Here is a 72089-nt window from a genome sequence, read left to right as displayed (position 1 = left end):
AACTACTACACGCTTCATCAACATCTTTGTAGTCTTACAGTAGATGTGTTTTGAAAGCACATTATTGTACTTAATACAGTACTGAATGAACGTTTAAATATAAAAAAATAGCATTTACATTTTTGGCAACACAGGATCAACTCGAAAAAAAGTACTATTTCATTCATGTTTTAAAATACTCACTCAAGTGCCATTATACAGACACAGCATGATGCAGTTGCATATGGTTCCATGAAATGCGCTTGCGAATGGATAAAGCTAGTGTACACTTCAGAAAGCAAAAGATTAATGGAGCATGTTTGCTATTTTGCTTTTACTGTAATGTTATGTTTCTATTATGTTAGCCTGTATGAAACCTATGAAAGAAGTTTGTCGATGTTGCACAACAAATTTTCTTGGGTGTTTTTTTTTTGTGAAAGTCCAGTGACTGGTCCCACCCCTTCCTTTTTTCTTATGTTGTCCAAGTGGGGAAAAGGAAAATGAGCAAAGTAGTAGGTCGCAAGTGTATTTCACCGACTTACTACAACTAAACACCACATACAAATACATTATTCAGTGTTAATTTTACAAAAATATTGAACACTTCATGCACGAATCCAAAACTTGTATAATTTGCTTACATTGTAAAAGTTTTTATTAGATGACTGGCTTTACAGTGTGGTGACGGGGGTCAGAATGGGCAATCTGACCTGCTATGTTCTGAAACCTATTAATTATAGCCTGCATTGCATTTATCTGGTGTTGACTCACAACTGTACAGTACTGTATCACAACGCATGTTTTAAAACTATATAACAGGCTGTTCAAACCCAACTGTAAGTATTACTAATACTTATCACTACCAATATCAATAATGTGTGAATATGTCATGACTATTATTAAGTAGTATGGGATACAGTATGTATAACAATGCATATGTGTATGTATATGGTATGTATATGTTTGTATGAGTATGTGCACATACCTTAACACTATTATTGGTATTAGTATTAATCTCCAAGGTAAACCACAGTACAGCAGTTGTTTAGTTATTGTTTGATTGTTTACTTAACAGATTTGCTTGGTTTCAGCAGCTGGTTGCATCCCTACCCCCCACCCCCCCTCCCGCACACACACCCTAAAGCAGAAACTTAACCTGTCCACCAACACAGCAACATTACACATATTTGGGATTAGTTAAATAAAACATTAAATAAACCATTAATCAAGAAGAGTATACTGTATATATTTTATATATACCCCTCTTGTTAAAGCAAAGCTTTCCATCACAATATGGCATTCAGCGTAATATATGCTGCTTGTTAAACTGCTGGACAGAAAAAAAAACTATTGCAATGTAAGCAAATTATATATATTTTGGGTTCATGCACGAAGTGTAGTTCAATATTTGTGTAAAATTAACACTCAATAATGTATTTGTATGTGGTGTTTAGTTGCAGTAAGTCATAGAGAACTGACATGTGATGTAGGAGAATGTGGTAGGGTTAGGTAGGGTTCAAATGAATAATGTTTGGCAAGGAACCTGCGTTATTTGTTTCATGTGCCAGTTTTTGTTGCAGTAAGTCATAGAGAACTGACATGTGATGTAGGAGAATGTGGTAGGGTTAGGTAGGGTTCAAATGAATAATGTTTGGCAAGGAACCTGCGTTATTTGTTTCATGTGCCAGTTTTTTGACGTGTGTACTGTACTGAGCTTTCCGAAAGTTCACAGCAACTTATCAGAATTATGTGGCTAGTCAAGTTGGGTTTGAACACACCTTAGAAACTGTTGGCTGTTGCGATTGATTGAGAGAAACTTGGCACAAAACTACAGTTCACCATGGCTTCTGTAGGGGACAGGCATAGGGGTCACGTGATCATGCAACGTTGCATCATGTGGTATTGGTGGTGGTTAGTTGGTAGCAAGTGGGTGATGGGGGAAAACTGCTCTTTGCCAGGTTTGTTGACCACTGCTTTTTGGATGCCTTGACACAGAGCAAGCACAAATAAATATACTGCATATAATTGAACCTGTGTTTTATTCACTCTTTGGACAAACTTCCCCTACTCCGCTGCTGGGCAACTTGGAGATATTGGCTTGATTAGCGATTCGCCTAGGCCCAAGCAAAGATCATGATTTTGCGACCTCTACTTGCCAACTCTACTCCCCCCGGCTCACGAACGTGATTTTGCACCGGGGGGCACAATTGTTTCTTGATTTTGCACTCTTCTCCTCCACTCCGGGTGTGTTTACACACATTTTTTTCTGAAGGCTTGGAGCGACGGCCCTCCCAGCAGGTGGCGCCCTAGGCCAACGCCTAGTTTGCCTATGGCCTCATGCACTATTGTGCAAGCGTTAGCATATTTAAGACCAGTCATCTATGTTTTCCTAAAGTTTGTTCCCCATACATACAGAGACAGACAACACTACCCATTTTAAAATTTGTTAAACATCATCTGTATGAGCCCAAAACCTAGAGGTCCATATTAAACAATGTGAAATTGGAGCCCATAGGCCATAGTGAAATGTATTCTCAGGATCAGAGCAGGCAACATTTAATAGTTTTTAAACATCCCAAGCAATGTACGTACTGTAGATATTTGTATGTAGATACATAGATAAAGAAATAGTGAAAAACCTGAATGAATTCAGCATCCATTCATGTTTATTATCTAAAAATGTCCTATCCTAAACAAACTGACTAACTAATTAACTGACAAATTATGACATAGGTAAGGAGTCCTACAGTCATCTGTGTAGTTCCTCTACAGTTGTCTCCTCTCTGAATCTTTCACACTCCCAAATCCCTCTTTTCACAGACAACATAAATTACAGGTATACAGTATCAATCAACAATCAGTGAAAGAGGAGCGACTCCTGGAACCACAAAATCAAAGACGACTAACTGAAAAATATAAATAAATCCATCAAATGTAAACTTAGAAATCAGAAATTTCTCATCTAAATTTGTTATTAAATGAATCTCCCTAGGTCACATTATCATTAATTATAGTGAATAAACAAATACTGTACACAATGGCCTATTGAATTCTTTTACTATTAGACTTGATGGATTGACTGTTCCACTCCTGAAGACCTTCTATGACTCTGTGGTGGCATCAGCCATCCTGTACGGTGTGGTCTGCTGGAGCAGCAGTATCACAGCGAGGGACAGGAAGAGACTGGACAGGATCATCAGAAAGTCCAGCTCTGTCCTGGGCTGCACTCTGGACACGGTGCAGGAGGTGGGTGAGAGAAGGGTCCTGGCTAAACTGACATCCATCATGGACCAGGTCTCTCACCCATTGGAGGACTCACTGTCTGCTCTGGAGAGCAGCTTCAGTAGCAGACTGATCCACCCTCGCTGTGTGAAGGAGAGATATCGTAGATCCTTCCTACCTGCTGCTGTCAGACTGTACAATCAGAACTGTTGACCACGTCCCACTACAGTCACTCACCCACTGCATCAGTGGTTTATATAGTAACCTGCTCTGCACAATATTTGTACAAATCTGTGAATAATCATTTACATTTTTACTGGTACAAGACTTATACTCATTACTGTGCAATAACCTCATACTCACTCCAACTGTACTGCTTTGTACTGTGCCAACACAAACTGTTCTGTAGCTGTATTCTCGCTTATCTGTACTGCTGTTGTGAGAAGTAATTTCCCCACTGGGGGACTATTAAAGGTTTTTCTTATTTTCTTATTTGAACAGCAAAAACTAAAGTCTAAAACTACTGAAACCATCTACTCTAACAGTACAGCCGTAACGAGTCACATAGAACAATGACACCACCTGGTGGTAAAAAGTGCCTTACTCAAGGACTTACCTGGAGGCCCTGGTGGGTTTGAATCCACTGCTTCCCAGGCCAATGCTCTACCCATTGAGCTACCAGGCCACCTGGTATAGTGATGTACCAGGTCTAACGGCACTTTGTGTCTGCAACCACTGCACAAATCACCTGCACAATTTAGAGATTCAAAACATTCAACACATAAGTACCCTCTTGCTGTAAGACAACCAGTCTAATCACTCACTAATCACTATGGTGCCACCTAAACTACCACCACCATTAGTTTTTTTCATTAACTCACTTTCCAGACACTGCATCTTGGCTGCCCACTGCTCCGCCAGGGGATGGGTCACATTCAGAGATAAATTGGGGGATCAATAAAGTTGTACACACACAGTGTGTGTACACACAGTACACACAGCACTAACCAGTCATACCACATGACTGACTTACTCTAATGAAGTATCAAGCTTGACACACCCATAAGGTAGTCTATCAGTCTCAAAAGTCAAATGTCAGTGTATTTGTCAGTTCAATATGCTATTTTTTGGTTATGTAATTTGAGAAGGTATTTTAAATTTCGCAGTTCAATTGCAATGCACGGCTGTCTGCTGTCACATTTTAATAAAGACACTCCTCAAACATGAGGAGCTAGTCTAGCTCGCAACACTCCTATACAGTATTTGGGCAGAGAAACCCCCTGCCCTGCCGACTTATCCAGACGTTGTGCTCTGGGTCTTTTGCTAGCAGTCCTTGCCAGCCTCACAGTCTCTGCCATGCTACTTACTGGTTTACCTTCTCGCGGGTGCACACGGCAAACATGTCCTCACCCTGCCGGTTCTTGGGACGCACTCATTGCCGGCAAACGCCAAACGTGTACTTACGGTTGGGTTCCTGTCTTGCTGCACTGCTCCATCTTGGTTCCTCTTTTTGTGTCTCCCTGGTCTATCTGTCCCCTCTGTGCCTCTCCGGGCCATCCACCTTCTGCTGGAGTCTCTTTTCCATTTTTTAAACCTATCACCCCTCGTTCATTCAATATCCGCTATCCCCAAGTATATCTGGTTTTCTAAAAGAGGTGGGTGAATAGGAAGCAGTTCCTAAAGCAACAGGCCCAATCAACTCCATATACATTAAAAACACATGCAGTTAATAAAATGCAATCAATAAAACATGCAATGATAAAACATGCAGTAAAAATGTAGGTACTTGCCAAAATTAAAAACACAAGTTATTAAATAGATAAAAACAACATCAAATAGTTCACCCCGAGACAAATTTTCATACACCAAAGGTAGAAGACGTCACACACCAAGCTACAACAATGTGATGCATTCTATATTTGACACAAACCTGGGATTGAACACAAAGTTGTCAACACCTTTCATACTGTACAACTTGACTGGGCTGTGAATTCTAGCCAGAAAGCATATACTGTAAAGTGTCCAGGAACTATGGACTGGAACTCCAGAATGTCAAAATAGGATATAGCTCTAAAAGTTATCACCAGTGATGAAGACAAAATCCCTTTCAGATTACTTTCAGATAAAGACTGAAAAACTTAATGTCCAGTAACAAATGTAGAGTGGCAAACTCAAACAATGGCAACATCTGAAAGATGAGAAGTATCATCAGGTAATATCACATAATACCAAAGGTTGAGAGACAGAATCCACAGATTCTCAGACTGTGGTTACCTACATGCTTTTTCTCCTAAGCCCTGCAGACTGTAGTCTGTCGGCTGCCCTTAAATGTCCTTCATGCTTGGGCAGTTGTAGCGCCTGAGTGGTGGAGGCCGCCACGCCAGTCCGATCAGTGACACCCAATAGGTGCGGCTGAGGAGGGAGGGGGACCAGGTTCCAGTGCCACACCAAAATCAGGAAGGCACAGAGGCGGAGCCAGGGGAAAGGAACCGAGAGCCAGACATGAACAAGAGCTGCTCAACTGCTCAATGGAGTGCAGCCTCCATCCGCCCATGCCTCCGGATAGAAGGAAAAGCAAGACCCACAAACAGCTGAGGTCTGCCTTACGGCCATACCCTGTGTTTTGAAGAATGTACCAAATGTAAACAGATTCTGCTGAGTTGTAATGGACTGTCACTTAAATTATGTTGAGTTAATCTACCCTTTTTATTATCTGGCTATTCCTGCTCTCATTTACGATCTCAGTTCAAGATAGAATTTCAGTTTTTTTGCCAATGGAGCACAGCCAAAAGACTAGGTGGTGACATTAAAAGAAAGGCTTGTCCCTTTTCTCAGTATGTTTTCCAATAGTTGGAATGCACGTTCTGCACATACATTTCTGACATAAGTGTAAGTCATAACTCAAACTCAACCCAAGTCTAACGTACTAAAGATATTAAAACAACAAAAAAACATGTTAGAAACATTATGGCATTTATGTGTATCTGCATTATGCCATTTTTGTGAAGCTGATGATTTTTAAGTAACTAGTTAAATTAACTAAATGACTCCAAAGAAACAAAATAAAACCTTCATGAAAGTAAAAAAAATGATAGAACTACAACATTAACAACATACAGTAACTCAAATTTTACTCAAAGCCAGGAAAGGACAGTTCCTGTAATATAGTATGAGTTTGGTTTTAATTACAGTAGTTTTGGTCAGTTTCCTAAACACTAACCAAGCCCTTAAACTAAAGTTACAAAATCATAACGCAATTTTCACAGAAGAACATCCATTTTTCTGAGCTATAAACACTATTCCCTGCTTTGACACGAGTCAATTCTGGCAAATTCTTGCTTTCTTCCTGTGGCTGCTCAGGCAATCAAATTTCCCCACTGTTAAAAAAACAAAGTTTATCTATTTATCTATATAAAGAAGCTGAAAACAACCTTAATATGCCATCCTGGCAAATAAAAGACTAATATAATCTCTATATAAAACTTCCACTCCCAGGTTGACTCACTTACATATTTGGACTACCATAGCACACTCACCTAAGGCCTCAGATGTCACAGATCAAAGCATAGAAATAATTTGCATTCTACACGTGACACAAACATGTGACTCAAATGGTTCCCATGACAAAGTACAATGCAGTTATTACTTGTGCCAGTCAACTCAGATTCTCGTTAACCAATATTGTTTTGATCAGCATTATCCATTGTACTGTACAGATCGACAATATAGCAAGACACAATATTTCAGGAAATGAAGGTCAGTCGCTATTAAAACATCTTGTGAACTTTTAATGTATTCTAAAGTGCAGTTGCCAGACCACCCAATGCAACAACAAAGAATTGGAAAGTAAAAGAAAAACAGAGAAAAGAGGCTAGCTCAACAATGGAGATGTTAGTGGAGATATCTTATCTTATCTTAAGCAGCCTTAAAAAAACAATGTCATGACCTTTCAGACTGGCAGAAGAAACCTGGTGCTTGAGTAGAAATACAAATAATAGATATAAGATCAATTGAGAACGGTCCTTTGTGAATTGGAGCATTTTGATTCTAACAACAATGTCTTTGTTAGAAATACAGTAGAGGTGTAACCATCAGGTTACAGTCTTCTTTTTTAATTAGTACTTAAACTTTCTCCAAATGTTCTCATGATCTGTATTTTTTTTTTGGCATTTTGCAAGCAGCTGCATTTGTATGCTGTCAAGCTCAATTGAATTATGAGCAGACCAACAAATGAATAATGGCAAGAACAAAACACACCTCATTACTGATTATTATCAATGATATTGTTTTGCTGTTGCAGCCCAGAGGGTGAAAATAAACAGTAAAGTAGAACAGTGGACTAAATAATGAATAACGTAGGCCTTTAATCATTAGTGGCAACTACCCAACCATGCCTTTTTAAAGTTATAAAGGTTTCTAAGAAACTGAAATAAAATTAAACAATGAGTTGGGTGTGTTACAAAAGATGAAATTTGTAGTCTCAGAAACTGCAGCTAATTTCCTTCAGGAGCCAGGGTTTCAAGGTGACTAACCTTTCCATGACTGACAAAGTTTTGAAATTATAGTTGGCAACTAACCAAAATACCTTTTAAGTAAAGCTACTAAATACAAATGAAATAAAACTTGGCAACTCTCCCTCTTTTCATTGTTTGTCTCTCAGTTTACCAGCAGTTCATACCACTAACGTCATTCACATCATTAACTTCAAAACTCCCTCTCCTCCTTTCCATGTTTTTTTGTCTCCAACTACAATTAGACTTGCGTAGTTAACATAATTAGAGACTACTGCCTGATTTCTCAGCCCACAGTCTCATTTATGTCAATCAGTTTGATGCTAACAATACTTGTCACTTATTAAAAAAAACCTTGCATTGCCTTAAACTAAAACTATCACTATCATTTAAACTAAAACTAAACCTGTCATTTAAATTTCAGTGTCATTCTTAAAATCCTATTCTTTGCATGAAATCATTGAATTAATTGTACGGTCTCATGATTACAAAACACATCAAAAACTATTAGTTTGATTCTTATTCTTCTGTTGGCTGTTATCAATTAGGTGTGTTGTAACTATTCTCAGTAGCATTAATTTAACAAATGTTTTAGAATGATACCTATTTACTATATTTATTTATGTAAATTAAGTTTGTTCATCCAGATAGGCTTCATATTCAGAACAGTGATTTCTTATTCAAATAAATAATAAATAATTTATTAAAACTTTCTCTGTTTAGTTACTAAAATAACACCCGTGACTGGTATTTATTGCAGTGAAGCAGGTAAAACTGGTTATGTGGGACAGCTGTACTTAGTTCCTTTCTTTGTAGCTCTGTTTTTAACAGGTTATTGCCAATTTACATACTGTAGTCTGTGCTTCAGTTTTCACTGCCTGCGTGTTCAAGCCAGGTGAAGTCAGGGCAAGCTTGTGTGTGTGTGTGTTGCCTGGAGCACAACCAGCTGGATTTGAGTGAAAAGTCTTTTACATGCTGCTCAAATGATTATATTCTGTCTGTTAATGAATGTATTATTTTCTTTTCTAATCACAAAAAATAAGATTGACATTATAAAAGAGGTATACTACATTAATTAATGCAATACAATTAATTACAATTAATTAATGGTAACTTTTACCTATTTCTAGCCAAATAAATACTTTTTTACAGTTTCACTTTTAAAGCCAATGTTTTGAGGATTATATAGTCAGAATGATAAGTGAAGAAAGAATCAAAGACGAAAATCAAATTACATGCAAAAAATATATTTAAATTATTTTCTAAGTTGTTATTACCTTTATATGTATGTCCACCTATACATTTCTGTAGACATCATGTACACATACAAATTGAAATGCAAAAATTACATTCATTAGGTGATTCTATCTGAAGTTAATGCAGCATGTTAGCCATTAGGCCAGGCTATTAGCCATGCTACGCTATGTCACTGTGCAGCGTGGAGACGAGGTGCGTACAGTACATTCCAGTAATGCTGCCGTTCCAATGACTGTTTATCAGACCACAATAAATATATTTGCTTAAGGTGAGTGTGTTTAGTTTAACAATGCAATTAAACAGCCTAAAATGTATTGAAGGTGTAGGTGTATTCAGTCAATGACAAGCTGGAAAAGTCAACTGACACATCTGATCAAAGTAATGAGCGGAGAGAGTTGGAAAACCAGCAGGGACAGTGGCTCTCGAGGAACTTAGCTTGCCATTTGATATACAACATCATATTTACAACCATACTCTGAGCATATATTCAACAATTGTTGAAAACCTGCACTGCTAGGAGACAGAATAAACAAGTCATCAGCATACATATGATTCACCAGAGTTTCCCCAACCGTACAACCTGTTTTGCTTTGACTTAACTTTTCAGAGAAGTCATTAATATAAAAATTACAAGATGCAGGTTCCCCACCTAACAGACATATTCTAGTTTGAATACCAATAAGCAAAGTCAAACTCAAGTTATGTTATTTTACTTGTAAATTTAGCCACGATTTGTGCATAAGTTTAACATCCCAATCTGTATGTTCAGTATAAGTATGGTATAGCCCACTTGAGTCTACAGGTTCAAATCTGGTAATGCACGCACAGATCAGTTTACAAACGCATCGTATCAGGTCTCGCAGATCTGGTTACGCACGCACAAGAAGAAAATGGCTAACGACTGAATGAAACCATCAAGAACAAACAAGGCCAAAAATAAGCATGAGTCATGAGATCAGTATTCATAGCAAACATTCTGAGATAAATCAGGTTACAGCTGTCATCTTGTATATTACTTTTTGAGTGAACATTACTGTGAGCTAAGGCGGAGAAGCAGCAGCACCAAAGACACTAGGCAAAAACGCAGTCACAAACACAGGCAAAAGGTCGGTATCAGGCTGGACTGGCAAGGCTAGAGTAATCAAACATTAAAGTAATTCAGGAGCACTGGAACGTGGTGGTAAGACTCACAAACTGGCAATGAGCTAGTGTGAGACTGGTGGTTAAGTGCTAGCATGCTGAGTGCCTGACTGACAGCAGCTGCGGTTGATTAACAGAAGTAAGGTTAGCACATAACCTGGTAGCACAGGTTCGGAAACTATCAAAATAAAACAGGATATAACATGACAAAAACACCAGGCTTTTTTATGGGTAAAACATGTGACTGTTTTAAAGTGCCTGTCTGGGTAGGATAGCAGTGTTTAGCATCATACTGTACAGTATAACAAAAGTTTGTTGTTATTGCAGCTATGATTGCTACTAATGACTCACAACCATGAGCCAAGATGACCTTCAGACTGTCTCTAAGCCTACTTGGTCGTGAGTCGAGAACTTGCAAGCAGTAAAAGAAGCTTAAAGACATGCAAGATACATAACACAAGAATTTTTTAAAACAACGTTATTGTCATTGTACATTAGAAGTCATTTTTTATTGTGACAGAAATTTGATACATTTATATTATCCAATGAGTATTGTTATTTGTTCGATGTGTTATAAAACCTTGCATTCAGCATAAAATGATCAATTTTTTTAAACTTCCTGTTCTTTCTACTGTATGTTACACGTTTTACTGAGTTGTGAATGACCATAAAACCGGCAGATAAAAAGTCACATCTTGACTCCCTAGCAACAATAGAGATAATAAGGTAATCACAGAGGGAAAGATTTCAGAAGTACACTCTCACAGGGCAACTCCACTGTTTCTGTGTCTCAAAAAGAAATAACAGACAACAAAGACAACTTTGATTGATGGTTTTATTGTTTCATCAATTCCTAATATTTTTTGCCTCTACAGTTACACACACATCCACACATCTGTTCACATTCAGCTATTGCACAGCTCCCTTAGGATTGCACAAAATAAGGTAAACCACATATTACAGAGGTCACTCAACTCTTTGGTTAAAAACTATTTTTCTTTGTTCTTGTTTTAATTGTCCTGTATCTTCAGTTCAAACAAGTAATGTTCAAAGTAATGTTCAGGGTGGGGTGAGTCCTACACAATGTTTTTTGCTTCTTTTAGTCAGCCGGGAACTGTACAGTTCTTCTGGAGATGGGAAAGGGTGGCCGATGATCTTCTGGGCTGTGGTGGTGACTCACTGGAGCACTTTTCTGTCTGCAACTGTGCACCTGGCAAACCAAAGTTTCTCGTTAAGGTTGTTTTTCTTAAGAGGTCTGAGAAAGTATAGTCTCTTCGGGGCTCTCCAGGTCAGATCCTGCTCAATGGTCACACCCAGGAACTTCCCCACACCAGACACAACCAGCATTATAAAATCACATTTCTTTGACAACAAGCTTTTTTCTATTAACTAACTATAAGATATACCTCTCGGTAGACAAACTGCTTTTTCACTTAAAGTGTTGTTTCAGTGAATAACATAAAATCCTAAATTTCTTAATTTTGTTCTCTCACAGCAGGCTGCTTTCTACACTTCAAGATTACAGCATCTATTGAGCTTAAAATTAGCATTTCCGCTTCAGGGCTTACTGAATTTTTTATCTCTCAGCCACTAACAAATCAACAGTCGTCTAAACAAACTGGGACAATTCCAGCAACTTTACCCATGAAGGCAAATACATTTACCGCAACGGGTATAGCAATAACTACCAACATTGAGAAAATAGGTCATAATGTGCTTAAAAGTTTCTTACCCACTTCAACTGTGGTGGAAACAACTGTCACAAATCAAACTGAAATTTCAACGTTCGAAAAACAAGCCCCTCATTCTACAGACATTGTTTACTTACCTACAGTACAAACATATTTTAACTGAATTCTTGAATACAACTAAGGCTCCAGATACAATATCAGAGCAAAATACAGAAGCCAGCATTCCATTTTTATCAGAGAGAGACCATTAACAAGTGTCTTCACAAATACAGTACAGTATATTGCAAAACACAACATAGGTAGGAGCCAAATTTAATCTTACATTAAAACAAACCTAGTAATGCGTTGGATATGATCACATCACTTAGTTCACCAGCTCTGGTCAACTTTGAGTCACTGAATTTTACTTCTCCTGTAAGGAATATATCTGGATCAGATGTAACATCGTCCCTGTTAATACAGCCGTGAACCCATCATCATCTGTATTATGAATTAGGAATTAGGAATAGGAAAGAGTTAATCAGTTATTCCAAATGGAATGATGACAGGGATGAACAATATTCCAACAGCTTGTTCATACAAATTTGGAAAACCACCATCTTCGATAGAAATAGAGACAACAACAAATCCAACAATGGGTGGCTTACTGACAATTCACAGCTTAACACCAACACAGAGTGGGCCAGATACTACAGCTACTCATACTAAACTGTCCACCGAAACACAAAAAATAAATTAAAAAAATACAAGGATCAACACAAATTACAGATGTACTGTAACCACAAAATCAACAAATCCAGACCACGCTAATTCTGCAAATACTACAATACCAAGTGATATCTTAAGAAGTTCTCTTGCAACTGAAGAAACATTTGTGAAAATGTCTACCCAATTAATAGCAGCATCCAATGCAACATTATCTTTATCTATTGAATCTGTAATAAGTAGACATACCTGTATTAACAACTCAAAATCAAGTAATATCAGTGTTAATTAAATTAAATACAAAAAAATGTGAAACATTTGAAAATATGTCATATTCTAGGTTCTTCAAAGTAGCCACCTTTTGCTTTGATTACAGCTTTGCACACTCATTCTCTTGATGAGCTTCAAGAGGTAGTCACCTGAAATGGTCTTCCAACAGTCTTGAAGGAGTTCCCAGAGATGTTATTTTAAAATAAGACAGAACATAGATTTTTGTAACAAAACCACCACAATCCACAATTGCTAAAACAGTTAAGACAACAATTCCAATTCAAGTTGTAACCGCACCACAACTACAGAGACAGAAGATACAGCACCTATAATGATAAACTCAATTAAATCACAAATTTCATGATTTAATGTATTTACTTCCTTGCTACTTAAGTATTGAAACAGAAACAGTACTTATTTGTATAAAGGCCTACTGTATACTCAAAATATATACCGTTGAGCTAAAATCAAAAGTAGTAATAATGTAATAATCAAATAATAATAAACACAATATTAAAACAAAAATGGCCTGAGTTTTTACAACAGAAAATAAAACATTAAGGGCCATTCCGCAATCTTACTTATTAGTAAGAATAAGAATAAGAATAAGAAAACCTTTAATAGTCCCGCAGTGGGGAAATTACCTCTCACAACAGCAGTACAGATGAGCAAGAATACAGGTACAGAACAGTTTGTGTTTGTGTGTTTGTGTTGGCACAGTACAAAGCAGTACAGTACAGTTCGAGTGAGCATGAGGTCATTGCAGGGTTATTGCACAGTAATGGGTATAAGATTTGTACCGGTAACAATATACATGATTGTTCACAGATTTACACAAATATTGTGCAGAGAGGGTTGCTATATAGCCACTGATGCAGTGGGTGAGTGACTGTGGTGGGATGTGGTCAACAGTTCTGATTGTACAGTCTGACAGCAGCAGGTAGGAAGGATCTACGATATCTCTCCTTCACACAGCGAGGGTGGATCAGTCTGCTACTGAAGCTGCTCTCCAGAGCAGACAGTGAGTCCTCCAGTGGGTGAGAGACCTGGTCCAGGATGGATGTCAGTTTAGCCAGGACCCTTCTCTCACCCACCTCCTGCACCGTGTCCAGAGTGCAGCCCAGGACAGAGCTGGACTTTCTGATGATCCTGTCCAGTCTCTTCCTGTCCCTCACTGTGATGCTGCTGCCCCAGCAGACCACACCGTACAGGATGGCTGATGCCACCACAGAGTCATAGAAGGTCTTCAGGAGTGGCCCCCTCACTCCAAAAGACCGCAGTCTCCTCAGCAGGTAGAGTCTGCTCTGACCCTTCCTGTACAGTGCATCCGTGTTATGAGTCCAGTCCAGTTTATTGTTCAGTCCAGTTTATAAAACGCATATAACAGTGTTAATAAACAAACATACAGCCATACATGAAAAAACATATTTTTGAGGCTGTGCAGGCAGGTTTCAGTGGTTTACCAGAGCAAAAAAATTTTTTAAATGGGTACTGGTACATCCATCCATGTTGTACCGCTTAGTACCATGCGGGGTCACGGGGGTGCTGGAGCCTGTCCCGGCTTTCTATGGGTGAGAGGCATGATACACCCTGAACAGGTCGCCAGTCCATCGCAGGGCAACACACACAGACAGACAAACATTCACACACACACCTATTGTCACGATCCATCATGCAAAATGGCGGATCGAGGCTGTGAAAGTCTGTTTGGACAGAGTCAGAGCACAGTATGGGCCGGGAAACCATGAAAACACAGTTTATTTCATATAAACACAAAACAGTCCTAAAAAAACTAGACACAATACACCAGGAAGCAAAACATAACGTGGCTAAGGCTTGGCAACCTGGGCCTGAACAAACAGAGCTAGCAGCATGGTTTAAACAAAGGGAGCTACTGTAGCAAAATGGTATGCATCAAACAGAACTAGCAGCATGGCAAACCTAGAGAGCTAGCAGCATAGTTTACACAAAGAGAGCTAGCAACATGGTATGCATCAAACAGAGAGCTACAGCAAAACATAGACAGGGGCCCTTGCACCTCTTATATGCCTAGCAACGCGTGACTAACGTGTCAACTTAACTTAGATACAGTAGTTCATGTCTATACTGCCGATCAATGGTGGTGGCAATCGGTACGAAAGGTTCAATTCCGCAGCTGACCTGACAGAGGGATAACGTGACAATGACGTGACAGACCTGACATCAACAGAATGGAGAGAAGAGGTTACAATGACACAGCAGAGAGTGCTGGGCTGCAGGAGTTGTTAAAGGGAGGCAGAGGGAAAGCCCAGGTGTGGTGAGTTGGACTGATTGCCAGGAGTCTATGTGATGAATGAACCTAATGCACGTTTTTGGACCGTGGGAGGAAGCCAGAAAACACGGACAGAACAGGGGGAGAACATGCAAACTCCACACAGAAAGGCACCCGGGCCGTCCTTCTCGCTGTGAGGCGACAGTGCTACCCACTGCACCACCGTGCCGCCCGGTACTGGTAGAATATACAAGAGTTATGTATGGGTTATAATTTTTTTTATTCTGAAAAAAATGTACCAACAATGGTAACAAACTTACCTATGAACCCAACAGCTTTAACTGCAGAAATTATGCCTTCCAGCCTCCAACAACTACAAATGTTTTTCAAACAACAGTGGTGACAGATGTTGCTGAAAACTCAACCTCACTTCACCTTTAGCATTTTATACAGATATATCCATCTGCATAGATTGTTCTTATGTTTCTCCACACTTCACTGGTGTTGTTCTTGTTGTTGTGTTGTTAGTTGTTGTTCTAAAGTCTGTGTTCCAGTTTTCTCCTGTATGCCTCCTTCCCCTCCCTGATCTTTACTGACAGCTCTCTCTGACAGCTCTCTCTGGACACTCCTACTCGTACGGTGACAGTCCACAATTTTTAAATGCCTTTAGTGTACAGTCTCCAGTTCTCAATCTAGAGTTTGAGCATTTCAAAAAACTTTATTCATCCCAGAGGTAAATTATTTTGCACACTTTGATCGCTGTCACAGTCGGAGGTACACACAGATGGTAAGATGGTAAGAAGATGATGAGTTCTTTTTCCAGTCCAGTTTATTGTCCAAGTACACTACCAGGTATTTTGTACTCTGTCACCACCTCTACCTTTTCAATAGTGAGAGGGGTGACAGGACTTACAGATTTCCTAAAGTCTATAACCAGCTCCTTAGTATGTTCAGTTGGGGTTTGTTCTGTCTACACCAGTCCACAAAGCTGTCCACCACTCCTGAGGACTCTGGGACGTGACATCTTATTCACTGGCACAATGCATGCCTTTTCCCCTCAAGAGGAACCCTCTCCAGCTGCAGGCTGAGGTTGAATATGTGTTTGAGGACACCACATAGCTTGGGAGCACAGTCCTTTGTTGGATGCCGCTTGATCAGCTCCTTTCTCACCTGATCAGCTGTGATTGTGTGTGAGGAGGAGGTGGATGGGTCCAGTGGGTGATGTGAGGGGGGCTTATCGTGAGCAGCGGGGGGGTTTAGAGGCCCAACCTGGAATCTGTAAAAGAAGTTCATTGGCTCTGTCCACAGACCCCTCATATATGTGGCTGCTGGACTTGTAGACAGTGATGGTGCTCATGCCCCTCCACACTTCCATGGTGTTGTTGGTTGTTTTTATGAAGTCTGTGTTCCAGTTTCCTCCTGTATGCGTCCTCGCCCTCCCTGATTTTTACTGAGTTCTGACTCTGGAAACTCTTAACTGCCTCCCTGTCATGACCAGAATGCTTTCTTCTTTTCATTAAGGACTGCTTTGATGTCATGATTGACCTATGGTTTGTTTGTTAAGAAAGCAGCCAAAAGTTCAGGTACATGAGTGTCCACACAGAAATTTATATAATCTGTGATGCAGTCTGTCAGTCCATCATTGTTCTCCCCCTGATGTTCACGGAGAGCCTCCCAGTCAGTGTTCAAAGCTACTCTGCAGAGAAACACGGTCCTAATCTGTCCAGTTTAACAGTTTTAATGGTGGCAGGCTGTGTCACGGTGGTGGTTACGGAGATGGTGGACCCACATGCACAGCTCATGAGGCAAACAGGTAAGTAAGAAGGGTTTAATACAAGCTCGTAATCCTGGCACAGGCAGAGGTCAGAACACAAAGGCAGAATGGCAGCGGTAAAGGAGGTGCAGGCAATGGCGAGGTCTCAAAGGCAGGTGGTCAGGCAAACAGAGTAAGCAGGTAAGGCTATGGTACGGGCAAGGAATATCTAAACAACGGTCTCGGTAAACAGGTAAGCAAAACAAGGTAACGCTAGAACGAGGTAAGACACGATCTGGCAGAGGACTAGTGCAAATACTGGCGGTTAAATACAGAGGGACTAGATTACTGATTGACACCAGCTGGGACTAATGAGCGAAGGTAAAGTGAACATAAAGCCTGGTGTAATGTAAAACTGGAAATTACAAAATAAAACAGGAAATACATGCAAACAAAACCCCAGATTGTGACAGGCTGCCTTTGAACCTGAGGTGTGTATTGTGGCAGCAGATGAATCAAATGGTGATCTGACTTTCCCAGAGGGGGTGGCCAGTGAAAGTGTAGGCATCCTTAACATTAGCATACATCAGATCCAGTGTCTTCACACCTCTGGTGAGATAGCTCACAAACTGGGTGAATGTAACTTGTCAAAGCTGGTGTGGTATTCATAAAAGTAGTTCTAGATAAGTTTGTATACATCTACAGCACCACTTATCTAGTCTTTCTGCGAAATACTGAAACAATTGCTACATTATAAAAGCTACAGTATGATAAAGTACAAACAACAGGACCTGGGACCTAACAACAATTACATAAGAACCCAATTTCTTATTTAGCATTAGTGTTGTTTGCGTGCAGTCACAAAAAAGTAATGCAGTGGAACTAAGTGGAAAATGCTAACATGCTGTTATTGGTATTGTTGTTGTCTATAAGGTAGAGCTTTTTAGAATTATGTTAAATATGTCAGTATATTTCTGTTACGTCACAATATTTTCTAGAGTTCTTTGTTAGTGTCATTATAGTCACAATGCCTAACAGAAAGGAATTTTACTTGATGACGCCCACAGGGTGAGAAAGCTCTGCATTCTATGCTTGACATTGTTCCCTGGCTTGTGCCCAACTACTGTCAGCTGTCAAAGGGCAAATCAAAATAGAGAGAAATGACTCAAATCTATAGGTGTGCCTGATGACAATGGCCAGCTCTGTATATGTACATATAATAAATGTATAAAATTTGTTTTACAAAAATCTAACTACCAATGTAAGTAAGTTCCACAGTTGGAAATGTATATGCTGATATTTTTAACTAATATATCAGTACCAGTCACTGTTCTGTCTCATTGTTTTTGTAGTTGTTCTGCTTTGGCTAAAAAACCCCCACAAACCTTTGTGCTTGATATTTATGCAAATTTTGGAGGGTAATTTTTGAATGCAATTTAATTGTTCAATTGTTTTTTTTTTATCCAAGTACAGATGCACAATTATGTGTCTCTGAACCAATGAGATCTGAATAGTTTTATTTAGTGTTTTAGAACAGCAGTCAAGTATGTCTTGGAATGCACCCAATAAAGTCATTGGATCTGCATTTGACTGGGCGGTGTCTTTTCTGACTGACTCATTGATTATCAGGTCACGTGATTTTACCTGCAGCTAAATATATTCAGAATATGCACACTGACACTGCATTAGATGTGCAGTGAGCTGGAGCACAAAAGGATGTTCTTAAGCACTACAGACCTGAAGAACTTTTTAATACATATTTTCTAGGGTGAGTGTGTTTTGTTTATATTAATTAGCTATGTGCTGTACTGTGATTTCCACAACCATTTATGTATTATCTAGATACATTTTTTAAAAATCTTAATCTACCTGTTACATGTAATGTTATTTTTTCTCCTCTCTTAGTTTAGGTTACATATGATTAGAATAAGAAAATCACAATAATGCACTAGAGCAACAGACCTTATTTCTGGAATTAAACCTAAATACCCATTGTCATCTATGTCTGTATGACTATAATGCTGTAATGTACTGTATTTCCATTACTTTGTTGACATGTCTTTTCCAAAAAGTGTAAGACACCTGACTTCCATCCTACCATCATCCTACTTTTAGCCATAAGCAGTACACAAACTCTAGCAGAAAAAATACTAATGTGATATAAAACTAAATCTGAACTCACACTCATATGCAGTGGAAGACCGCAGTATGTTTTTTTTGTTATCTGATGAACATTTTCCAATTCATTGTATTGAATTAAGTAGTTAATTAATTGAGATATTTAAATATGAGCATACATGTTTTAACATTATTATTATTAAATCATTAAAACAGGGTAGTAGGTAGAGGAGTCAGCCCATCACTTGTAACTGGGAATGATATCTAGTATGCCATAATAAAGTAAATTAGGACATTGCTTCTTATAAAACAGCTTCAGATCTGCCTCATTCAAAGAATGTTTGGTATGAAGAGCTCTCAAGGTCCAAAAGCAGATTTTGTGTCACATTTTACATAAGTGTGATACTTGAATACACTTGGTGTTTCATTTTCTCTCTGGTCTGTTCGAGTTTAGGGGTCCAGGTCCTGGGGCAGCCCCAGCTCCTTCCTTTCTTGAACAAAAAGTGACCTCACAAGCTTCAGTTTGAATGAAAGGTGAAAGCACAAATAATACAATATATATTGTGACAATATATCACGATATTGTTCAAAATCTAAATCATTAATTACATACAAGCAAGTATTGACTACAAATGGATGTTTGAATTTTACATATTGTACATGTGAAAAACTAACTGTATTATGAAATCTTATATGTTTATTAAAACAGAATGGCTCCTGGATCTGTCTTCTCAATTGTGCTGATGGTTTTTGGTAAGTTTCTCAAAAAAATATTTTAACCTGCAGTCCTGTGAAAAAGCAATATTGCAATAATAACTTTTGCTTTTCATTTTTTTGTTTAACAAAAAGTGGCCAATGAGCTTGTTGCTATAGGTCTTACCCAAAGCACAATATCAGGCAATTCAACAACAGATGGGCCAACAACAGGAGATTCAAGTACAACTGGTGTGTCAACAACAACTGCAGCACTGACAACAGATACTGGAGCATCAACTACAACAGGAAAATCCACATTTGTTCTTGTCATAGCAGTTTTGGATGAACCTTTTGTACAAGAACTCAATGACACCACAAGCAAACAATTTAAGACCCTTGAAATACAAGTTGTAGACATTGTAAGTACTCTAAGTCTCTGAAGAAAATTTATATCATGTATAAAATTTATAATGTGTTTTAAATCACATTTTGAGAAAACACAAGATTAATGTGATTGAATCTGCTCTTGTGTCTTAGTGGGATTTCATCTACAAATCACAATATGGTGACATTTTCATCCTTGCTAATGTCACACAATTTAGGTAATGTTTGCATGTTTTTATTTTAACTGATAATTTGGCTTCTCTCCCAAGGTTGTAAAAGTCCAAATTGCACCTGTAGGAAAAATATTGGGTGCAGACAAAAAAATGTAATATATAGAAATCAAATAATACTGAAGTAATAATCATGAATTCATTACTGTAAATATGATGTCATTGAAAATATGTACTGTTTTGTGCAGCCCATATATCAAATCGCAAACAGCTCTTGCTGAAGTATATGTTGTGCTTGAGTTCAATGACCATGCTGCACCTGGAGAAACCCCACAGGCTAGTGATGTGGCTAAAACATTAGGAAATGCTGTGTCCAATCCCAACAACACCTTCAACCTCACTGTTGATTCCAATACCATCCAAGCAGTGGGTAAGTGAACAGTTGCCTTTAATGTTAAACCCAGCAGAGACTAAAAACACAGGAAAACATCGTGAGTGTATTTCTGTACTTTTCATACCAGAAGTTGATCTTTTTGTGTAATGCTCTCATAATAATAAAAAGCTGGAGAACTCAACAACAATGGTTTATTAGCATATCACTATCAACGGTGGACTGTGAAATACCTGCTGTAACTGCTTAATATTGATTCCTTTCCAGGTAACATGTTAATTGGTAAACAAAGGCAATCCATAAAAACCAAAATGCCAAGAATGAGCAAGAATCTAAGCAACTGTACATGAATGCTACTGACTATTATTATTTTATTCTTTTTCTCAATCTACATGGTGTCATACTTGTGCTTTTGCAGTATTGAATGAAACAAGTCCAACAGCTGTGGTCCCCAACCTGACAACTACGGAAGCCACTCAACAATCAACCATCAGTGCTATACCTGCTCCAACAACAGAGACTACAGCAGCTACTTCGACCGCTTCAGGAACCACAACATTTGTTCTTGTCTCAGCTGTCTTGAATACACCATATGAACCACAACTCAATGACAGCAGCAGTGTTGAGTTCAAGACTCTTGAAACAGAAGTTGTACAAATTGTGAGTACCATGTCAAAATGGTTACGTGGCTTCATAAATGCCCAAGTGGATGAATTCAACGTGACAATCTTGATTATTGTATTTAGATAATGAAACATTTGTAATATGTTTGCACTTTTCTATCTGCTTTCCTCCCTCAGTGGGCCATCGTCTACAGTGCCAGATATTATTATCTTTTTGTCCGTGTCTATGTCGTAGAATTCAGGTAAGGTTTTAACTTATTTTTCGCTTTATTGTAGGTGCTGTTCTCCAGTATCATGAGTGTTGTATTCCAAAGAACCCCATTTCATGGAGCAATTGCACACATCATTAATGACTGTCAATATGATGTCCTTGAAATGTTCTGCTGTTTTTTGCAGACAATATGTTACAACAACAACAACAGAGACTCTTACTGAAGTAGAGGTGGTGGTTGAGTTCAATGACCATGCTACACCTGGAGAAACCCCACAGGCTAGTGATGTGGCAAAAACATTAGCAAATGCTGTGTCCAATCTCAACAACACCTTCAATCTCACTGTTGATTCCACTACCATCCAAGTAGTTGGTAAGTAAGCTGTTGCCCTAAATCCTAAACCATGGGTAAATACTTTTTCTGTTCTCAGCGCCATCGAAAAAGATGGATGGCTCAAGAAAGAGCATGCAGAAGCAGAATAATCAAAAAGGCCAAAATGAGAAAGACTTCATGCCAGCGTTGTCCAATTCTCGTGTTTGACAGCTACTGACTTTCTGGTTTTCTAACTCTCTTTGCTGATTACCTTGATCAGATGGGTTAGTTAGTTGCTGCTTTACTGAACAAACCTGGTCTAGGTATTCAGTATCAGCTGGGAAAGGGAGAGTTGTGAAACCAGCAGGACAGTAGCTCTCGAGGACCAGGATTGGGCAACCCTCCTTTAAGCAACTGCACACGAATGGTACTGACTAGTACATTTCAATGTTTCTGTCAATCTACATGCTGTCATACTTGTGCTTTTGCAGTATTGAATGAAACAAATCCAACAGCTGTGGTCCCCAACCTGACTACTACGGAAGCCACTCAACAAACACCCATCAGTGCTACACCAGCTCCAACAACAGAGACTACAGTGGCTACTTCGACCGCTTCAGGAACCACAACATTTGTTCTTGTCTCAGCTGTCTTGAATACACCATATGAACCACAACTCAATGACAGCGGCAGTGTTGAGTTCAAGACTCTTGAAACAGAAGTTGTACAAATTGTGAGTACCATGTCAAAATGGTTACGTGGCTTCATAAATGCCCAAGTGGATGAATTCAACGTGACATTCTTGACTATTGTATTTAGATAATGAAACATTTGTAATATGTTTGCACTTTTCTATCTGCTTTCCTCCCTCAGTGGGACATCGTCTACAGTGCCAGATATTATTATCTTTTTGTCCGTGCCTATGTCGTAGAATTCAGGTAAGATTTTAACTTGCTTTATTGTAGGTGCTGTTCTCCAGTATCATGAGTGTTGTATTCCAAAGAACCCCATTTCATGGAGCAATTGCACACATCATTAATGACTGTCAATATGATGTCCTTGAAATGTTCTGCTGTTTTTTGCAGACAATATGTCACAACAACAACAACAACAGAGACTCTTACTGAAGTAGAGGTGGTGGTTGAGTTCAATGACCATGCTGCACCTGGAGAAACCCCACAGGCTAGTGATGTGGCAAAAACATTAGCAAATGCTGTGTCCAATCTCAACAACACCTTCAATCTCACTGTTGATTCCACTACCATCCAAGCAGTTGGTAAGTAAGCTGTTGCCCTAAATCCTAAACCATGGGTAAATACTTTTTCTGTTCTCAGCGCCATCGAAAAAGATGGATGGCTCAAGAAAGAGCATGCAGAAGCAGAATAATCAAAAAGGCCAAAATGAGAAAGACTTCATGCCAGCGTTGTCCAATTCTCGTGTTCGACAGCTACTGACTTTCTGGTTTTCTAACTCTCTTTGCTGATTACCTTGATCAGATGGGTTAGTTAGTTGCTGCTTTACTGAACAAACCTGGTCTAGGTATTCAGTATCAGCTGGGAAAGGGGGAGTTGTGAAACCAGCAGAACAGTAGCTCTCGAGGACCAGGATTGGGCAACCCTGCTTTAAGCAACTGCACACGAATGCTACTGACTAGTACATTTCATTGTTTCTGTCAATCTACATGCTGTCATACTTGTGCTTTTGCAGTATTGAATGAAACAAATCCAACAGCTGTGGTCCCCAACCTGACTACTACGGAAGCCACTCAACAAACACCCATCAGTGCTACACCAGCTCCAACAACAGAGACTACAGCAGCTACTTCGACTGCTTCAGGAACCACAACATTTGTTCTTGTCTCAGCTGTCTTGAATACACCATATGAACCACAACTCAATGACAGCAGCAGTGTTGAGTTCAAGACTCTTGAAACAGAAGTTGTACAAATTGTGAGTACCATGTCAAAATGGTTACGTGGCTTCATAAATGCCCAAGTGGATGAATTCAACGTGACATTCTTGACTATTGTATTTAGATAATGAAACATTTGTAATACGTTTGCACTTTTCTATCTGCTTTCCTCCCTCAGTGGGACATCGTCTACAGTGCCAGATATTATTATCTTTTTGTCCGTGCCTATGTCGTAGAATTCAGGTAAGATTTTAACTTGCTTTTCGCTTTATTGTAGGTGCTGTTCTCCAGTATCATGAGTGTTGTATTCCAAAGAACCCCATTTCATGGAGCAATTGCACACATCATTAATGACTGTCAATATGATGTCCTTGAAATGTTCTGCTGTTTTTTGCAGACAATATGTCACAACAACAACAACAACAACAAAGACTCTTACTGAAGTAGAAGTGGTGGTTGAGTTCAATGACCATGCTGCACCTGGAGAAACCCCACAGGCTAGTGATGTGGCAAAAACATTAGGAAATGCTGTGTCCAATCTCAACAACACCTTCAATCTCACTGTTGATTCCACTACCATCCAAGCAGTTGGTAAGTAAGCTGTTGCCCTAAATCCTAAACCATGGGTAAATACTTTTTCTGTTCTCAGCGCCATCGAAAAAGATGGATGGCTCAAGAAAGAGCATGCAGAAGCAGAATAGTCAAAAAGGCCAAAATGAGAAAGACTTCATGCCAGCGTTGTCCAATTCTCGTGTTCGACAGCTACTGACTTTCTGTTTTTCTAACTCTCTTTGCTGATTACCTTGATCAGATGGGTTAGTTAGTTGCTGCTTTACTGAACAAACCTGGTCTAGGTATTCAGTATCAGCTGGGAAAGGGAGAGTTGTGAAACCAGCAGGACAGTAGCTCTCGAGGACCAGGATTGGGCAACCCTGCTTTAAGCAACTGCACACGAATGCTACTGACTAGTACATTTCATTGTTTCTGTCAATCTACATGCTGTCATACTTGTGCTTTTGCAGTATTGAATGAAACAAATCCAACAGCTGTGGTCCCCAACCTGACTACTACGGAAGCCACTCAACAAACACCCATCAGTGCTACACCAGCTCCAACAACAGAGACTACAGCAGCTACTTCGACTGCTTCAGGAACCACAACATTTGTTCTTGTCTCAGCTGTCTTGAATACACCATATGAACCACAACTCAATGACAGCAGCAGTGTTGAGTTCAAGACTCTTGAAACAGAAGTTGTACAAATTGTGAGTACCATGTCAAAATGGTTACGTGGCTTCATAAATGCCCAAGTGGATGAATTCAACGTGACAATCTTGATTATTGTATTTAGATAATGAAACATTTGTAATATGTTTGCACTTTTCTATCTGCTTTCCTCCCTCAGTGGGCCATCGTCTACAGTGCCAGATATTATTATCTTTTTGTCCGTGTCTATGTCGTAGAATTCAGGTAAGGTTTTAACTTATTTTTCGCTTTATTGTAGGTGCTGTTCTCCAGTATCATGAGTGTTGTATTCCAAAGAACCCCATTTCATGGAGCAATTGCACACATCATTAATGACTGTCATTATGATGTCCTTGAAATGTTCTGCTGTTTTTTGCAGACAATATGTCACAACAACAACAACAACAAAGACTCTTACTGAAGTAGAAGTGGTGGTTGAGTTCAATGACCATGCTGCACTTGGAGAAACCCCACAGGCTAGTGATGTGGCAAAAACATTAGCAAATGCTGTGTCCAATCTCAACAACACCTTCAATCTCACTGTTGATTCCACTACCATCCAAGCAGTTGGTAAGTAAGCTGTTGCCCTGAATCCTAAACCATGGGTAAATACTTTTTCTGTTCTCAGCGCCATCTAAAAAGATGGTTGGCTCAACAAAGAGCATGCAGAAGCAGAATAATCAAAAAGGCCAAAATGAGCAAGACTTAATGCCAGCGTTGTCCAATCCTCACGTTCGACAGCTACTGTCTTTCTGGTTTTCTAACTATCGGCTGATTACCTTGATCAGATGGGTTAGTCAGTTGCTGCTTTACTGAACAAACCTGGTCTAGGTATTCAGTATCAGCTGGGAAAGGGAGAGTTGTGAAACCAGCAGGACAGTAGCTCTCGAGGACCAGGATTGGGCAACCCTGCTTTAAGCAACTGCACACGAATGCTACTGACTAGTACATTTCATTGTTTCTGTCAATCTACATGCTGTCATACTTGTGCTTTTGCAGTATTGAATGAAACAAATCCAACAGCTGTGGTCCCCAACCTGACTACTACGGAAGCCACTCAACAAACACCCATCAGTGCTACACCAGCTCCAACAACAGAGACTACAGCAGCTACTTCGACTGCTTCAGGAACCACAACATTTGTTCTTGTCTCAGCTGTCTTGAATACACCATATGAACCACAACTCAATGACAGCAGCAGTGTTGAGTTCAAGACTCTTGAAACAGAAGTTGTACAAATTGTGAGTACCATGTAAAAATGGTTACGTGGCTTCATAAATGCCCAAGTGGATGAATTCAACGTGACATTCTTGACTATTGTATTTAGATAATGAAACATTTGTAATATGTTTGCACTTTTCTATCTGCTTTCCTCCCTCAGTGGGACATCGTCTACAGTGCCAGATATTATTATCTTTTTGTCCGTGCCTATGTCGTAGAATTCAGGTAAGATTTTAACTTGCTTTTCGCTTTATTGTAGGTGCTGTTCTCCAGTATCGTGAGTGTTGTATTCCAAAGAACCCCATTTCATGGAGCAATTGCACACATCATTAATGACTGTCAATATGATGTCCTTGAAATGTTCTGCTGTTTTTTGCAGACAATATGTCACAACAACAACAACAACAACAACAACAACAAAGACTCTTACTGAAGTAGAAGTGGTGGTTGAGTTCAATGACCATGCTGCACCTGGAGAAACCCCACAGGCTAGTGATGTGGCAAAAACATTAGGAAATGCTGTGTCCAATCCCAACAACACCTTCAATCTCACTGTTGATTCCACTACCATCCAAGCAGTTGGTAAGTAAGCTGTTGCCCTAAATCCTAAACCATGGGTAAATACTTTTTCTGTTCTCAGCGCCATCGAAAAAGATGGATGGCTCAAGAAAGAGCATGCAGAAGCAGAATAATCAAAAAGGCCAAAATGAGAAAGACTTCATGCCAGCGTTGTCCAATTCTCGTGTTCGACAGCTACTGACTTTCTGGTTTTCTAACTCTCTTTGCTGATTACCTTGATCAGATGGGTTAGTTAGTTGCTGCTTTACTGAACAAACCTGGTCTAGGTATTCAGTATCAGCTGGGAAAGGGGGAGTTGTGAAACCAGCAGGACAGTAGCTCTCGAGGACCAGGATTGGGCAACCCTCCTTTAAGCAACTGCACACGAATGCTACTGACTAGTACATTTCATTGTTTCTGTCAATCTACATGCTGTCATACTTGTGCTTTTGCAGTATTGAATGAAACAAATCCAACAGCTGTGGTCCCCAACCTGACTACTACGGAAGCCACTCAACAAACACCCATCAGTGCTACACCAGCTCCAACAACAGAGACTACAGCAGCTACTTCGACTGCTTCAGGAACCACAACATTTGTTCTTGTCTCAGCTGTCTTGAATACACCATATGAACCACAACTCAATGACAGCAGCAGTGTTGAGTTCAAGACTCTTGAAACAGAAGTTGTACAAATTGTGAGTACCATGTCAAAATGGTTACGTGGCTTCATAAATGCCCAAGTGGATGAATTCAACGTGACAATCTTGATTATTGTATTTAGATAATGAAACATTTGTAATATGTTTGCACTTTTCTATCTGCTTTCCTCCCTCAGTGGGACATCGTCTACAGTGCCAGATATTATTATCTTTTTGTCCGTGCCTATGTCGTAGAATTCAGGTAAGGTTTTAACTTATTTTTCGCTTTATTGTAGGTGCTGTTCTCCAGTATCATGAGTGTTGTATTCCAAAGAACCCCATTTCATGGAGCAATTGCACACATCATTAATGACTGTCAATATGATGTCCTTGAAATGTTCTGCTGTTTTTTGCAGACAATATGTCACAACAACAACAACAACAAAGACTCTTACTGAAGTAGAAGTGGTGGTTGAGTTCAATGACCATGCTGCACCTGGAGAAACCCCACAGGCTAGTGATGTGGCAAAAACATTAGGAAATGCTGTGTCCAATCCCAACAACACCTTCAATCTCACTGTTGATTCCACTACCATCCAAGCAGTTGGTAAGTAAGCTGTTGCCCTGAATCCTAAACCATGGGTAAATACTTTTTCTGTTCTCAGCGCCATCTAAAAAGATGGTTGGCTCAACAAAGAGCATGCAGAAGCAGAATAATCAAAAAGGCCAAAATGAGCAAGACTTAATGCCAGCGTTGTCCAATCCTCACGTTCGACAGCTACTGTCTTTCTGGTTTTCTAACTATCGGCTGATTACCTTGATCAGATGGGTTAGTCAGTTGCTGCTTTACTGAACAAACCTGGTCTAGGTATTCAGTATCAGCTGGGAAAGGGAGAGTTGTGAAACCAGCAGGACAGTAGCTCTCGAGGACCAGGATTGGGCAACCCTGCTTTAAGCAACTGCACACGAATGCTACTGACTAGTACATTTCATTGTTTCTGTCAATCTACATGCTGTCATACTTGTGCTTTTGCAGTATTGAATGAAACAAATCCAACAGCTGTGGTCCCCAACCTGACTACTACGGAAGCCACTCAACAAACACCCATCAGTGCTACACCAGCTCCAACAACAGAGACTGCAGCAGCTACTTCGACTGCTTCAGGAACCACAACATTTGTTCTTGTCTCAGCTGTCTTGAATACACCATATGAACCACAACTCAATGACAGCAGCACTGTTGAGTTCAAGACTCTTGAAACAGAAGTTGTACAAATTGTGAGTACCATGTCAAAATGGTTACGTGGCTTCATAAATGCCCAAGTGGATGAATTCAACGTGACATTCTTGACTATTGTATTTAGATAATGAAACATTTGTAATATGTTTGCACTTTTCTATCTGCTTTCCTCCCTCAGTGGGACATCGTCTACAGTGCCAGATATTATTATCTTTTTGTCCGTGCCTATGTCGTAGAATTCAGGTAAGATTTTAACTTGCTTTTCGCTTTATTGTAGGTGCTATTCTCCAGTATCATGAGTGTTGTATTCCAAAGAACCCCATTTCATGGAGCAATTGCACACATCATTAATGACTGTCAATATGATGTCCTTGAAATGTTCTGCTGTTTTTTGCAGACAATATGTCACAACAACAACAACAACAACAAAGACTCTTACTGAAGTAGAAGTGGTGGTTGAGTTCAATGACCATGCTGCACCTGGAGAAACCCCACAGGCTAGTGATGTGGCAAAAACATTAGGAAATGCTGTGTCCAATCCCAACAACACCTTCAATCTCACTGTTGATTCCACTACCATCCAAGCAGTTGGTAAGTAAGCTGTTGCCCTAAATCCTAAACCATGGGATGAATACTTTTTCTGTTCTCAGCGCCATCTAAAAAGATGGTTGGCTCAACAAAGAGCATGCAGAAGCAGAATAATCAAAAAGGCCAAAATGAGCAAGACTTCATGCCAGCGTTGTCCAATCCTCACGTTCGACAGCTACTGTCTTTCTGGTTTTCTAACTATCTGCTGATTACCTTGATCAGATGGGTTAGTCAGTTGCTGCTTTACTGAACAAACCTGGTCTAGGTATTCAGTATCAGCTGGGAAAGGGAGAGTTGTGAAACCAGCAGGACAGTAGCTCTCGAGGACCAGGATTGGGCAACCCTGCTTTAAGCAACTGCACACGAATGCTACTGACTAGTACATTTCATTGTTTCTGTCAATCTACATGCTGTCATACTTGTGCTTTTGCAGTATTGAATGAAACAAATCCAACAGCTGTGGTCCCCAACCTGACTACTACGGAAGCCACTCAACAAACACCCATCAGTGCTACACCAGCTCCAACAACAGAGACTACAGCAGCTACTTCGACTGCTTCAGGAACCACAACATTTGTTCTTGTCTCAGCTGTCTTGAATACACCATATGAACCACAACTCAATGACAGCAGCAGTGTTGAGTTCAAGACTCTTGAAACAGAAGTTGTACAAATTGTGAGTACCATGTCAAAATGGTTACGTGGCTTCATAAATGCCCAAGTGGATGAATTCAACGTGACAATCTTGATTATTGTATTTAGATAATGAAACATTTGTAATATGTTTGCACTTTTCTATCTGCTTTCCTCCCTCAGTGGGACATCGTCTACAGTGCCAGATATTATTATCTTTTTGTCCGTGCCTATGTCGTAGAATTCAGGTAAGGTTTTAACTTATTTTTCGCTTTATTGTAGGTGCTGTTCTCCAGTATCATGAGTGTTGTATTCCAAAGAACCCCATTTCATGGAGCAATTGCACACATCATTAATGACTGTCAATATGATGTCCTTGAAATGTTCTGCTGTTTTTTGCAGACAATATGTCACAACAACAACAACAACAAAGACTCTTACTGAAGTAGAAGTGGTGGTTGAGTTCAATGACCATGCTGCACTGGAGAAACCCCACAGGCTAGTGATGTGGCAAAAACATTAGGAAATGCTGTGTCCAATCCCAACAACACCTTCAATCTCACTGTTGATTCCACTACCATCCAAGCAGTTGGTAAGTAAGCTGTTGCCCTGAATCCTAAACCATGGGTAAATACTTTTTCTGTTCTCAGCGCCATCTAAAAAGATGGTTGGCTCAACAAAGAGCATGCAGAAGCAGAATAATCAAAAAGGCCAAAATGAGCAAGACTTAATGCCAGCGTTGTCCAATCCTCACGTTCGACAGCTACTGTCTTTCTGGTTTTCTAACTATCGGCTGATTACCTTGATCAGATGGGTTAGTCAGTTGCTGCTTTACTGAACAAACCTGGTCTAGGTATTCAGTATCAGCTGGGAAAGGGAGAGTTGTGAAACCAGCAGGACAGTAGCTCTTGAGGACCAGGATTGGGCAACCCTGCTTTAAGCAACTGCACACGAATGCTACTGACTAGTACATTTCATTGTTTCCGTCAATCTACATGCTGTCATACTTGTGCTTTTGCAGTATTGAATGAAACAAATCCAACAGCTGTGGTCCCCAACCTGACTACTACGGAAGCCACTCAACAAACACCCATCAGTGCTACACCAGCTCCAACAACAGAGACTACAGCAGCTACTTCGACTGCTTCAGGAACCACAACATTTGTTCTTGTCTCAGCTGTCTTGAATACACCATATGAACCACAACTCAATGACAGCAGCAGTGTTGAGTTTAAGACTCTTGAAACAGAAGTTGTACAAATTGTGAGTACCATGTCAAAATGGTTACGTGGCTTCATAAATGCCCAAGTGGATGAATTCAACGTGACATTCTTGACTATTGTATTTAGATAATGAAACATTTGTAATATGTTTGCACTTTTCTATCTGCTTTCCTCCCTCAGTGGGACATCGTCTACAGTGCCAGATATTATTATCTTTTTGTCCGTGCCTATGTCGTAGAATTCAGGTAAGAATTTAACTTGCTTTTCGCTTTATTGTAGGTGCTATTCTCCAGTATCATGAGTGTTGTATTCCAAAGAACCCCATTTCATGGAGCAATTGCACACATCATTAATGACTGTCAATATGATGTCCTTGAAATGTTCTGCTGTTTTTTGCAGACAATATGTCACAACAACAACAACAACAAAGACTCTTACTGAAGTAGAGGTGGTGGTTGAGTTCAATGACCATGCTGCACCTGGAGAAACCCCACAGGCTAGTGATGTGGCAAAAACATTAGCAAATGCTGTGTCCAATCCCAACAACACCTTTAATCTCACTGTTGATTCCACTACCGTCCAAGCAGTTGGTAAGTAAGCTGTTGCCCTAAATCCTAAACCATGGGTAAATACTTTTTCTGTTCTCAGCGCCATCTAAAAAGATGGTTGGCTCAAGAAAGAGCATGCAGAAGCAGAATAATCAAAAAGGCCAAAATGAGCAAGACTTCATGCCAGCGTTGTCCAATCCTCACGTTCGACAGCTACTGTCTTTCTGGTTTTCTAACTATCTGCTGATTACCTTGATCAGATGGGTTAGTCAGTTGCTGCTTTACTGAACAAACCTGGTCTAGGTATTCAGTATCAGCTGGGAAAGGGAGAGTTGTGAAACCAGCAGGACAGTAGCTCTCGAGGACCAGGATTGGGCAACCCTGCTTTAAGCAACTGCACACGAATGCTACTGACTAGTACATTTCATTGTTTCTGTCAATCTACATGCTGTCATACTTGTGCTTTTGCAGTATTGAATGAAACAAATCCAACAGCTGTGGTCCCCAACCTGACCACTACGGAAGCCACTCAACAAACACCCATCAGTGCTACACCTGCTCCAACAACAGAGACTACAGCGGCTACTTCGACCGCTTCAGGAACCACAACATTTGTTCTTGTCTCAGCTGTCTTGAATACACCATATGAACCACAACTCAATGACAGCAGCAGTGTTGAGTTCAAGACTCTTGAAACAGAAGTTGTACAAATTGTGAGTACCATGTCAAAATGGTTACGTGGCTTCATAAATGCCCAAGTGGATGAATTCAACGTGACAATCTTGATTATTGTATTTAGATAATGAAACATTTGTAATATGTTTGCACTTTTCTATCTGCTTTCCTCCCTCAGTGGGACATCGTCTACAGTGCCAGATATTATTATCTTTTTGTCCGTGCCTATGTCGTAGAATTCAGGTAAGATTTTAACTTGCTTTTCGCTTTATTGTAGGTGCTGTTCTCCAGTATCATGAGTGTTGTATTCCAAAGAACCCCATTTCATGGAGCAATTGCACACATCATTAATGACTGTCAATATGATGTCCTTGAAATGTTCTGCTGTTTTTTGCAGACAATATGTCACAACAACAACAACAACAACAAAGACTCTTACTGAAGTAGAAGTGGTGGTTGAGTTCAATGACCATGCTGCACCTGGAGAAACCCCACAGGCTAGTGATGTGGCAAAAACATTAGGAAATGCTGTGTCCAATCCCAACAACACCTTCAATCTCACTGTTGATTCCACTACCATCCAAGCAGTTGGTAAGTAAGCTGTTGCCCTAAATCCTAAACCATGGGTAAATACTTTTTCTGTTCTCAGCGCCATCTAAAAAGATGGTTGGCTCAACAAAGAGCATGCAGAAGCAGAATAATCAAAAAGGCCAAAATGAGCAAGACTTAATGCCAGCGTTGTCCAATCCTCACGTTCGACAGCTACTGTCTTTCTGGTTTTCTAACTATCGGCTGATTACCTTGATCAGATGGGTTAGTCAGTTGCTGCTTTACTGAACAAACCTGGTCTAGGTATTCAGTATCAGCTGGGAAAGGGAGAGTTGTGAAACCAGCAGGACAGTAGCTCTCGAGGACCAGGATTGGGCAACCCTGCTTTAAGCAACTGCACACGAATGCTACTGACTAGTACATTTCATTGTTTCTGTCAATCTACATGCTGTCATACTTGTGCTTTTGCAGTATTGAATGAAACAAATCCAACAGCTGTGGTCCCCAACCTGACTACTACGGAAGCCACTCAACAAACACCCATCAGTGCTACACCAGCTCCAACAACAGAGACTACAGCAGCTACTTCGACTGCTTCAGGAACCACAACATTTGTTCTTGTCTCAGCTGTCTTGAATACACCATATGAACCACAACTCAATGACAGCAGCAGTGTTGAGTTCAAGACTCTTGAAACAGAAGTTGTACAAATTGTGAGTACCATGTCAAAATGGTTACGTGGCTTCATAAATGCCCAAGTGGATGAATTCAACGTGACATTCTTGACTATTGTATTTAGATAATAAAACATTTGTAATATGTTTGCACTTTTCTATCTGCTTTCCTCCCTCAGTGGGACATCGTCTACAGTGCCAGATATTATTATCTTTTTGTCCGTGCCTATGTCGTAGAATTCAGGTAAGATTTTAACTTGCTTTATTGTAGGTGCTATTCTCCAGTATCATGAGTGTTGTATTCCAAAGAACCCCATTTCATGGAGCAATTGCACACATCATTAATGACTGTCAATATGATGTCCTTGAAATGTTCTGCTGTTTTTTGCAGACAATATGTCACAACAACAACAACAACAGAGATTCTTACTGAAGTAGAGGTGGTGGTTGAGTTCAATGACCATGCTGCACCTGGAGAAACCCCACAGGCTAGTGATGTGGTAAAAACATTAGCAAATGCTGTGTCCAATCTCAACAACACCTTCAATCTCACTGTTGATTCCACTACCATCCAAGCAGTTGGTAAGTAAGCTGTTGCCCTAAATCCTAAACCATGGGTAAATACTTTTTCTGTTCTCAGCGCCATCGAAAAAGATGGATGGCTCAAGAAAGAGCATGCAGAAGCAGAATAATCAAAAAGGCCAAAATGAGAAAGACTTCATGCCAGCGTTGTCCAATTCTCGTGTTCGACAGCTACTGACTTTCTGTTTTTCTAACTCTCTTTGCTGATTACCTTGATCAGATGGGTTAGTTAGTTGCTGCTTTACTGAACAAACCTGGTCTAGGTATTTAGTATCAGCTGGGAAAGGGAGAGTTGTGAAACCAGCAGGACAGTAGCTCTCGAGGACCAGGATTGGGCAACCCTGCTTTAAGCAACTGCACACGAATGCTACTGACTAGTACATTTCATTGTTTCTGTCAATCTACATGCTGTCATACTTGTGCTTTTGCAGTATTGAATGAAACAAATCCAACAGCTGTGGTCCCCAACCTGACTACTACGGAAGCCACTCAACAAACATCCATCAGTGCTACACCAGCTCCAACAACAGAGACTACAGCAGCTACTTCGACCACTTCAGGAAACACAACGTTTGTTCTTGTCTCAGCTGTCTTGAATACACCATATGAACCACAACTCAATGATAGCAACAGTGTTGAGTTCAAGACTCTTGAAACAGAAGTTGTACAAATTGTGAGTACCATGTCAAAATGGTTACGTGGCTTCATAATTGCCCAAGTGGATGAATTCAACTTGACAATCTTGACTATTGTATTTAGATAATGAAACATTTGTAATATGTTTGCACTTTTCTATCTGCTTTCCTCCCTCAGTGGGACATTGTCTACAGTGCAAGATATTATTATCTTTTCGTCCGTGCCTATGTCATAGAATTCAGGTAAGATTTCAATGTGCTGTTCACTTTATTGTAGGTGCTATTCTCCAGTATCATGAGTGTTGTATTCCAAAGAACCCCATTTCATGGCACAATTGCACACATCATTCATGACTGTCATTATGATGTCCTTGAAATGCTCTGTTGTTTTTTGCAGACAATATGTCACAACAACAACAACAGAGACTCTTACTGAAGTAGAAGTGGTGGTTGAGTTCAATGACCATGCTGCACCTGGAGAAACCCCACAGGCTAGTGATGTGGCAAAAACATTAGCAAATGCTGTGTCCAATCCCAACAACAACTTCAACCTCACTGTTGATCCCACTACCATCCAAGCAGTGGGTAAGTGAACAGTTGCCTTTAATGTTAAACCAAGAGCCCTAACAAACAGGAAATCACTCAGACACTTTGTTTTGAGTGTTTTTCTTTGTTTGCCATTGTTGTTGAGTCTCCAGCTCATGTGTCGTTATGAGGGTTTACTGTATGTGGTACAGATTATGTGGTATGGTTTCAATGCGTAGAACTATCAAACGGTTGACTGTGAAGATTCTGCTATCAATGCCAGTCCAATAACAAATTTAATAATAATTCTTTTCTTTGCGCCTTCTGAAAGGATGGATGGGTCAACAAAGACCACGTAAAAGCATGAGCAGGACTTTAAGCACATGTACATAGAAATCTACTGACTACTACACTTTATTTCTCCCAATCTACATGGTGTCATCCTTGTGCTTTTGCAGTATTGAACGAGACAACAAGTCCAACAACTGTAGTCCCCAACTTGAGTACTACAGAGGCCACTCAACAAACAACCATCAGTGCTACACCAGCTCCAACAACAGAGACTACAGCAGCTACTTCGACCGCTTCAGGAAACACAACGTTTGTTCTTGTCTCAGCTGTCTTGAATACACCATATGAACCACAACTCAATGATAGCAACAGTGTTGAGTTCAAGACTCTTGAAACAGAAGTTGTACAAATTGTGAGTACCATGTCAAAATGGTTACGTGGCTTCATAATTGCCCAAGTGGATGAATTCAACTTGACAATCTTGACTATTGTATTTAGATAATGAAACATTTGTAATATGTTTGCACTTTTCTATCTGCTTTCCTCCCTCAGTGGGACATCGTCTACAGTGCAAGATATTATTATCTTTTCGTCCGTGCCTATGTCATAGAATTCAGGTAAGATTTCAATGTGCTGTTCACTTTATTGTAGGTGATATTCTCCAGTATCATGAGTGTTGTATTCCAAAGAACCCCATTTCATGGCACAATTGCACACATCATTCATGACTGTCATTATGAAGTCCTTGAAATGCTCTGTTGTTTTTTGCAGACAATATGTCACAACAACAACAACAACAGAGACTCTTACTGAAGTAGAAGTGGTGGTTGAGTTCAATGACCATGCTGCACCTGGAGAAACCCCACAGGCTAGTGATGTGGCAAAAACATTAGCAAATGCTGTGTCCAATCCCAACAACAACTTCAACCTCACTGTTGATCCCACTACCATCCAAGCAGTGGGTAAGTGAACAGTTGCCTTTAATGTTAAACCAAGAGCCCTAACAAACAGGAAATCACTCAGACACTTTGTTTTGAGTGTTTTTCTTTGTTTGCCATTGTTGTTGAGTCTCCAGCTCATGTGTCGTTATGAGGGATTACTGTATGTGGTACAGATTATGTGGTATGGTTTCAATGCGTAGAACTATCAAAGGTTGACTGTGAAGATTCTGCTATCAATGCCAGTCCAATAACAAATTTAATAATAATTCTTTTCTTTGCGCCTTCTGAAAGGATGGATGGGTCAACAAAGACCACGTAAAAGCATGAGCAGGACTTTAAGCACATGTACATAGAAATCTACTGACTACTACACTTTATTTCTCCCAATCTACATGGTGTCATCCTTGTGCTTTTGCAGTATTGAACGAGACAACAAGTCCAACAACTGTAGTCCCCAACTTGAGTACTACAGAGGCCACTCAACAAACAACCATCAGTGCTACACCAGCTCCAACAACAGAGACTACAGCAGCTACTTCGACCGCTTCAGGAAACACAACGTTTGTTCTTGTCTCAGCTGTCTTGAATACACCATATGAACCACAACTCAATGATAGCAACAGTGTTGAGTTCAAGACTCTTGAAACAGAAGTTGTACAAATTGTGAGTACCATGTCAAAATGGTTACGTGGCTTCATAATTGCCCAAGTGGATGAATTCAACTTGACAATCTTGACTATTGTATTTAGATAATGAAACATTTGTAATATGTTTGCACTTTTCTATCTGCTTTCCTCCCTCAGTGGGACATCGTCTACAGTGCAAGATATTATTATCTTTTCGTCCGTGCCTATGTCATAGAATTCAGGTAAGATTTCAATGTGCTGTTCACTTTATTGTAGGTGCTATTCTCCAGTATCATGAGTGTTGTATTCCAAAGAACCCCATTTCATGGAGCAATTGCACACATCATTCATGACTGTCATTATGATGTCCTTGAAATGCTCTGTTGTTTTTTGCAGACAATATGTCACAACAACAACAACAACAGAGACTCTTACTGAAGTAGAAGTGGTGGTTGAGTTCAATGACCATGCTGCACCTGGAGAAACCCCACAGGCTAGTGATGTGGCAAAAACATTAGCAAATGCTGTGTCCAATCCCAACAACAACTTCAACCTCACTGTTGATCCCACTACCATCCAAGCAGTGGGTAAGTGAACAGTTGCCTTTAATGTTAAACCAAGAGCCCTAACAAACAGGAAATCACTCAGACACTTTGTTTTGAGTGTTTTTCTTTGTTTGCCATTGTTGTTGAGTCTCCAGCTCATGTGTCGTTATGAGGGATTACTGTATGTGGTACAGATTATGTGGTATGGTTTCAATGCGTAGAACTATCAAAGGTTGACTGTGAAGATTCTGCTATCAATGCCAGTCCAATAACAAATTTAATAATAATTCTTTTCTTTGCGCCTTCTGAAAGGATGGATGGGTCAACAAAGACCACGTAAAAGCATGAGCAGGACTTTAAGCACATGTACATAGAAATCTACTGACTACTACACTTTATTTCTCCCAATCTACATGGTGTCATCCTTGTGCTTTTGCAGTATTGAACGAGACAACAAGTCCAACAACTGTAGTCCCCAACTTGAGTACTACAGAGGCCACTCAACAAACAACCATCAGTGCTACACCAGCTCCAACAACAGAGACTACAGCAGCTACTTCGACCGCTTCAGGAAACACAACGTTTGTTCTTGTCTCAGCTGTCTTGAATACACCATATGAACCACAACTCAATGATAGCAACAGTGTTGAGTTCAAGACTCTTGAAACAGAAGTTGTACAAATTGTGAGTACCATGTCAAAATGGTTACGTGGCTTCATAATTGCCCAAGTGGATGAATTCAACTTGACAATCTTGACTATTGTATTTAGATAATGAAACATTTGTAATATGTTTGCACTTTTCTATCTGCTTTCCTCCCTCAGTGGGACATCGTCTACAGTGCAAGATATTATTATCTTTTCGTCCGTGCCTATGTCATAGAATTCAGGTAAGATTTCAATGTGCTGTTCACTTTATTGTAGGTGCTATTCTCCAGTATCATGAGTGTTGTATTCCAAAGAACCCCATTTCATGGCACAATTGCACACATCATTCATGACTGTCATTATGATGTCCTTGAAATGCTCTGTTGTTTTTTGCAGACAATATGTCACAACAACAACAACAGAGACTCTTACTGAAGTAGAAGTGGTGGTTGAGTTCAATGACCATGCTGCACCTGGAGAAACCCCACAGGCTAGTGATGTGGCAAAAACATTAGCAAATGCTGTGTCCAATCCCAACAACAACTTCAACCTCACTGTTGATCCCACTACCATCCAAGCAGTGGGTAAGTGAACAGTTGCCTTTAATGTTAAACCAAGAGCCCTAACAAACAGGAAATCACTCAGACACTTTGTTTTGAGTGTTTTTCTTTGTTTGCCATTGTTGTTGAGTCTCCAGCTCATGTGTCGTTATGAGGGTTTACTGTATGTGGTACAGATTATGTGGTATGGTTTCAATGCGTAGAACTATCAAAGGTTGACTGTGAAGATTCTGCTATCAATGCCAGTCCAATAACAAATTTAATAATAATTCTTTTCTTTGCGCCTTCTGAAAGGATGGATGGGTCAACAAAGACCACGTAAAAGCATGAGCAGGACTTTAAGCACATGTACATAGAAATCTACTGACTACTACACTTTATTTCTCCCAATCTACATGGTGTCATCCTTGTGCTTTTGCAGTATTGAACGAGACAACAAGTCCAACAACTGTAGTCCCCAACTTGAGTACTACAGAGGCCACTCAACAAACAACCATCAGTGCTACACCAGCTCCAACAACAGAGACTACAGCAGCTACTTCGACCGCTTCAGGAAACACAACGTTTGTTCTTGTCTCAGCTGTCTTGAATACACCATATGAACCACAACTCAATGATAGCAACAGTGTTGAGTTCAAGACTCTTGAAACAGAAGTTGTACAAATTGTGAGTACCATGTCAAAATGGTTACGTGGCTTCATAATTGCCCAAGTGTATGAATTCAACTTGACAATCTTGACTATTGTATTTAGATAATGAAAACATTTGTAATATGTTTGCACTTTTCTATCTGCTTTCCTCCCTCAGTGGGACATCGTCTACAGTGCAAGATATTATTATCTTTTCGTCCGTGCCTATGTCATAGAATTCAGGTAAGATTTCAATGTGCTGTTCACTTTATTGTAGGTGCTATTCTCCAGTATCATGAGTGTTGTATTCCAAAGAACCCCATTTCATGGCACAATTGCACACATCATTCATGACTGTCATTATGATGTTCTTGAAATGCTCTGTTGTTTTTTGCAGACAATATGTCACAACAAAAACAACAACAACAGAGACTCTTACTGAAGTAGAAGTGGTGGTTGAGTTCAATGACCATGCTGCACCTGGAGAAACCCCACAGGCTAGTGATGTGGCAAAAACATTAGCAAATGCTGTGTCCAATCCCAACAACAACTTCAACCTCACTGTTGATCCCACTACCATCCAAGCAGTGGGTAAGTGAACAGTTGCCTTTAATGTTAAACCAAGAGCCCTAACAAACAGGAAATCACTCAGACACTTTGTTTTGAGTGTTTTTCTTTGTTTGCCATTGTTGTTGAGTCTCCAGCTCATGTGTCGTTATGAGGGATTACTGTATGTGGTACAGATTATGTGGTATGGTTTCAATGCGTAGAACTATCAAAGGTTGACTGTGAAGATTCTGCTATCAATGCCAGTCCAATAACAAATTTAATAATAATTCTTTTCTTTGCGCCTTCTGAAAGGATGGATGGGTCAACAAAGACCACGTAAAAGCATGAGCAGGACTTTAAGCACATGTACATAGAAATCTACTGACTACTACACTTTATTTCTCCCAATCTACATGGTGTCATCCTTGTGCTTTTGCAGTATTGAACGAGACAACAAGTCCAACAACTGTAGTCCCCAACTTGAGTACTACAGAGGCCACTCAACAAACAACCATCAGTGCTACACCAGCTCCAACAACAGAGACTACAGCAGCTACTTCGACCACTTCAGGAAACACAACGTTTGTTCTTGTCTCAGCTGTCTTGAATACACCATATGAACCACAACTCAATGATAGCAACAGTGTTGAGTTCAAGACTCTTGAAACAGAAGTTGTACAAATTGTGAGTACCACGTCAAAATGGTTACGTGGCTTCATAATTGCCCAAGTGTATGAATTCAACTTGACAATCTTGACTATTGTATTTAGATAATGAAACATTTGTAATATGTTTGCACTTTTCTATCTGCTTTCCTCCCTCAGTGGGACATCGTCTACAGTGCAAGATATTATTATCTTTTCGTCCGTGCCTATGTCATAGAATTCAGGTAAGATTTCAACGTGCTGTTCACTTTATTGTAGGTGCTATTCTCCCAGTATCATGAGTGTTGTATTCCAAAGAACCCCATTTCATTGCACAATTGCACACATCATTCATGACTGTCATTATGATGTTCTTGAAATGCTCTGCTGTGTTTTGCAGACAATATGTCACAACAACAACAACAACAGAGACTCTTACTGAAGTAGAAGTGGTGGTTGAGTTCAATGACTATGCTGCACCTGGAGAAACCCCACAGGCTAGTGATGTGGCAAAAACATTAGCAAATGCTGTGTCCAATCCCAACAACAACTTCAACCTCACTGTTGATCCCACTACCATCCAAGCAGTGGGTAAGTGAACAGTTGCCTTTAATGTTAAACCAAGAGCCCTAACAAACAGGAAATCACTCAGACACTTTGTTTTGAGTGTTTTTCTTTGTTTGCCATTGTTGTTGAGTCTCCAGCTCATGTGTCGTTATGAGGGATTACTGTATGTGGTACAGATTATGTGGTATGGTTTCATTGCGTAGAACTATCAAAGGTTGACTGTGAAGTATTCTGCTATCAATGCCAGTTCAATAACAAATTTAATAATAATTCTTTTCTTTGCGCCTTCTGAAAGGATGGATGGGTCAACAAAGACCACGTAAAAGCATGAGCAGGACTTTAAGCACATGTACATAGAAATCTACTGACTACTACACTTTATTTCTCCCAATCTACATGGTGTCATCCTTGTGCTTTTGCAGTATTGAACGAGACAACAAGTCCAACAACTGTAGTCCCCAACTTGAGTACTACAGAGGCCACTCAACAAACAACCATCAGTGCTACACCAGCTCCAACAACAGAGACTACAGCAGCTACTTCGACCGCTCCAGGAAACACAACGTTTGTTCTTGTCTCAGCTGTCTTGAATACACCATATGAACCACAACTCAATGATAGCAACAGTGTTGAGTTCAAGACTCTTGAAACAGAAGTTGTACAAATTGTGAGTACCATGTCAAAATGGTTAGCTGGCTTCATAATTGCCCAAGTGGATGAATTCAACTTGACAATCTTGACTATTGTATTTAGATAATGAAACATTTGTAATATGTTTGCACTTTTCTATCTGCTTTCCTCCCTCAGTGGGACATCGTCTACAGTGCAAGATATTATTATCTTTTCGTCCGTGCCTATGTCATAGAATTCAGGTAAGATTTCAATGTGCTGTTCACTTTATTGTAGGTGCTATTCTCCAGTATCATGAGTGTTGTATTCCAAAGAACCCCATTTCATGGCACAATTGCACACATCTTTCATGACTGTCATTATGATGTCCTTGAAATGCTCTGTTGTTTTTTGCAGACAATATGTCACAACAACAACAACAGAGACTCTTACTGAAGTAGAAGTGGTGGTTGAGTTCAATGACCATGCTGCACCTGGAGAAACCCCACAGGCTAGTGATGTGGCAAAAACATTAGCAAACGCTGTGTCCAATCCCAACAACAACTTCAACCTCACTGTTGATCCCACTACCATCCAAGCAGTGGGTAAGTGAACAGTTGCCTTTAATGTTAAACCAAGAGCCCTAACAAACAGGAAATCACTCAGACACTTTGTTTTGAGTGTTTTTCTATGTTTGCCATTGTTGTTGAGTCTCCAGCTCATGTGTCGTTATGAGGGATTACTGTATGTGGTACAGATTATGTGGTATGGTTTCATTGCGTAGAACTATCAAAGGTTGACTGTGAAGATTCTGCTATCAATGCCAGTCCAATAACAAATTTAATAATAATTCTTTTCTTTGCGCCTTCTGAAAGGATGGATGGGTCAACAAAGACCACGTAAAAGCATGAGCAGGACTTTAAGCACATGTACATAGAAATCTACTGACTACTACACTTTATTTCTCCCAATCTACATGGTGTCATCCTTGTGCTTTTGCAGTATTGAACGAGACAACAAGTCCAACAACTGTAGTCCCCAACTTGAGTACTACAGAGGCCACTCAACAAACAACCATCAGTGCTACACCAGCTCCAACAACAGAGACTACAGCAGCTACTTCGACCGCTTCAGGAAACACAACGTTTGTTCTTGTCTCAGCTGTCTTGAATACACCATATGAACCACAACTCAATGATAGCAACAGTGTTGAGTTCAAGACTCTTGAAACAGAAGTTGTACAAATTGTGAGTACCATGTCAAAATGGTTACGTGGCTTCATAATTGCCCAAGTGTATGAATTCAACTTGACAATCTTGACTATTGTATTTAGATAATGAAACATTTGTAATATGTTTGCACTTTTCTATCTGCTTTCCTCCCTCAGTGGGACATCGTCTACAGTGCAAGATATTATTATCTTTTCGTCCGTGCCTATGTCATAGAATTCAGGTAAGATTTCAATGTGCTGTTCACTTTATTGTAGGTGCTATTCTCCAGTATCATGAGTGTTGTATTCCAAAGAACCCCATTTCATGGCACAATTGCACACATCATTCATGACTGTCATTATGATGTCCTTGAAATGCTCTGCTGTGTTTTGCAGACAATATGTCACAACAACAACAACAACAGAGACTCTTACTGAAGTAGAAGTGGTGGTTGAGTTCAATGACCATGCTGCACCTGGAGAAACCCCACAGGCTAGTGATGTGGCAAAAACATTAGCAAATGCTGTGTCCAATCCCAACAACAACTTCAACCTCACTGTTGATCCCACTACAATCCAAGCAGTGGGTAAGTGAACAGTTGCCTTTAATGTTAAACCAAGAGCCCTAACAAACAGGAAATCACTCAGACACTTTGTTTTGAATGTTTTTCTTTGTTTGCCATTGTTGTTGAGTCTCCAGCTCATGTGTCGTTATGAGGGATTACTGTATGTGGTACAGATTATGTGGTATGGTTTCAATGCGTAGAATTATCAAAGGTTGACTGTGAAGATTCTGCTATCAATGCCAGTCCAATAACAAATTTAATAATAATTCTTTTCTTTGCGCCTTCTGAAAGGATGGATGGGTCAACAAAGACCACGTAAAAGCATGAGCAGGACTTTAAGCACATGTACATAGAAATCTACTGACTACTACACTTTATTTCTCCCAATCTACATGGTGTCATCCTTGTGCTTTTGCAGTATTGAACGAGACAACAAGTCCAACAACTGTAGTCCCCAACTTGAGTACTACAGAGGCCACTCAACAAACAACCATCAGTGCTACACCAGCTCCAACAACAGAGACTACAGCAGCTACTTCGACCACTTCAGGAAACACAACGTTTGTTCTTGTCTCAGCTGTCTTGAATACACCATATGAACCACAACTCAATGATAGCAACAGTGTTGAGTTCAAGACTCTTGAAACAGAAGTTGTACAAATTGTGAGTACCACGTCAAAATGGTTACGTGGCTTCATAATTGCCCAAGTGTATGAATTCAACTTGACAATCTTGACTATTGTATTTAGATAATGAAACATTTGTAATATGTTTGCACTTTTCTATCTGCTTTCCTCCCTCAGTGGGACATCGTCTACAGTGCAAGATATTATTATCTTTTCGTCCGTGCCTATGTCATAGAATTCAGGTAAGATTTCAATGTGCTGTTCACTTTATTGTAGGTGCTATTCTCCAGTATCATGAGTGTTGTATTCCAAAGAACCCCATTTCATGGCACAATTGCACACATCATTCATGACTGTCATTATGATGTCCTTGAAATGCTCTGCTGTGTTTTGCAGACAATATGTCACAACAACAACAACAACAACAAAGACTCTTACTGAAGTAGAAGTGGTGGTTGAGTTCAATGACCATGCTGCACCTGGAGAAACCCCACAGGCTAGTGATGTGGCAAAAACATTAGCAAATGCTGTGTCCAATCCCAACAACAACTTCAACCTCACTGTTGATCCCACTACCATCCAAGCAGTGGGTAAGTGAACAGTTGCCTTTAATGTTAAACCAAGAGCCCTAACAAACAGGAAATCACTCAGACACTTTGTTTTGAGTGTTTTTCTTTGTTTGCCATTGTTGTTGAGTCTCCAGCTCATGTGTCGTTATGAGGGATTACTGTATGTGGTACAGATTATGTGGTATGGTTTCATTGCGTAGAACTATCAAAGGTTGACTGTGAAGTATCTGCTTCAATGCCAGTTTACTAACAAATTTAATAATAATTCTTTTCTTTGCGCCTTCTGAAAGGATGGATGGGTCAACAAAGACCACGTAAAAGCATGAGCAGGACTTTAAGCACATGTACATAGAAATCTACTGACTACTACACTTTATTTCTCCCAATCTACATGGTGTCATCCTTGTGCTTTTGCAGTATTGAACGAGACAACAAGTCCAACAACTGTAGTCCCCAACTTGAGTACTACAGAGGCCACTCAACAAACAACCATCAGTGCTACACCAGCTCCAACAACAGAGACTACAGCAGCTACTTCGACCGCTTCAGGAAACACAACGTTTGTTCTTGTCTCAGCTGTCTTGAATACACCATATGAACCACAACTCAATGATAGCAACAGTGTTGAGTTCAAGACTCTTGAAACAGAAGTTGTACAAATTGTGAGTACCATGTCAAAATGGTTACGTGGCTTCATAATTGCCCAAGTGGATGAATTCAACTTGACAATCTTGACTATTGTATTTAGATAATGAAACATTTGTAATATGTTTGCACTTTTCTATCTGCTTTCCTCCCTCAGTGGGACATCGTCTACAGTGCAAGATATTATTATCTTTTCGTCCGTGCCTATGTCATAGAATTCAGGTAAGATTTCAATGTGCTGTTCACTTTATTGTAGGTGCTATTCTCCAGTATCATGAGTGTTGTATTCCAAAGAACCCCATTTCATGGCACAATTGCACACATCTTTCATGACTGTAATTATGATGTCCTTGAAATGCTCCGTTGTTTTTTGCAGACAATATGTCACAACAACAACAACAGAGACTCTTACTGAAGTAGAAGTGGTGGTTGAGTTCAATGACCATGCTGCACCTGGAGAAACCCCACAGGCTAATGATGTGGCAAAAACATTAGCAAACGCTGTGTCCAATCCCAACAACAACTTCAACCTCACTGTTGATCCTACTACCATCCAAGCAGTGGGTAAGTGAACAGTTGCCTTTAATGTTAAACCAAGAGCCCTAACAAACAGGAAATCACTCAGACACTTTATTTTGAGTGTTTTTCTATGTTTGCCATTGTTGTTGAGTCTCCAGCTCATGTGTCGTTATGAGGGATTACTGTATGTGGTACAGATTATGTGGTATGGTTTCATTGCGTAGAACTATCAAAGGTTGACTGTGAAGTAACTGCTTCAATGCCAGTTTGCTAACAAATTTAATAATACTTCTTTTCTTTGCGCCTTCTGAAAGGATGGATGGGTCAACAAAGACCACGTAAAAGCATGAGCAGGACTTTAAGCACATGTACATAGAAATCTACTGACTACTACACTTTATTTCTCCCAATCTACATGGTGTCATCCTTGTGCTTTTGCAGTATTGAACGAGACAACAAGTCCAACAACTGTAGTCCCCAACTTGAGTACTACAGAGGCCACTCAACAAACAACCATCAGTGCTACACCAGCTCCAACAACAGAGACTACAGCAGCTACTTCGACCACTTCAGGAAACACAACGTTTGTTCTTGTCTCAGCTGTCTTGAATACACCATATGAACCACAACTCAATGATAGCAACAGTGTTGAGTTCAAGACTCTTGAAACAGAAGTTGTACAAATTGTGAGTACCATGTCAAAATGGTTACGTGGCTTCATAATTGCCCAAGTGGATGAATTCAACTTGACAATCTTGACTATTGTATTTAGATAATGAAACATTTGTAATATGTTTGCACTTTTCTATCTGCTTTCCTCCCTCAGTGGCACATCGTCTACAGTGCAAGATATTATTATCTTTTCGTCCGTGCCTATGTCATAGAATTCAGGTAAGATTTCAATGTGCTGTTCACTTTATTGTAGGTGCTATTCTCCAGTATCATGAGTGTTGTATTCCAAAGAACCCCATTTCATGGCACAATTGCACACATCATTCATGACTGTAATTATGATGTCCTTGAAATGCTCCGTTGTTTTTTGCAGACAATATGTCACAACAACAACAACAACAGAGACTCTTACTGAAGTTGAAGTGGTGGTTGAGTTCAATGACCATGCTGCACCTGGAGAAACCCCACAGGCTAGTGATGTGGCAAAAACATTAGCAAACGCTGTGTCCAATCCCAACAACAACTTCAACCTCACTGTTGATCCTACTACCATCCAAGCAGTGGGTAAGTGAACAGTTGCCTTTAACGTTAAACCAAGAGCCCTAACAAACAGGAAATCACTCAGACACTTTATTTTGAGTGTTTTTCTATGTTTGCCATTGTTGTTGAGTCTCCAGCTCATGTGTCGTTATGAGGGATTACTGTATGTGGTACAGATTATGTGGTATGGTTTCATTGCGTAGAACTATCAAAGGTTGACTGTGAAGTATCTGCTTCAATGCCAGTTTGCTAACAAATTTAATAATACTTCCTTTCTTTGCGCCTTCTGAAAGGATGGATGGGTCAACAAAGACCACGTAAAAGCATGAGCAGGACTTTAAGCACATGTACATAGAAATCTACTGACTACTACACTTTATTTCTCCCAATCTACATGGTGTCATCCTTGTGCTTTTGCAGTATTGAACGAGACAACAAGTCCAACAACTGTAGTCCCCAACTTGAGTACTACAGAGGCCACTCAACAAACAACCATCAGTGCTACACCAGCTCCAACAACAGAGACTACAGCAGCTACTTCGACCACTTCAGGAAACACAACGTTTGTTCTTGTCTCAGCTGTCTTGAATACACCATATGAACCACAACTCAATGATAGCAACAGTGTTGAGTTCAAGACTCTTGAAACAGAAGTTGTACAAATTGTGAGTACCATGTCAAAATGGTTACGTGGCTTCATAATTGCCCAAGTGGATGAATTCAACTTGACAATCTTGACTATTGTATTTAGATAATGAAACATTTGTAATATGTTTGCACTTTTCTATCTGCTTTCCTCCCTCAGTGGCACATCGTCTACAGTGCAAGATATTATTATCTTTTCGTCCGTGCCTATGTCATAGAATTCAGGTAAGATTTCAATGTGCTGTTCACTTTATTGTAGGTGCTATTCTCCAGTATCATGAGTGTTGTATTCCAAAGAACCCCATTTCATGGCACAATTGCACACATCTTTCATGACTGTAATTATGATGTCCTTGAAATGCTCCGTTGTTTTTTGCAGACAATATGTCACAACAACAACAACAGAGACTCTTACTGAAGTAGAAGTGGTGGTTGAGTTCAATGACCATGCTGCACCTGGAGAAACCCCACAGGCTAATGATGTGGCAAAAACATTAGCAAACGCTGTGTCCAATCCCAACAACAACTTCAACCTCACTGTTGATCCTACTACCATCCAAGCAGTGGGTAAGTGAACAGTTGCCTTTAACGTTAAACCAAGAGCCCTAACAAACAGGAAATCACTCAGACACTTTTTTTTGAGTGTTTTTCTATGTTTGCCATTGTTGTTGAGTCTCCATCTCATGTGTCGTTATGAGGGATTACTGTATGTGGTACAGATTATGTGGTATGGTTTCATTGCGTAGAACTATCAAAGGTTGACTGTGAAGTATCTGCTTCAATGCCAGTTTGCTAACAAATTTAATAATAATTCTTTTCTTTGCGCCTTCTGAAAGGATGGATGGGTCAACAAAGACCACGTAAAAGCATGAGCAGGACTTTAAGCACATGTACATAGAAATCTACTGACTACTACACTTTATTTCTCCCAATCTACATGGTGTCATCCTTGTGCTTTTGCAGTATTGAACGAGACAACAAGTCCAACAACTGTAGTCCCCAACTTGAGTACTACAGAGGCCACTCAACAAACAACCATCAGTGCTACACCAGCTCCAACAACAGAGACTACAGCAGCTACTTCGACCGCACCAGGAAACACAACGTTTGTTCTTGTCTCAGCTGTCTTGAATACACCATATGAACCACAACTCAATGATAGCAACAGTGTTGAGTTCAAGACTCTTGAAACAGAAGTTGTACAAATTGTGAGTACCATGTCAAAATGGTTACGTGGCTTCATAATTGCCCAAGTGGATGAATTCAACTTGACAATCTTGACTATTGTATTTAGATAATGAAACATTTGTAATATGTTTGCACTTTTCTATCTGCTTTCCTCCCTCAGTGGGACATCGTCTACAGTGCCAGATATTATTATCTTTTCGTCCGTGCCTATGTCATAGAATTCCGGTAAGATTTCAACGTGCTGTTCACTTTATTGTAGGTGCTATTCTCCAGTATCATGAGTGTTGTATTCCAAAGAACCCCATTTCATGGAGCAATTGCACACATCATTCATGACTGTCATTATGATGTCCTTGAAATGCTCTGTTGTTTTTTGCAGACAATATGTCACAGCAACAACAACAGAGACTCTTACTGAAGTAGAAGTGGTGGTTGAGTTCAATGACCATGCTGCACCTGGAGAAACCCCACAGGCTAGTGATGTGGCAAAAACATTAGCAAATGCTGTGTCCAATCCTAACAACAACTTCAACCTCACTGTTGATCCCACTACCATCCAAGCAGTGGGTAAGTGAACAGTTGCCTTTAATGTTAAACCAAGAGCCCTAACAAACAGGAAATCACTCACTTTGTTTTGAGTGTTTTTCTTTGTTTGCCATTGTTGTTGAGTCTCCAGCTCATGTGTCGTTATGAGGGATTACTGTATGTGGTACAGATTATGTGGTATGGTTTCATTGCGTAGAACTATCAAAGGTTGACTGTGAAGTATCTGCTTCAATGCCAGTTTGCTAACAAATTTAATAATAATTCTTTTCTTTGCGCCTTCTGAAAGGATGGATGGGTCAACAAAGACCACGTAAAAGCATGAGCAGGACTTTAAGCACATGTACATAGAAATCTACTGACTACTACACTTTATTTCTCCCAATCTACATGGTGTCATCCTTGTGCTTTTGCAGTATTGAACGAGACAACAAGTCCAACAACTGTAGTCCCCAACTTGAGTACTACAGAGGCCACTCAACAAACAACCATCAGTGCTACACCAGCTCCAACAACAGAGACTACAGCAGCTACTTCGACCACTTCAGGAAACACAACGTTTGTTCTTGTCTCAGCTGTCTTGAATACACCATATGAACCACAACTCAATGATAGCAACAGTGTTGAGTTCAAGACTCTTGAAACAGAAGTTGTACAAATTGTGAGTACCACGTCAAAATGGTTACGTGGCTTCATAATTGCCCAAGTGTATGAATTCAACTTGACAATCTTGACTATTGTATTTAGATAATGAAATATTTGTAATATGTTTGCACTTTTCTATCTGCTTTCCTCCCTCAGTGGGACATCGTCTACAGTGCAAGATATTATTATCTTTTCGTCCGTGCCTATGTCATAGAATTCAGGTAAGATTTCAATGTGCTGTTCACTTTATTGTAGGTGTTATTCTCCAGTATCATGAGTGTTGTATTCCAAAGAACCCCATTTCATGGCACAATTGCACACATCATTCATGACTGTCATTATGATGTTCTTGAAATGCTCTGCTGTGTTTTGCAGACAATATGTCACAACAACAACAACAACAACAAAGACTCTTACTGAAGTAGAAGTGGTGGTTGAGTTCAATGACCATGCTGCACCTGGAGAAACCCCACAGGCTAATGATGTGGCAAAAACATTAGCAAACGCTGTGTCCAATCCCAACAACAATTTCAACCTCACTGTTGATCCCACTACCATCCAAGCAGTGGGTAAGTGAACAGTTGCCTTTAACGTTAAACCAAGAGCCCTAACAAACAGGAAATCACTCAGACACTTTATTTTGAGTGTTTTTCTATGTTTGCCATTGTTGTTGAGTCTCCAGCTCATGTGTCGTTATGAGGGATTACTTTATGTGGTACAGATTATGTGGTATGGTTTCATTGCGTAGAACTATCAAAGGTTGACTGTGAAGTATCTGCTTCAATGCCAGTTTACTAACAAATTTAATAATAATTCTTTTCTTTGCGCCTTCTGAAAGGATGGATGGCTCAACAAAGACCACGTAAAAGCATGAGCAGGACTTTAAGCACATGTACATAGAAATCTACTGACTACTACACTTTATTTCTCCCAATCTACATGGTGTCATCCTTGTGCTTTTGCAGTATTGAACGAGACAACAAGTCCAACAACTGTGGTCCCCAACTTGAGTACTACAGAGGCCACTCAACAAACAACCATCAGTGCTACACCAGCTCCAACAACAGAGACTACAGCAGCTACTTCGACCGCTTCAGGAAACACGTTTGTTCTTGTCTCAGCTGTCTTGAATACACCATATGAACCACAGCTCAATGATAGCAACAGTGTTGAGTTCAAGACTCTTGAAACAGAAGTTGTACAAATTGTGAGTACCATGTCAAAATGGTAGCTGATATCATAATTTCCCAAGTGGATGAATTCAACTTGACAATCTTGACTATTGTATTTAGATAATAAAAAAATTGTAATATGTTTGCACTTTTCTATCTGCTTTCCTCCCTCAGTGGGACATCGTCTACAGTGCCAGATATTATTATCTTTTCGTCCGTGCCTATGTCATAGAATTCAGGTAAGATTTCAACGTGCTGTTCACTTTATTGTAGGTGCTATTCTCCAGTATCATGAGTGTTGTATTCCAAAGAACCCCATTTCATGGAGCAATTGCACACATCATTTATGACTGTCATTATGATGTCCTTGAAATGCTCTGCTGTTTTTTGCAGACAATATGTCACAACAACAACAACAGAGACTCTTACTGAAGTAGAAGTGGTGGTTGAGTTCAATGACCATGCTGCACCTGGAGAAACCCCACAGGCTAGTGATGTGGCAAAAACATTAGCAAATGCTGTGTCCAATCCCAACAACAACTTCAACCTCACTGTTGATCCCACTACCATCCAAGCAGTGGGTAAGTGAACAGTTGCCTTTAATGTTAAACCAAGAGCCCTAACAAACAGAAAATCACTCAGACACTTTGTTTTGAGTGTTTTTCTTTGTTTGCCATTGTTGTTGAGTCTCCAGCTCATGTGTCGTTATGAGGGATTACTGTATGTGGTACAGATTATTTGGTATGGTTTCATTGCGTGGAACTATCAAAGGTTGACTGTGAAGTATCTGCTTCAATGCCAGTTTACTAACAAATTTAATAATAATTCTTTTCTTTGCGCCTTCTGAAAGGATGGATGGGTCAACAAAGACCATGTAAAAGCATGAGCAGGACTTTAAGCACATGTACATAGAAATCTACTGACTACTACACTTTATTTCTCCCAATCTACATGGTGTCATCCTTGTGCTTTTGCAGTATTGAACGAGACAACAAGTCCAACAACTGTAGTCCCCAACTTGAGTACTACAGAGGCCACTCAACAAACAACCATCAGTGCTACACCAGCTCCAACAACAGAGACTACAGCAGCTACTTCGACCGCTCCAGGAAACACAACGTTTGTTCTTGTCTCAGCTGTCTTGAATACACCATATGAACCACAACTCAATGATAGCAACAGTGTTGAGTTCAAGACTCTTGAAACAGAAGTTGTACAAATTGTGAGTACCACGTCAAAATGGTTACGTGGCTTCATAATTGCCCAAGTGTATGAATTCAACTTGACAATCTTTACTATTGTATTTAGATAATGAAACATTTGTAATATGTTTGCACTTTTCTATCTGCTTTCCTCCCTCAGTGGGACATTGTCTACAGTGCAAGATATTATTATCTTTTTGTCCGTGCCTATGTCATAGAATTCAGGTAAGATTTCAATGTGCTGTTCACTTTATTGTAGGTGTTATTCTCCAGTATCATGAGTGTTGTATTCCAAAGAACCCCATTTCATGGCACAATTGCACACATCATTCATGACTGTCATTATGATGTTCTTGAAATGCTCTGCTGTGTTTTGCAGACAATATGTCACAACAACAACAACAGAGACTCTTACTGAAGTAGAAGTGGTGGTTGAGTTCAATGACCATGCTGCACCTGGAGAAACCCCACAGGCTAATGATGTGGCAAAAACATTAGCAAACGCTGTGTCCATTCCCAACAACAATTTCAACCTCACTGTTGACCCCACTACCATCCAAGCAGTGGGTAAGTGAACAGTTGCCTTTAACGTTAAACCAAGAGCCCTAACAAACAGGAAATCACTCAGACACTTTATTTTGAGTGTTTTTCTATGTTTGCCATTGTTGTTGAGTCTCCAGCTCATGTGTCGTTATGAGGGATTACTTTATGTGGTACAGATTATGTGGTATGGTTTCATTGCGTAGAACTATCAAAGGTTGACTGTGAAGTATCTGCTTCAATGCCAGTTTACTAACAAATTTAATAATAATTCTTTTCTTTGCGCCTTCTGAAAGGATGGATGGCTCAACAAAGACCACGTAAAAGCATGAGCAGGACTTTAAGCACATGTACATAGAAATCTACTGACTACTACACTTTATTTCTCCCAATCTACATGGTGTCATCCTTGTGCTTTTGCAGTATTGAACGAGACAACAAGTCCAACAACTGTGGTCCCCAACTTGAGTACTACAGAGGCCACTCAACAAACAACCATCAGTGCTACACCAGCTCCAACAACAGAGACTACAGCAGCTACTTCGACCGCTTCAGGAAACACAACGTTTGTTCTTGTCTCAGCTGTCTTGAATACACCATATGAACCACAGCTCAATGATAGCAACAGTGTTGAGTTCAAGACTCTTGAAACAGAAGTTGTACAAATTGTGAGTACCATGTCAAAATGGTAGCTGATATCATAATTTCCCAAGTGGATGAATTCAACTTGACAATCTTGACTATTGTATTTAGATAATAAAAAATTTGTAATATGTTTGCACTTTTCTATCTGCTTTCCTCCCTCAGTGGGACATCGTCTACAGTGCCAGATATTATTATCTTTTCGTCCGTGCCTATGTCATAGAATTCAGGTAAGATTTCAACGTGCTGTTCACTTTATTGTAGGTGCTATTCTCCAGTATCATGAGTGTTGTATTCCAAAGAACCCCATTTCATGGAGCAATTGCACACATCATTTATGACTGTCATTATGATGTCCTTGAAATGCTCTGCTGTTTTTTGCAGACAATATGTCACAACAACAACAACAGAGACTCTTACTGAAGTAGAAGTGGTGGTTGAGTTCAATGACCATGCTGCACCTGGAGAAACCCCAAAGGCTAGTGATGTGGCAAAAACATTAGCAAATGCTGTGTCCAATCCCAACAACAACTTCAACCTCACTGTTGATCCCACTACCATCCAAGCAGTGGGTAAGTGAACAGTTGCCTTTAATGTTAAACCAAGAGCCCTAACAAACAGAAAATCACTCAGACACTTTGTTTTGAGTGTTTTTCTTTGTTTGCCATTGTTGTTGAGTCTCCAGCTCATGTGTCGTTATGAGGGATTACTGTATGTGGTACAGATTATTTGGTATGGTTTCATTGCGTGGAACTATCAAAGGTTGACTGTGAAGTATCTGCTTCAATGCCAGTTTACTAACAAATTTAATAATAATTCTTTTCTTTGCGCCTTCTGAAAGGATGGATGGGTCAACAAAGACCATGTAAAAGCATGAGCAGGACTTTAAGCACATGTACATAGAAATCTACTGACTACTACACTTTATTTCTCCCAATCTACATGGTGTCATCCTTGTGCTTTTGCAGTATTGAACGAGACAACAAGTCCAACAACTGTAGTCCCCAACTTGAGTACTACAGAGGCCACTCAACAAACAACCATCAGTGCTACACCAGCTCCAACAACAGAGACTACAGCAGCTACTTCGACCGCTCCAGGAAACACAACGTTTGTTCTTGTCTCAGCTGTCTTGAATACACCATATGAACCACAACTCAATGATAGCAACAGTGTTGAGTTCAAGACTCTTGAAACAGAAGTTGTACAAATTGTGAGTACCATGTCAAAATGGTTACGTGGCTTCATAATTGCCCAAGTGGATAAATTCAACTTGACAATCTTGACTATTGTATTTAGATAATGAAACATTTGTAATATGTTTGCACTTTTCTATCTGCTTTCCTCCCTCAGTGGGACATCGTCTACAGTGCAAGATATTATTATCTTTTCGTCCGTGCCTATGTCATAGAATTCAGGTAAGATTTCAACGTGCTGTTCACTTTATTGTAGGTGGTATTCTCCGGTATCATGAGTGTTGTATTCCAAAGAACCCCATTTTATGGAGCAATTGCACACATCATTCATGACCGTTATTATGATGTCCTTGAAATGCTCTGCTGTTTTTTGCAGACAATATGTCACAACAACAACAACAGAGACTCTTACTGAAGTAGAAGTGGTGGTTGAGTTCAATGACCATGCTGCACCTGGACAAACCCCACAGGCTAGTGATGTGGCAAAAACATTAGCAAATGCTGTGTCCAATCCCAACAACAACTTCAACCTCACTGTTGATCCCACTACCATCCAAGCAGTGGGTAAGTGAACAGTTGCCTTTAATGTTAAACCAAGAGCCCTAACAAACAGGAAATCACTCAGACACTTTATTTTGAGTGTTTTTCTTTGTTTGCCATTGTTGTTGAGTCTCCAGCTCATGTGTCGTTATGAGGGTTTACTGTATGTGGTACAGATTATGTGGTATGGTTTCAATGCGTAGAACTATCAAAGGTTGACTGTGAAGATTCTGCTATCAATGCCAGTCCAATAACAAATTTAATAATAATTCTTTTCTTTGCGCCTTCTGAAAGGATGGATGGGTCAGCAAAGACCACGTAAAAGCATGAGCAGGACTTTAAGCACATGTACATAGAAATCTACTGATTACTACACTTTATTTCCCCCAATCTACATGGTGTCATCCTTGTGCTTTTGCAGTATTGAACGAGACAATAAGTCCAACAACTGCAGTCCCCAAGTTGACTACTACAGAAACTACTCAACAAACAACCATCAGTGCTACACCTGCTCCAACGACAGAGACTACAGTGACAACAACAAGTTCTCCAACAACACAAAGTGCTTCTCCCACAGCAGGAAATTCCACAATACCTCCTGAAACATTTGCTACAACATCTCAAGCAATCACACCTGGAACGTCAAATACACCAATATTGACAACTGCAGCACCAACAACAGGTATTCCATCATTAACCACAGTATCACTTCTTATAATAACGTAATTATGTTTTCCTGTAGCCACAGAAACTGAAGCATGTTTTACTTCCACAATAGTTGCAGTATCATCAAGTTTTACTTCAGCCACTGCAGAGGTAACAGTAACATCCTCAGCGGCATCAACCTCTGCTTCATCAACAACAACTACAACAACAAACACTGGTGCTTCTACAACTGTGGAATTAACAACTGCTGAAAGAGGACCAACCTCTGGAATTTCAGTGTCATCTACTAGTTTGATTGTGTCAACTACTAATACAAAAATTACGTTCCCCACTATTACTACAAATCATACTACTACAAGTCCTACTAATCCAGCTACTACTCCTACTACTATTACTACTACGACTACAACTTCTACTACTTCTACAATTCCTAATACTATTGCCCCTATCACTCATACTACGTCTTCAACTACAACTTCTACTACTCCTACTACTACTACTACTACTACTACTACTACTTCTACTTCCACCACCACCACAACGACGTTGACTCCCCCAGCAGTTGTACTTGTCACAGCAGTTTTGGTTGTACCATTTACATCACAACTCACTGACAGCAACAGCATTGAATTCAAAACTCTGGAACTACAAGTTGTTACAATTGTGAGTACAATGTCAAAGGAAATAACAAAAGCAAGTATTTTATTTACACATTTGCAAGAACACATTTTCACTATTTATGTATGTTTTGTTTCCACCCCTTAGTGGGACGTCATCTACCGGGCAAGTTTTGGTGTTCGGTTTCTTCGTTCATATGTCATACAATTTAGGTAATGCATTTTTTAAAAAGTAACTATACTTTTGTATCTGGACTGTGGTCATTGTTTCTATACCCTTTAATGACAACTAGTAAAACAAGCATGCACAAATACATATATCTTTTATAAATTATCTTTTATTATTGAACGGGCGGACTGTGTGCCTTTCCGTGTGGAGTTTGCATGTTCTCCTCGGGTTCTCCGGGTTCCTCCCACAGTCAAAAGACATGCATTAGGGATTGGTCACTCTCCATTGCTCCATTGTTGCCCTTTGATGGACTGGCGACCTGTCCAGGGTGTTTCCCGCCTCTCGCCCATAGCCAGACCCCCCGTGACCCCACGTATGGGATTGAGCAGTATGGATTATTATGAACTAAAATATGTGTTTTGTTTTTACAGAGAAGCTGTTACCATAACCAAATCAGCCAATACTGAAGCAGATGTGGGAATTGTGTTTAATACTACAGTAGACCAGGTCCCACCCACTAATGATGTGGCAAATCAGTTAGTAATGGCTTTGTCCAACCCCAACAACACCTACAACCTTACTATTGTTCCTTCATCTGTCGCAGCAGTTTGTAAGTACACTCTTGCACTACACACCATAGATACTTAAACATGAAAATACTGCACAGTATGTTCACTGCCCCAGCAATCATCAGAAGTAATTTGCTATTGTCTTTGGCAATATTTTTTTTAATTAACTTGAAACGATTGGATGCTACAAATTGTTTGTGAGTTTGTGGTATACTGTAGGTTAAAGAGTTTTAACAAAAAACAAACAGTTGTAGTGTGTGTTTATGCATTTTGCATTTCATATATTTTAAGCTTTATACCTTATGAATATATTTTATACATGGGAAGCAACTTGGTTAACCTGTTGGTTGTTGCAAAAGTACTATGTACTAATACTTTAATATGATTTTAATTTGATTAAAATAATTAAAATAAGAAAATAAAAAAACAAGTCAACTAAAATTTTCTTTTCCTAACTTTCCATTTTGTCAACTAATGTTTTGACAGATTTAAATCCAACAACAAATGCAACAACAGTGCCACCTACACTGAACAGCACCACAGGTGTACAAGTGTACACAGCCACCAGTGGTACATCGGGGCCTACTACAACTACTGCTGCTGTTGTGGCATTTACAAAAAAGAGTCTTATTTTCAAATCTAAGGAGACATTTACTAGTGACTTGAATAATCCATCATCCACAGCATATACAAATCGAGCCTTCGTGATAACAACAACAGTAAGTATCTCTCAAAGTGAAACATAAGTTGTCTTGTGTTTATATATTTTTAATAATTAAGGCTAAACAAACCATTCAGAAAAAAGTGATGAAAATGATTTGTAAGAATTGCTGATGTAAATGCTTTGCTTAAAGCGTCGGTTTTTAACCATATAATATATTTATATAAAGTCCACTGTGTTTTTCACAAAAAAGTAATACACACAATATTTTCATTATTGCAGTATAAACAATAAAACCATATTTTTCTGCAACATGTTTACAGCTCCTAATCAATAACTTATAGTTTTTAGTCCCTGTTAGCTCTGTTTGTACACTTACAGTAATTATTGCATAAGTTGAATAATCTAGCCACAGGGGTGTGAAGCCAGTGACTAAATAGAGAGGGTTGCGTCGTGAAGGGAAGGGTATCCGGCGTAAAAACAAATATGGGAGTCCTTTAATATTTTAATAAGATAATGAATATAGAAATGGACAAAGTATATACATGACCTGACAAATCTGGCATTTCATGTTTCAAATTTTCTATATTATTAAAATTAATACTAAAAACAACAGTAAATAACTGAATATACTTACACACCATTGTTTTGTTTTTCTGTAGCTTACTTCCTTCTATCAAAACGCATTTGATTCCTTTAAGTTCTTGCAAGTGACTGAATTCAGGTAATTTTCTATTTCTCTTAATAATTATTATAATTATTAACAATTCCTATGAATAATGCATTTTTAATTTTATGATTTCTTGTGCAGTAATGGTTCCATTAACAACAAACTGGAACTTAGTTTTGATTCTGCATCTGCTCCCAACGACACTGCGATTGGGAACGTTTTGATCCGAGCAGCTCCAAACATCACCGCCTTTAATATTGACATCACATACATTTTTGTGGATGGCACTCGTAAGCAACTCCTTGAACACGGTCAAATATTGATTTAATATCACATAGCTGTTTGTTAAAACCAACTCTTGTGTTTTTCCCACTTACAGAAGTGTCAAGTGGAATAAGCCAGAGGATCAGTGTCCTTACTGCAACCTGCCTTGTGCTTCTGTCATGGCTGCTATCAAACCAGTAATAGTGTCAGTGCTGATGTTCATCTCAGATCGCAATCAAAACACTGACATGAAAAAAGTTATGTTGTTATATCTGATTATTTAATACAGACTCATAATGTCAGAATGCAATGACAAATACTGTTATTTCAATCACCAAAACAGACCTAAGATATACGATATTATTTAAAAGCTATAATTCAATGCAATTCAATTCAATGAAGGAAAATTATAAATGAAGAAACCCATACACACTTTACACATTACAAACAGAAGACTCATCATCATCATTATACTTGTATTAAATGTCATTGCCTAAAATTGACGTTATTCACCATTACTTATGTCAAACGTTATTTTGTTTTGCTTAATTGCCTGTAAAGAGTTGTTATCATAAGAAGTAATAAAAATGTTTAATTATTTTTAGGAAAACAAATAAGGTCAACCTTATGACCTATTTTCTTTGTTGTGGAATGTGCAATTAAAACAGTTAACTAAATGTTTTGGAATGCATAATAACAGTGAGGGAAATATTGTGAAGAATAAAGAATTAAATGCATAACTCTTGTTTTAAACAAAATCCTCTTTGTGTCTTTGTTGGTCTGTCTACCTTTTTTTTAACTTCACCACAAACTGAACACTACAGTTACTGTAGAATTATGGGCTATGGTTTGACAGATCTGCGCTATCCATGCCAACACAATCACTAGCAACCTTACTGCTACTTGCTTTCAGTAGTGCTTCTGACAAGTATTTACTTGGTAAAATTCTTTGTAAAATTAAATACTAAACGTAAAGGAAAGGGAATACAACTTTACTCTTGAGAAGCTCAAGCATTACAGGTGGATGCTGTTTAAGTGCTAAAGAGCCTGTTTCATGGACATGAAAGGTGGCAGTGACATTGTGGCTAGCGAGACTACAGTGACAGTACTGGGTCAACTGGTCATAGCTTAAGCCTATATCAATATCAAATTTAAGCTAATAGTATTTAATTCTGTTAATATGCAATTGGCCTAAAAACACCAAGCCAGGATTGACAGAACTGCCTGCCAGTGAGAGTCACCCAACATGTTTTATGGCCTAGGTGCAATAAAGAATGTGACCAGATGGCAGACCAATACTGTAAATCACTTCAGACAAGCTCTGTGGGAGAGGTAGAAAGTCATTGGTGCTTGGGTAACTTCCAGAACATAGGAATAACAAATAATGGCATTGGTTTGCCAGTAATATGGACTTTATATGACAATATGACCCAGTCTGGACCATCTCTCTCAAATTTTGGAGAGATCGGGCCTAAAAGAGCAGAAGCACCACTGACAGTTGTGAAAAAATTTGATGTTGGGCCCTACACTATAGAAAGAGTACTGACCACGGCTCAGCATGTTGGTGCAGTTGATTAGGGTGTAGTGTCATCTTGCTGCTGGATCAATTATTTGTTTTTGACAACAACATATTATTATTCAGTCAAAATTACATTATTTTCACATTAAATAGTGAAAAACGTATGCTATAGAATCAACGTGTGACGCATTTTTCAGGTGAGGAAGAGACGAGAAGAGAAGAGAGATTCTGTAAACCTGTCAGAGTGAGCGCTCCGTACTTGAATTTTGGAAAGTAGTTCGAGTGAGCGCTCTTACCGCTCTCGACAAATAGTACATCTTGTCGTATTTCTCCGTTTGTAAGCTGGCTTCAGCAGTGAAGAGAAACGGTAGCAACTCATGTTCTACAACTTGTTATATAATGCAAGAAACGAACGCCTTGTGTGGACATATTTGACTTTGTTCGCTGGCTGCCTAGCAGCACATACAGTAGTGCACGCCTAGCTTCGTGAATAAACAAACCTTTCTTTAATAATTTACGACGGTTATTGTGGGCCCTTTCCCCTCTTTCTGCTTTGTTAAACCCTTCCTTTCGTTTCTGATGGCCGAATTTATGCCTCGTTGACCGTGAGGACGTGTTTTAACCGGTGACGACCTGACTATCTCACTCAGCAGCATCCAGGTGCACGGACTGAACCATGCAGTAAATGGCAGAAGGGGTGTCATTTGTCCAGGGAGGCAGAAATATACTGCAATTTAGTCTTATTTGTAACTATTTCATAGATACATTTGTGATAGCTCATATATTAGTGTTAATAATGTTATTATTATTATTCAAGCTGGTCTCTGTGAGCCCCTAAAGGTTTGTGGGCCCTTAAAATCCTCCTAACCCTACCGAAGTATCGGTACTTTAAAAGGTTAAAAAAACTATTACGAATTTTTAATTTAAAGTTTTTAAAGTATACTAGGATTGAGCAAATATGACCTCTTTCTAAAACTTGAAATTTGTATTGGACGAATGCTATACAAAATTGCAGAATATTGACAATGCATGACACATGAGAAAATAAACTGATATTCTTTTGTGCCCCAAAACCTAAAAAGGTTGTAGATTAATTTGTGTGCTTGAAAAGAACCCTTTGCAAAAAGTAGTACATACAAGTGCACTATTTGTATACTTGTTTTAAACTAAAAAGAAAAAAGTATCCTTTAAGTTGACTTTTATGTACGTATATTAAGATATACCAAACTAAAGTATATTTACTATTACACTTGGTTTCTACCTACAAGTATAAAAAAGAGGTTGCGTTTGTTGTCTAGATTTGTAATTACACTCAATACTTGACTTAAACTGAGTTAACTGGAATACTATCATGGAAAATGCATAGCGTGGTACATGCACAGTGTGCAGATATTTGATGTGCACATTTCAGTTTAAAGCCAAGAAAATGTTTGTTTAAACCCAATGAAGGCTTTTTAGTAAACAGCACTGGAAATCCTAATAACTGCTTCTTCTCTTACAAACAACTATGACCTCTCACAGCTTTTGAGTGGCTTATTCTGGTAATTGCGTTGTCTGGTCAAACCCTCAGTTGACCCCCTCCAGCTTGCATATCAACCACATCTAGGAGTGGATGATGTCATCATACATCTGCTCCATCGCACCTACAACAACCTGGACAAGCCTGGCGCCTCAGTGAGGATCATGTTCTTTGGGTTCTCCAGTGCATTTAACACCATCCAGCCTGCACTGATGGGAGAGAAACTGAAGGACATGCAGGTCCCCCCCATGTATCATGGACCCCCTCACCAACCACCCCCACCTGCGGAACTGTGTGTCTGACACCGTGCTCTGGAGCTCCACAGGGGACAGTCCTGTCTCCCTTCCTCTTCACCCTGTGGACCTCAGACTTCAGGTACAATTCAGTCCCGTCATCTCCAGAAGTTCTCTGATGACTCTGCTATTGTAGAATGTATCCAGGGTGTTGACGTCACAGAGTATCAGAGAGTGGAGGACAGCTTTGTAAACTGGTGTGGACAGAACCACCTCCAACTAAACATTAGTAAAACTAAGGAGCTGGTGATAGACTTTAGGAAATCAGGGAGTGCTGTCACCCCTCTCACTATTAAAAATGAACCGGTGGAGGTCGTGTACAAATGAGTACCAGTACGAGTACAAAATACAAATACCTATCCTCAGGTGTGTACAAGAAGGTTCAGAGCAGGATGTAATTCTTGAGGAGGCTCAGGTCCTTTAACGTCTGCAGCTCCATGCTGAGGATGTTCTATGAGTCTGTGGTGGCCAGTGTTTTACACTGTGGTCTGTGGGGCAGCAGCATGAATGTAGCAGACAGTAACAGACTGGACAAACTGATCAGGGGGGCTGGTTCTGTTCTGGGGTGGAGCTGGACCCCCTACATGCTGTAACTGAGAGGAGGATGCTGGTCCAACTCCTCTCTCTCCTAGACAACACCTCCACCCCCCACACAGTGTGTGGCTGGACAGAGGAGCACCTTCAGCCGCAGGCTGATCAGAATTAGGTGCTCCACAGAACGCCACTGGAGATCCTTCCTACGGGTGCCATCAGTCTGTACAACTCCTCCTCCCTCTGTAAGGGTTGATCTTCATCCGGGCAATTACATGTATGATAAAACTTTAGCTAGTAATTAGATGTGAGTGTGTCTAGATGTGTTAACATTCTTATTTTTAATCTCCCTCCCTTCTTGGGCGTACCTCTAACTATCACAGCCATCAAAGTGTGCAGAAGAATCTCCTCTGGTGTTGGGGGACCTCATGTGTATAAACTGTTAACAGAATTATTATTAAGGTCCCACATGCTCAAACAAAAGAAGTACCGCGGCCTGCATGTAACGTCTTCATCCTGATTGTAGTGAGTTGAAACAAAGATTTCAGATTTGAGCGCCTAAACCAGGCGCCAGGCTGGGGAACCACACCTCGCTGAGACGTCCGGACTCCCCGATGATGAAAGCGACAAATGGCAGAGGAACTTGGACGTCGGCCATCCTGATTGGACCTGGCGTGACCTCACCGGCACACGCGCACAGCTGTGCCACCTCACCACGGCCCTAAAGGGGGTCTCTCTCTCTCTCTCTCTCTCTCTCTCACACACACACATTATCTCAGGTAACGTGCATACAGTAACAGTACTTCCAGACGAACACACCAAGTTGTGATTTGCTGAGATATCAACGAGATATTGTTGATACTGGAGTTAATATTAATAGTTTAATAAAGAGTTCATAATTTTATTGGTCGTTGTCTGTGATTATTTATATATGGTTTTGCAGCACTGGTAAATTGAGTCGGCTATGGTACGGAGTTCACCCTTCAACTAACTTAAATACAATTGAGACTGTATTGGCTATTCCAAATTGGTTATTGGTCCCTGGTAACAGAGTGGTGCCCCGTAAATTAATTAATTATTAATTCAGTTAATAATTATTAATCAACAATAATTAAGTGTTTCACCTACCAAACTATAGACCTTTGTCATATATAGTTAGATATTTAAGATAATAACCAAATTTTGTGAATTTAATATATATGCATAATTGGTATCTCCACTCAGGAGCCATAAATCCAAATACCGGTATTATTCAATTCAATTCAATTCAATTTTATTTATATAGCGCCAAATCACAACAAAGTTATTTCAAGGCACTTTACAAAGTAAGGTTTAAAACCTCACACAACTAAACCCAACAAATCCCACATACAGCAAGCATTTAATTTGACAGCAACAGTGGAGAGGAAAAACTCCCTCTCTAACGAGGAAGAAACCTCCAGCAGAACCAGACTGGATGTGGGCGGCCATCTGCCTCGACCGGTTGGGGTGAGAGGATAGAGAGATAGAAAAGCACAGCAACAAGCAACAACAGAGCACAGGCAGGATGGTAGGACCAGGGACTGGACGCAGGCAGAATGGTTGGATCCGCAGCTGCCCATCACAGACACCAAACTTTGAGTCCAATGATACCTGTAGGTGAGGACAGAGAGGGAGAAAAAGTGGGGGTGGGGGGGGGGGGAGGAGAGAAGCACAACTACTGGACAGAAAGAGACAAGGTTAGTTAAACATGGGACAATGATGGGAGGTTATGGGACAGAGGAGGTAGAAGGAAACAGAGGAGCTCAGTGTATAAATTAAGTCCCCCAGCAGTCTATGTCTATTGCAGCTTAACTAAGAGATGGTTCCTGTGACTAACAATAATTGCCAGTGACCTGAACCATCTCTAACTATAAGCTTTATCAAAGAGGAAGGTTTTAAGCCTAATCTTAAAGGTGGAGAGTGTGTCAGCTTCTCGAACCTGAAGAGGGAGCTGGTTCCAGAGGAGAGGAGCTTGGTAGCTAAAAGCTCTGCCCCCTGTTCTACATTTAAACACTCTAGGAACCACAAGTAGCCCAGCGCTCTGAGAACGAAGTGTTCTGCTGGGAGCATAAGGAACTATAAGATCTTTAAGATAAGAAGGAGCTTTATCATTGAGTACTTTGTATGTGAGTAGGATAATTTTAAATTCTATCCTACATTTTACAGGCAGCCAGTGCAGAGAAGCTAATGTAGGAGAAATGTGATCTCTCTTTCTAAGTCCTGTCAGAACTCTGGCTGCAGCATTTTGAATGAGCTGTAGGCTTTTTAAGGAGCTGTTAGGACATCCTATGAGTAAGGAGTTACAGTAGTCCAGCCTAGAGGTAACAAATGCATGGATCAGTTTCTCTGCATCGCTCTGAGAGAGGATGCTTCTGATTTTAACTATATTTCTAAGGTGGAAGTAGGCGGTTCTGGAGATTTGTTTAATGTATGATGTAAAAGAGAGATCCTGGTCAAACATGACACCAAGGTTCCTCACAATAGAATCTGAAGCTAATGTTATGCCATCCAGGGTGGCTATCTGACTCAATAGTGTCTCTCTCAGATTTTTAGGCCCAACAATAAGAATCTCGGTTTTATCTGAGTTTAGTTGAAGGAAGTTTTGGGACATCCAGGATTTGATGTCTTTTAAACAACCCTGAATTTTGACTAGTTGATCTGTTTCATTTGGTTCCAAGGACATGTATAGCTGAGTATCATCTGCGTAAAAATGAAAATTAATAGAATGCTTTCTAATAATCTCACCTAGAGGAGACATGTATAGGCTAAACAGAATTGGACCCAGCACAGAACCCTGTGGAACTCCATAGCTAATCCTTGTGCGTGTGGAGAATTTATCATTAACATGAACAAACTGGAATCTGTTCAACAAATAGGATTTAAACCATCCCAATGCTGTTCCATTAATCCCGATTCTATGTTCTAGTGTCTGTAATAGAATGTTATGATCAATTGTATCAAATGCAGCACTAAGATCTAACAGGACAAGGACAGAAACTAGACCATTGTCCGAAGCTAATAGAAGATCATTAGTGACTCTAACCAGAGCTGTTTCTGTGCTATGATGTTTTCTAAATCCTGACTGAAAAACTTCGTACAGGTTATTCCCACTAAGGTGGTCAGATAATTGTTTAGCCACGATTTTTTCCAGAATCTTGGAAATAAAGGGTAAATTTGAAATGGGCCTATAGTTGGCTAGTTGTCCAGGGTCAAGGGTTGGTTTTTTCAATAGAGGTTTGACCACAGCCACCTTAAAAGCCTGTGGTACATAGCCTAGTTGTAAAGATTGGTTGATTTGATTTAATAAGGATGAGCTGATTAAAGGTAGAACTTCTTTGAGTAATCTGGTTGGGATTGGATCTAAAAGACAAGTGGACGACTTGGAAGAGTTAATTATTGAGGTTAACTCCATATGAGTTATGGGGGAGAAGCTGTCTAGGTAAGACAGAGGATTTAATAAATTTAAAGTTGATGGGTCTAGACAGTGCTTTCTGTCATTTGGAAGAAGTCGCTGCTGAATGTTTTTTCTAATGATGATAATTTTATTAGTAAAGTAGTTCATAAAGTCATTGCTGCTGAGATTTAAGGGGATAGTAGACTCAATACAGCTATGACTCTTTGTCAGCCTGGCTACAGTGCTGAAAAGAAACCTGGGGTTGTTTTTGTTTTCCTCAATTAGGGAGGAATAATATGTTTTTCTAGCAGCACAAAGTGCTTTTTTATATTTCATTAGACTGTCCTTCCATGCAATGCAGTTTACATTTATTTTGTTGGAACGCCACTGTCTTTCTAGTTGTCTAGTCCTTTGCTTTAGGCTGCGGATGTCTGAGTTATACCACGGAGCTAACCTCCTCTGATTTACTGTCTTCTTCTTCAGAGGAGCCACTGTGTCTAACATTGTACGTAGAGAAGCTGCAGCATCATCTACAAGACAGTCAACCTGTTCATAAGGATTAAGGTGACTGTTCTCTGTGTATCTACAAGACATTGAGGCAAAAGATGATGGAATCATCTGCTTGAATCTGGCAACAGCATTGTCAGATAAACATCTGCTATAGTAACATTTCTTTCCAGCTGTTATAGGGTCAGTTGTGCTAAATTCAAAAGTTAATAAGAAATGGTCAGATAACAGAGGGTTTTGGGGAAAAACTATTAAATTATCAATTTCAACCCCATATGTCAGGACAAGATCTAGGGTGTGGTTAAAACGATGAGTGGGTTCATTTACCTGCTGTGTAAAACCAATAGTGTCTATTAAGGAGTTAAAAGCAGTGCTGAGACAGTTGCTGTCAACATCTACATGAATGTTAAAGTCTCCCACTACAATGACTTTATCTGTGCTAAGAACTAAGTCAGATAAGAATTCAGAGAATTCAGTTAAGAACTCTGAATATGGAGCAGGAGGACGGTAAACAATACAAAATACAACTGGCTTCTGAGTTTTAGAGTCTGGGTGAGAAAGGCTCAGAGTGAGGCTCTCAAATGAGTTATAACTATGTTTAGGTTTAGGAGTAATTAATAAATCTGATTTATAAACTGCTGCTACTCCTCCACCTCTACCTGTACATCTTGGAACATGATAGTTGATGTGACTCATTGGAGTCGACTCATTTAAAGTAACATATTCATCCTGCTGCAGCCAGGTTTCAGTGAGACAGAACAGATCTATGTGATGGTCACTTATCAAGTCATTTATTAAAAAGGATTTAGATGAGAGAGATCTGATATTTAATAAACCACACTTCATTAGCTTACCATTACTTTGTTCTGTAAGAGGAACTGTTTTGATGTTTATTAAATTCTGGTAAGTCACTCCTCTTTGATTTGTTTGTGACTTGTATAGTTTAGGTGGTCGAGAAGCAGACACAGTCTCTATGCGATAACTAAGACTAAGAGTGGGTGGCGGCTGTAGAGAACGTGCAGAGAGGCGTGTAAGACTGCGACTCTGCGTCCTGGGCTCCACTCTGAGTTGTCACGGAGTGGGGGGACTAAGCAACATGGCCATATTACTAGAAAGCAGAGAGGCTCCGTTCAACGTGGGATGGACGCCGTCTCTTCTAATCAGCCCAGGTTTTCCCCAAAAAGTGCTCCAATTAGCCACAAAGCCCACATCGTTTGCAGGACACCACCTAGACAACCAGCGGTGGAGCGATGACAGCCGGCTATACATGTCATCGCTGGTCACATTGGGGAGGGGTCCAGAGAAAACTACGGAGTCCGACATTGTTTTGGCGAACGAACACACCGACTCAATGTTAGTTTTAGTGACTTCCGATTGGCGTAACCGGGCGTCATTAGCTCCTGCGTGTATTACGATCTTAGCGTACTTACGTTTATCCTTAGACAGGAGCTTAAGATAAGACTCAATGTCGCCCGCTCTGGCCCCAGGCAAACACCTAACTGTGACCGCTGGATTCTCTAACTTCACGTTTCGGACTATGGAGTCACCAATGATCAGAGTGGGTTTCTCAGCGGGTGTGTCGCTGAGTGGGGAAAATCTGTTTGAAACGTGAAGCGGTTGGTGGTGCACCGTGGGCGCCTGCCTAAAGCTACGTTTCTTACGAGCCGTGACCCAGTCGTTGCCCAGCTGCCTGGGACCTGCCGGGGGACTGGTAGCAGCTAAGCTAGGAGGCTCCGCACCGGCTAAAGGGACCTGGCTAGCTGGCCTGTTTTCTAAAGTGCGAAGCCGAGACTCTAAGTCTAACAACCTCGCCTCCAACCCTGCAACTAGCGTACACCTATTACAGATACCATTACCATCACTAAAGGAGGCAGAGGATAAGCTAAACATAAGACACACCGAGCACCGAACGGAGCGAGAGGGAGAGGAAAAGGGGGAAGCCATAGCAGGAAAGTAAGCTAGGAGCTACGCTAGCGGAGAAAACACTTAGATAACAGTGTAAATTAGCAGGACGTTTAATGAAAGGAAAAGATGCTTGAGTGTTACAAGCTTGTTTTGCAACGTTCAGCAGTCGCTATCAGATATAAAACGATAATATTTAGAAAAGAGCGGAGAGTAACGCTGTACACACACAGCGGCAGCAAACCTCAGTAACCGGAAGTGACGCGATACGCTTACCGTCAGTCAGCCAACCACCGTCCAGCCTCGACGGAATTCAAATTATAATTTGTGCTCCTCGTATATCCCCAACACTCGGATTAATTAAATTATTTGAATCTTGAATTTTGAATCTTGGTTCATGTAATAGAAGATGATGCGTGTGTAACCCGCCCTCTCGGTTTGCTTGGAACGTCCAGACCCCTCTGGCTGTCTGCGCTGTGTTCTGGTCGTGATTTGTTGAGGGGTGTGGGCAGCACAAAGACACCAGACGCTGAGTATTCGAAGTTGCGGCCGGGACCTACGGCTCCGCTTTTATTCTTTCCACAGAAAGCAAGAAAACATCGTATCTCATCATATCTCTAATCAACAAAAACAAAAATAAATAAAGAAATTCCTATCTGTCATAAATAATACCACAGGACAGTTATGAAATCTAAATGAAACACAGCCATTGAAAATAATTATATATTAAACACAGAACTGAGGCGAAGCTACTGTCCGATATTATAAGACACTTAAGTAAATAACCAATTTGCTTAGTGCAAACACATAAATTCCGAAAACAAAATATAGTGCAATGTCTAACACAAATATAAGACCTAATACATGCCCCCGATGAATGCCAGAACTTAATCCATTATTAAGATAATACCCGGTGGTCATGCAGGTGCTCACCTTTCCACAGAAAGCAAGAAAACATAAAATAACTCCCGCGGCACCCAGAATACAACGGGTCCGGGAGTACGGTGTCCAGCGAGGGACAATCCGCGCTCCCAGCCCTACTACAGCCGCGGCGCCACCTAGTGGTCGTTACCAAATGACTGCCCTACACGTGCATGGCAAACTTTGTGAAGACGCCAATTTGAATCCTTGTGTGGAGAAAAGGCAGCGGAGCATAAAGCATTGCTATTTCATACAGGGTCTGATGGTTGTCACGCAGCGAGGTGCTGGCCTGAATGTGTGTGATGAATCACTTTCCAGGACGTATTTGTGTGAGCTAAGCTTCTTTATACTGATCACGAGTAAAACGAAAAACAGTGTGTCCTCTTTCAATTCCCGCCAGGACATCAGCTTTTAGTTCTTCCAAACAGGATGACCAGGTTTCAGTGAGTAGGTAGAAATATAAAAAAATCATACAATACTCTTTTTTTACCTACAGTAAGTGTTCACAATATGTAGGTACAACAACAGATGTTATGATTCAGGGACCGGGTACAGAAAGGTTTAGTACGATATTAAACAATCTTTTATTTGCAGATTTTTTTTGCAAATTATCATTTTGTCCAGTGTTATTGGACAGGGTCGTGCACGAAGGTTTTTTTTTTTTGCATTTTTACAATTACAATTTTTTTTTACATTTTTAAAGGCAGTGGCCCAAAACAAAAAAGGGCAGTTACACAATATACAAAAATAGACAGATGACTTGATTAATTTACTGTAATATTCCTATTAATTAATTACAAACTATATTGATAGTAGGGAAGTGAACCTCAGACCACCTACTCCAAAGTCCAACAGTCAACCCATTAAGCTACCAGAACCTATAAAGAATATCAAAATGGTATATTATATTATATATATGAAACATAATGTATATAATAATATATAATAAGATACGTCTTTACCTCAACTTTTATTTCAAATACATACGTTTCCATCATCCAGTCACACTGTTGAAATAATTATCTTACATGTAACTGCCTGCTCTGGCTGATCCCTCATTCCCTGACTCGTCCTCTGTCTCATTAAATGAAGGCAATCACGTGCAATTTCATTATTAATAATACTACTTTACTTTCTATACAACACACGCGTGAAGGCACACACATTCAAAAACACTTTGAGTAGACAAGGGGACTTTAAAATACTCGAATATTTCGTTACTTTTGTTACAAAACAAAAAAAGCTCCACTGCAGCGAGTGACTGTCAGACTGACTGCTCGTGTTTGGGAGTGAGTAAAAAATACCAGAGTGGAGTTTATGGAGTGACTGAGAGAGACAGCGGCTGTTCGGGCTCTAACGAAAACAGTAAAACCCGGAGTTGAGTCAGAAAAAAATCATTCGCCTTCTCTAAGGGCACTTTGGACGGTGAGGGCAAATAGGCGGTGGCTCGAGCCCCTCACCCCTCAGCACGGTGGTGCAGTGGGTAGCACTGTTGTTCGATTCCCGCAGCGGCACTGCGGTCAAATGAGCCGTCGTTCGTTCATCCGTCGTTCAGCCAGCTGCGCTTCAAAAACGTCTTGCGCCCGTATTACGCGCTTTACAGCAGAGCACAAAACACGCTCGTCACGACTTCCTCTTTTCATAGCGGCACGTCTGGCCTGTTCAAAATATGGAAGACTACGAAACAAAATGTTGCATATGTAGAAAAACTGTCGCCTAATAAAGATACCATTTCATACTGTAAAACTTTTATAATTAATAACTTAACTTCGATGCATAGTTCCAGGCCCAGACCACTTCCCCTTGTTCTACTAGAGGTGTACTATCACCCCACAAAGATCTGTGTATATTTACTGTATGGTTTAGGATTTTAGTAGTACCATGTTATGCTGTAATATGGCCCTTACAGTCAAGCACAAAACCAATAAGTACTGCACTAAAAACAGTGTAGTGTAGTATTTTTACTTTATAGCTTAGGAATTATTAGTATTCAAAACTACCATGTTATACTGTAACTTTATGGGCCGTATAGTCAACTTTAAAGATCAATAACTTGACTTTGGTGCATAGTTCCAGGCCCAGACCACTTCCCCTTGTTCTACTAGAGATATACTATCACCCCACAAAGATTTGTGTATTTTTACTGTATAGTTTAGTATTTATTAGTATTTAAAACTACCAGGTCATACTGTAACTGTATAGGCCGTATAGTCAACTTTAATCAATAATAACCTGACTTTGGTGCATAGTCCCAGACCACTTTCTCCTTGTTCTGCTAGATGTGTACCATCACCACACAAAGATGTGTGTATTTTTACTGTATAGTTTAGGATTTATCAGTACTATGTCATACTGTAATACAGTCAACTTTGATAATTAATAACTTGACTTTGGTGCCCCCCACCCCACCATAGTTTAGGATTTATTAGTATTCAAAACTTCCAGGTCATACTGTAATACTCCATGGG

The 72089-nt window shown here is 39.9% G+C and overlaps 4 protein-coding genes and 1 long non-coding RNA gene across 5 annotated transcripts; all 5 read left to right on the top strand.

The window, feature by feature from the left end:
* The first annotated feature begins 22609 nt into the window (after positions 1-22609).
* Positions 22610-23724, top strand: LOC129603064 (mucin-5AC-like). The gene is made up of 2 exons (XM_055502699.1): positions 22610-22961; positions 23393-23724. The coding sequence occupies exons 1-2, from the start codon at positions 22700-22702 to the stop codon at positions 23722-23724; spliced, it is 594 nt and encodes a 197-aa protein (XP_055358674.1). The 5' UTR covers positions 22610-22699.
* A 110-nt stretch (positions 23725-23834) lies between these two features.
* Positions 23835-25098, top strand: LOC129603780 (mucin-5AC-like). Its single transcript, XM_055506771.1, has 2 exons — positions 23835-24187; positions 24619-25098. Exons 1-2 carry the CDS (start codon positions 23923-23925, stop codon positions 24948-24950), a joined length of 597 nt encoding a protein of 198 aa, XP_055362746.1. The 5' UTR covers positions 23835-23922; the 3' UTR covers positions 24951-25098.
* A 1380-nt stretch (positions 25099-26478) lies between these two features.
* On the top strand, positions 26479-28402 carry LOC121202595 (uncharacterized). The gene is made up of 3 exons (XR_005898350.2): positions 26479-26643; positions 27075-27866; positions 28296-28402. It is a non-coding gene; the product is annotated as an uncharacterized LOC121202595 (long non-coding RNA).
* A 4001-nt stretch (positions 28403-32403) lies between these two features.
* On the top strand, positions 32404-33517 carry LOC129603063 (mucin-5AC-like). The gene is made up of 2 exons (XM_055502692.1): positions 32404-32756; positions 33186-33517. Exons 1-2 carry the CDS (start codon positions 32492-32494, stop codon positions 33515-33517), a joined length of 597 nt encoding a protein of 198 aa, XP_055358667.1. The 5' UTR covers positions 32404-32491.
* Positions 33518-50945: 17428 nt separating this feature from the next.
* On the top strand, positions 50946-59772 carry LOC114865715 (mucin-2-like). The gene is made up of 13 exons (XM_029167068.2): positions 50946-50968; positions 51072-51210; positions 51511-51517; positions 55074-55080; positions 55235-55422; positions 55820-56080; positions 56177-56727; positions 56830-56894; positions 57282-57460; positions 57906-58138; positions 58743-58804; positions 58892-59040; positions 59130-59772. Exons 1-13 carry the CDS (start codon positions 50946-50948, stop codon positions 59213-59215), a joined length of 1950 nt encoding a protein of 649 aa, XP_029022901.2. The 3' UTR covers positions 59216-59772.
* Positions 59773-72089: the final 12317 nt, after the last annotated feature.

The sequence above is a fragment of the Betta splendens genome, chromosome 2, assembly GCF_900634795.4.
Source record: "Betta splendens chromosome 2, fBetSpl5.4, whole genome shotgun sequence".
Taxonomy (NCBI): domain Eukaryota; kingdom Metazoa; phylum Chordata; class Actinopteri; order Anabantiformes; family Osphronemidae; genus Betta; species Betta splendens.
This window is presented reverse-complemented; position numbering and strand designations above follow the sequence as displayed.

Excerpts from the sequence above, each read along its gene's own strand:
- LOC129603064 (XM_055502699.1), top strand. The coding sequence starts at position 22,700 with ATGGAGCAATTGCACACATCATTAATGACTGTCAATATGATGTCCTTG. Across the intron at positions 22,962-23,392 it reads CACTACCATCCAAGCAGTTG|TATTGAATGAAACAAATCCA; the intron begins GTAAGTAAGCTG and ends GTGCTTTTGCAG.
- LOC129603780 (XM_055506771.1), top strand. The coding sequence starts at position 23,923 with ATGGAGCAATTGCACACATCATTAATGACTGTCAATATGATGTCCTTG. Across the intron at positions 24,188-24,618 it reads CACTACCATCCAAGCAGTTG|TATTGAATGAAACAAATCCA; the intron begins GTAAGTAAGCTG and ends GTGCTTTTGCAG.
- LOC129603063 (XM_055502692.1), top strand. The coding sequence starts at position 32,492 with ATGGAGCAATTGCACACATCATTAATGACTGTCAATATGATGTCCTTG. Across the intron at positions 32,757-33,185 it reads CACTACCATCCAAGCAGTTG|TATTGAATGAAACAAATCCA; the intron begins GTAAGTAAGCTG and ends GTGCTTTTGCAG.
- LOC114865715 (XM_029167068.2), top strand. The coding sequence starts at position 50,946 with ATGGATGGCTCAACAAAGACCAC. Across the intron at positions 56,081-56,176 it reads AACTGCAGCACCAACAACAG|TTGCAGTATCATCAAGTTTT; the intron begins GTATTCCATCAT and ends CTTCCACAATAG. Across the intron at positions 56,895-57,281 it reads TCATATGTCATACAATTTAG|AGAAGCTGTTACCATAACCA; the intron begins GTAATGCATTTT and ends TTGTTTTTACAG.